Source organism: Ahaetulla prasina, chromosome 1 (genome assembly GCF_028640845.1).
Source record: "Ahaetulla prasina isolate Xishuangbanna chromosome 1, ASM2864084v1, whole genome shotgun sequence".
NCBI lineage: Eukaryota > Metazoa > Chordata > Lepidosauria > Squamata > Colubridae > Ahaetulla > Ahaetulla prasina.
This window is the reverse complement of record NC_080539.1, coordinates 359731542-359803393: the sequence shown is the minus strand read 5'-3', so window position 1 is coordinate 359803393 and position 71852 is coordinate 359731542. Positions and strand designations below refer to the sequence as shown.

The window sequence follows — 71852 nt, the reverse complement described above, 5'->3', positions numbered from 1 at the left end:
TTAAACTTATGGGGCTCCCCTTGAAGAGCACCGGGAGACTTCAACTGGTACAGAATGCGGCTGCGCGGGGGATAGAGGGAGCGTCTCGGAGCTTCCATATAACACCTCTCCTACGCAAGCTGCACTGGTTGCCGGTGGTCTTCCGCGTGCAATTCAAGGTGTTGGTGATCACCTTTAAAGCGCTCCATGGCATAGGACCAGGTTACTTACGGGACCGCCTACTGCCGCCAATAGCCTCCCATCGATCTGTGCGCTCCCACAGGGAGGGTCTCCTCGGGGTGCCGTCAGCTAAACAATGTCGGCTGGCGGCCCCCAGGGGAAGAGCCTTCTCTGTTGGGGCACCTACCCTATGGAACGAACTGCCTCTGGGGCTACGCCTTCTTCCCGACCTCCGGGCCTTTAAGCGCAAGCTCAAGACTTTTTTGTTTCAACGAGCAGGGTTGGCCTAAGAGTAATTTTTAATTGAGTGGTTTTATTTCTTGTTATTTTAATATTTGGCCTTATGGTTTCAGATTTTTAAATTTCAAATATTGTGTTTTAATTTTTGTATATGTCTTTTTAACTTGGCTGTAAACCGCCCTGAGTCTTCGGAGAAGGGCGGTATAGAAATGTAAATAATAAATAAATAAATAAATAAACTGCTCCAAGATGTGAGAGTAAGAGGTGGTTTTGGATTGCCTAATTGGGAATTATATTATCAAGCAGCTAGTTTAATGTGGATCAAGGAATGGGTAATTTTAAGAAATAATAGAATATTGACTTTGGGAGGACATGATTTGCTGTTGGGATGGCATGCTTTTTTATGGTATGGGGAAGCTAAAATTCAGGACTATTTTAGAAGACATTCTATAAGAGAGGCATTATTGGCAAACTGGGAAAAGATTAAAAAAAGCCAATATTTAAAAATTCCAGTTTGGGTATCAACTATCAAGGCTTTTTCATATTCAAAAATATTTAGGAAAGAACAACTTGTGAGATATTCTGAATTGTTGAATGAAAAGGGTGAACTAAAAACAATACAAGAATTAGAAACACAAGGTATAAAAAGGAATTGGTTTTCCTATTTGCAAATACGCTCCAGACATGATAAAGATTCAAAAACAGAGGGATTTTATAATAATATGACTAACTTAGATAAAATATTGACAGGTACTGATGGCAACTTAATTAGGAAATTATATCGATATCTATTAGAATTTAAATTAGAAGAAGAGCAAGTTAAAGAAACGATGATTGCCTGGGGGAAAAGTTTTGGACGTGGGATTGATTTGGAGGTATGGCAAAAACTTTGGACTCAAAACTACAAAATGACAATGTCTACCACATCCAAAGAGAATTTGTATAAGATGTTTTATGTTGCATTTACCCCCGACAAGAATAGCTAAAATGTTTAAGAACAAATCTGGAAAATGTTGGAAGTGTCACCAGATTCCTGGTTCATACTACCATATGTGGTGGACATGTATAGAGGCTAAAAGATATTGGTCTAAAATCCACACATGGTTGGAAAAGATGATAAAGAAACATATTGACCTTAAACCAGAGGTTTTTTTATTGGGAACCATAGCCGAAATATATAGTAGAAATAAATTAAATTAAAATAAAATCAATAAATAAAATCAATAAAATCAATGCGTGAAAAAGATTGATGCCTATCAGAAAAAAAAGTAAAATCTCTCTCATCTGGATTCCGTAACCTCCATATATCTCTAAACTCAAAGTCTTCCATCATTTCAAAAAAGGATTTTGGTAATTTTGCATGTATAGGTATCTTCTTGGAGGAGGTTCTCTTATCCCTTCTTGTATCAATTACTCCATTCCAGTCTCCTAATAAAATAAACGAACTATAATCCCAGAGGGTCAACCTCTCATGTAACATTTTGTAAAACTTTTCTTGTTGCTGATTAGGTGCATAAATACCTATCAACAAAGTCTTTTTTGCATCTATCACCAGTTCAATAGCAATAAATCTTCCTTGAATATCTGCCTCAATTAGCTTAGCTGGTAAATCCTTCCTGATATATACAACAATTCCATGCTTCTTTTCCAAAGCTGATGCAACAAAATGGTTACCCAATTTTGAATTAATTAAATATTTTTGGTCTGATAATTTTATATGTGTCTCTTGCAAACAAATCACATCATTTTTAAATTGTTTCAAGTAGTGAAATATTTTCCTTCTTTTCTGAGCTGAATTCAAGCCATTAACATTCCATGACAAGATTCTATTTGCCATTACTGGCCTCCTGAAGCTTTGAAGCAGACAACGGAAGCTCCTCCTCCGGTATCTTCCGTCTAGCTCCTCCCACAGCTTCCATAATGGGATCCTGACTTTTACTTTGAGACTGTTGCTCTTCTTTACGCTTAAGGGCTCCTCTTGTCACCCTTTGCTCTTGTGGTTCCTCTAATACTGGCAGCAAAGGCTCTTGGGTCACCACGCCTTCTTGAGTCTCTTGAAGTTTTTCTATCACTTCTATTTCGACTTTCAAAACTGTAGAAAGAAAATCCTTTGCCTTTAAAACAGTGTCAATTCTATATCTCCTTCCTTGATAGAATAGTGTCAGTCCAACTGGCACCTCCCATCTGAATTGAATCTGATGTTTTTTAAGTTCTTGTGTAAAAAAAGCAAATTCCTTCCTGTCTCTTAACATCTTTGAAGGAATCTCTTTCAACACCTTCAACTCCTGTTCTCCAATTTTTAAAGTTGTCTGATATGAAACTTGCAGAATTTGATTTCTCATAGTCCTTTTCACAAAATAAACCACAATGTCCCGAGGAAGCTTTCTCTGTCTTGCAATCCAAGAATTAACTCTATATATTTTATCATAAACTATATAATTGTTATTAGGGAATGGATTTGAAGATGTGTAATATTAATTTGGAAAGTTGATTTTAAGGGAGAAATTGAACGTGATAATTAATTAGAATTATTTGGTTATAGTTGAGATACATATCATATTGATAAAATGTAAGTTTAGATAAATTAATTGGAATGTATATAAGGGCCTCTGGTGGCTCTGGCTGATAACCAAACGACGGAAACGAAGGAAACGAGGTAAAAGATCTGGGATCTTAATCAAGCTAAGAACTCGCACTAAAACTCCTCTGCCTTCAATTTTCCTAACAAATATACGCTCACTTGCAAATAAGATGGATGAAATACTCCTCTTAAACAAATACTATTCTGATTTTCGCAATTCAGCAGTCCTATGCTTCTCTGAAACCTGGTTAAATGAATCCATTGAAAATAGCAGCCTGAACATTCCAGGATTTCAAATTGAACGATCAGACAGGGTTCCAGAAACATCTGGTAAAAAGAAAGGAGGAGGCTTATGCCTATATATTAATTCAACCTGGTGTCAAGATTTTAACATAATTTACAAATTCTGTGACAACAATTTAGAGACTCTAATTATCAATTTATTTATTTATTTATTTATTCAAATTTATATACCGCCCTATCTCCCGAAGGACTCAAACCTTACTATTCGCCTCGTGAATTTTCCTCATTTCTTCTAATTGCTGTTTATGTCCCACCACAAGCCTGTGTAAACGAGGCATTACGAACTCTAGCTGACCAAATCATGGAGGCTGAAGCCAAACACCCTGATTCACTGGCCATTGTTTTGGGAGATCTAAACAAGGCAAACTTAAGGAAAGAACTACCAAAATACTTTCAGCATGTCAATTGTCCCACCAGAGGCAAGAATACTCTAGACCAGTGATTCCCAAACTGTGAGCCGCGGCTCCCCAGGGAGCCGCGCTATCGTCATGGGGGCGCCGCGGAATATCTGCGCCCGCTGGGTCCGGCGCTGATGCGCCATTTCTGGGGCGTCTGGTGCGCATGCGCAGTTGCAGGTCGGATTTCCGGGGAGCCGCGGGCGCGTCTGGTGCGCATGCGCAGTTGCAGGTCGGATTTCCGGGGGAGCCGCGGGCGAAAAAGATTGGGAACCTCTGCTCTAGACCACTGCTACACAACACTAAAAGATGCCTATCGGTCTTTACCACGTGCAGCTGTAGGACACTCTGATCATTGCATGATTCACCTTGTACCTGCTTACAGGCAAAGACTTAAAGCCATAAAACCAATAATTAAATCAGTGAAAACCTGGACGGAGGAATCAGAATTAAAGCTACAGGCATGTTTTGACTGCACTGATTGGAATATTTTTAAAGATACCTCTGCAGACCTGGATGAACTCACAGATACTGTAACATCATATGTCAGCTTCTGTGAAGACCTATGTGTACCTACAAGGAACTTGCGAATACACAGTAATAACAAACCTTGGTTTACACCTAAACTTAAGCAGCTACGACATTCCAAAGAGGAAGCCTACAGAAAAGGTGATAAAATGCTGTACAATCAGGCCAGAAATGCACTAACAAGGGAGATAAGAGCAGCAAAAAGAAGCTACTCTGAAAAGCTAAAGAATCAATTTTCAGCAAATGAACCAGCAAACATGTGGAAAACTCTTAAAATATCACCGGCTATGGCAAACCTCCTTCCCAGGCTGAAGGTAATCAACAACTGGCAGATGACCTGAATGAGTTTTACTGCAGGTTTGAAAGGAAACTACAGCCACCTATCTCCACAACCCCCATCTCAGACACAGCAACAACAGCCAAGCCTCCTACAACTGACCCCATTTCATTGGGTTCACAACCCCTAGTGATCACAGAAAAGGAAGTGCAGGACCTATTTCACAGACAAAAGCCAGGAAAAGCGCCAGGCCCAGACAAGATAACTCCTTCTTGCTTAAAAGTCTGTGCTGACCAATTGGCCCCCATCTTCACCCATATTTTCAATAAATCACTAGAGATGTGCTATGTTCCTTCTTGCTTCAAACGCTCTACCATCATCCCAGTGCCGAAGAAGCCCACCATCAAGGAACTGAATGACTACAGACCAGTTGCTCTAACATCTGTAGTCATGAAAACCTTTGAAAGGCTAGTGCTTTCCTACCTGAAAACCATCACGAATCCGCTTTTAGACCCCTTGCAATTTGCATACCGAGCAAATAGATCAACAGATGATGCTGTTAATATGGCTCTGCACTACATCCTACAACATCTTGAGTCTCCAAAGACCTATGCAAGGGTCCTTTTTGTAGACTTTAGTTCAGCATTCAATACCATCACTCCAGACATTCTTCTAACTAAGCTAAACCAGCTACAGGTACCGGAACAGACTTGTAAGTGGATCACAAGCTTCCTAACAAACAGGAAGCAGCAGGTGAAGCTAAGCAAGATCACATCAAATACCTGTACAATTAGCACAGGGGCCCCCCAAGGCTGTGTGCTCTCCCCACTTCTCTTCTCTCTGTATACCAATGACTGCATCTCCAATGATCCATTTGTTAAGCTACTGAAGTTCGCAGATGACACAACAGTGATTGGTCTCATTCGAGACAATGACGAATCCGCATATAGACGAGAGGTCGAACGACTAGCCTTGTGGTGCAACCAAAACAATCTGGAACTGAACACACTCAAAACCGTAGAAATGGTGGTAGATTTTAGGAAAAGCCCTTCCATACTTCCACCTCTCACAATACTTGACAACACAGTATCAACAGTAGAAACCTTCAAATTTCTGGGTTCTATCATATCGCAAGATCTCAAATGGACAGCTAACATCAAAAACATCATTAAAAAAGGACAACAAAGAATGTTCTTTCTGCGCCAACTCAGTAAGCTCAAACTGCCCAAGGAGCTGCTGATCCAGTTCTACAGAGGAATTATTGAGTCTGTCATTTGCACCTCTATAACTGTCTGGTTCGGTTCTGCAACCCAACAAGAAAAACACAGACTTCAGAGGATAATTAGAACTGCAGAAAAAATAATTGCTACCAACTTGCCTTCCATTGAGGACCTGTATACTGCACGAATCAAGAAGAGAGCCGTGAAAATATTTGCAGATCCCTCGCATCCTGGACATAAACTGTTTCAACTCCTACCCTCAAACGACGCTATAGAGCACTGCACACCAGAACAACTAGACACAAGAACAGGCCATCACTCTGCTAAACAAATAATTCCCTCAACACTGTCAGACTATTTACTGAATCTGCACTACTATTAATCGTTTCATAGTTCCCATCACCAATCTCTTTCCACTTATGACTGTATGACTATAACTTGTTGCTGGCAATCCTTATGATTTATATTGATATATTGATCATCAATTGTGTTGTAAATGTTGTACCTTGATGAACGTATCTTTTCTTTTATGTACACTGAGAGCATATGCACCAAGACAAATTCCTTGTGTGTCCAATCACACTTGGCCAATAAAATTCTATTCTATTCTATTCTATAAGACAATCTGTTATTAAACACAGCTGCTTGCAATTACTGCAGGTTCTAGTCCCACCAGGCCCAAGGTTGACTCAGCCTTCCATCCTTTATAAGGTAGGTAAAATAAGGACCCAGATTATTGGGGGCAATAAGTTGACTTTGTATATAATATGCAAATGGATGAAGACTATTGCTAACATAGTGTAAGCCGCCCTGAGTCTTCGGAGAAGGGCGGGATATAAATGCAAATAAAAAAATAAAAAAAATATGGGCACATAGGATTGGGAATCAACCCATCGACACAATGTATTTGAATTGATGATGATTTTATATTTCTTTGTTTGTTAAAAATAAAAAACTTTTGTAAAAAAAAAAGAGAGAGAGAAATGCTGTGATGAGATTTGTATAAGACATATCTTCCTCTGTTGGGTTCTTCCTGTTCTCTGAGCTTGGTTGTCTTTTTACACAGATGTTGAACATCTGCCCAGGATGTTTTGCTTGATCGCAGGGAAAATGTCACTTTTCCATGGTTACACCTAAAGCATGGGATGCTGGCTGGCTGGTGATGAGATGGAGGCTGTTTTGTGACGGCATGTCTTTCAGGAACAGGCAATGGGGAAGTTGCATGATGGGGCAAGGTAGATGTTTGGATGAGTCCTTCACTCACTGGTGGGGAAAACCCAGATTTTAAGACCGGGCAGATGTGAAGGAATTATTCCAAGTTTCTGGTGAAGTAAGATTTTCTTCTCCCAATCGTACACATTTAGGCAAGAGATAGAAGCCTGCATTAATGACAGAAGATGGTTCCTGGGCTTGCTATTTAGGCATTCACATCACAGCACATCTCGTGGGCCTTGTCGGATCCCCCTTCACCAAAGCCGGTGATGCCCATCTGTCATTTGTTACCCTGTTTTCCCCAAAATAAGACATCCCCTGATAATAAGTCCAGTCGGGCTTTTGAGCACATGGCAATAAGGCCGATCGCTTTTTTTCAGGGTTCAAAAAAATATAAGACAGGGTCTTATTTTCGGGAAAACACAGTATCTTCTCGTGGATGGTTCCCATGCACATTTGCAGAGGGCTGAACTAGATCGTTGTGGTTCCTTCCAGCTCTCTAGTTTAACCATGGTTCATCTCAAATACACCAGACTTCTGGCTCCCTGCATAAGAAACAGCCCCCCCCCCTCTGCACATAAGAAACAGGCAAAAGAAATTGTATCTTCAGTAGGACCAAACCAAGACCTGTGGTTGCAGGTCAGCTCACTTCACAGGAGGGGCTGCAATTCTGAATTTCTGCACTTCTGACAGTCTTGCAGATTCATACCAATTATGAGAGGCAGTGGGGCAGGGCTGCCTTCTTTTCTCATCTGTGAATGGTTGGCATTAGAAAGCCACATTATCCATGCCTTCTTCCAGTGCTGGAGGAAGGTTTAGGATAATCCTCACCTCCATCCCATTTCTCCTAACACTGTTCTTCCACTGCTAAGCAAACAGGAGCAATGGAGCATTTGGGCAACAGGCTGAGCAACGAAGCCATTCTTTTCCAGGTTCAGTATCAGCTGAAGGGGTGCAACTGGCGGACCAAGCGAACTTGGTAAAAGGCCCTCCTGGAGACGGCCGCCAGATGTTCATCAAAGGACAGCCGTCCATCCAAGAGGACGCCCAAGTTGCGAACCACCTCCTTTGGGGCCACTAACTCGCCCCCAACAGTCAGCTGCGGGTGCAGCTGACTGTACCGGGGTGCCGGCATCCACAGCCACTCCGTCTTGGAGGGATTGAGCTTGAGTCTGTTTCTCCCCATCCAGACCCGTACGGCTTCCAGGCACCGGGACAGCACTTCGATAGCTTCATTGGGGTGGTCCGGGGTGGAAAAGTACAGCTGAGTATCGTCAGCGTACAGGTGATAACTCACCCCGAAACCACTGATGACCTCGCCCAGCGGCTTCATATAGATGTTGAACAGGGTAGGCGAGAGAATCGACCCCTGAGGCACCCCACAAGTGAGGCGCCTCGCGGATGACCTCTGCCCCCCTGTCAACACCGTCTGCGACCGGTCAGAGAGATAGGAGGAGAACCACTGATAAACGGTGCCTCCCACTCCCAATCCCTCCAACCGGCGCAGCAGGATACCATGGTCGATGGTATCAAAAGCCGCTGAGAGATCTAATAGGACCAAGGCAGAGGAGCAACCCCTATCCCTGGCCCTCCAGAGGTCATCCACCAATGCGACCAAAGCCGTCTCCGTGCTATAACCGGGTCAGAAGCCGGACTGGAACGGGTCTAGATAGACAGCTTCATCCAGGTGCCGAGGGAGCTGCCATGCAACCACACTCTCTACAACCTTCGCCACAAAGCGAAGGTTGGAGACTAACGATAATTCCCCAAAATAGCTGGGTCCAGGGAAGGCTTCTTAAGGAGGGGTCTCACCACCGCCTCTTTCAAGGCGGCGGGGAAAACCCCTTCCAACAAAGAAGCATTTATAATCCCCTGGAGCCAGCCTCGTGTCACTTCCTGAGCAGCCAGCACTAACCAGAAAGGGCACGGATCCAGTAAACATGTAGTTGCATGTAACCTCCCCAGCAACCTGTCCACGTCCTCGGGAGCCACAGAATCAAACTCATCCCAAATAACCTCAACAAGACGCGTCTCCGTCATTTCGGTTGGATCATCACAATCTTGGTTCAAACTATCCCGAAGCTGAACAATTTTATCGTATAGATAACCGTTAAACTCCTCAGCACGTCCATGCAAAGGGTCATCCCGAACCTCCTGATGAAGGAGGGAACGGGTCACCCGAAACAAGGCGGCCGGGCGGTTATCTGCCGATGCAATGAGGGTGGAAACGTAAGAACGTTTCACCTCCCTCATTGCCACTAGGTAGGTCTTAGTAAAAGACCTCACTAGTGTCCGATCAGCCTCGGAACGGCTAGACCTCCAAGTGCTCTCTAGGCGTCTTCTCCGGCGTTTCATCTCTCTCAGCTCCTCGGAAAACCAGGGAACCAATTGAGATCTACGCCGGGTCAGAGGCCGCAAAGGCACGACACGGTCCAAAGCCCCAGCCGCGGCCCGTTCCCAGGCCGCAACTAGTTTTTCAGTCGTGCCGTGGGCCAGATCCTCAGGAAACGGCCCAAGCTCCGTCCGGAACCTCTCCAGGTCCATCAGGCGCCTGGGACGGAACCAACGCATTGGCTCCGTCTCCCTGCGGTGGTGGGCGGCGGTCCGAAAGTCTAGGCTTCCTGTGGTCTTTCGGGTGCGCTTTAAGATTTTGGTCACCACCTTCAAAGCGCTCCATGGCTTAGGGCCCGGGTACTTACGGGACCGCCTGCTGTTACCTTATGCCTCCCACCAACCCGTACGCTCTCACAGAGAGGGTCTTCTCAGGGTGCCGTCCGCCAAACAATGTCGGCTGGTGGCCCCCAGGGGCAGGGCCTTCTCTGTTGGAGCAGCGACGCTCTGGAATGAACTTCCCCCTGGCCTACGCCAAGTGCCTGATCTTTGGACCTTTTGCCGTGAGCTGAAAACGCACTTATTTATTCAAGCGGGACTGGCATAATATATTTAATATTTTTTAATATTCTAAATTTTAACTGGGGTTTTATTATTTTATGGTTTATAATTTTAAATTTTAAATGTTGGCCATTTTTTCTAATATGCTCGGTTTTAAATTGTCATATTTTTGTGTTTTTTATCTTTTGGCTGTACACCACCCTGAGTCCTTTGGGAGAAGGGCGGTATAAAAATTTAATAAATAAATAAATAAAATAAATAAATAGGCGAAGGAGAAAATGATCTGACCATGACCCCAGTTCCGTCACTATATCTCCTAATTCCAGATCATTAACCCACTGACCTGAGATAAAAATCAAGTCTAGTGTGCCTCCCCCAATGTGTGTAGGGCCATCAGTTACTTGAATCAGGTCCAAGGCCATCATGGAGGCCTGGAACTCCTGAACCACCGTTGATGACAAGCCGGCCGAAGGCAAGTTGAAATCCCCCAAGACCAAAAGTCTGGGAGTCTCAACCGCCACCCCAGCAAGCACCTCTAGTAGCTCAGATAGGACTGTAGTCACGCAGCAAGGAGCCAGGTACGTGATCAACAGACCCATCTGATTCCGATGGCCCCACTTCACAAGGAGGGATTCACAACCAGCTATCTGAGGTACAGTGGACTCCCTCGGCTCCAGACTCTCTTTAATCACAACCGCCACCCCCCCACCCCTACCTTGGGCCCTTGGCTGATGGAATGCGCGGAAACCCGGAGGGCACAGTTCAACCAGGGGTACACCCCCCTCTGTGCCCAACCAGGTCTCCGTAATGCCCATAAAGTCCGCGGACTCCCTCTGAATAAGATCACAAATCAGGGGAGCCTTATTAACCACGGACCGGGCATTGCAAAGCATCAGCCTCAGACCCAAGCTCTGAGGATCCTGACCATCCGGGGAACGAGTAAGGACTGAGGGGCCGGAGCACGTGATCGCCTTTAAACATCGAACACGTGCTCCCGAAGAACGATACGGCCCCTTGCCTCCGCCATATCTGCCTCTCCCACTTACCGTACAGATGGAATGACACTCTCTGCTCTGAACACTCCCCTCCTTCCCTGTCTTCGGACCAACTAAAGTAATGCCGTGAGCGCGCGCTGGGACTGGACATACCCTCCCCGACGGGTTTCCCCCAACACCCGCCCTTACCCTCCCTACCCTTAAAAATTCCCTATTTAAAAATCCCCAAAGGCTCTTTTTAGCCGCATGCCACCTCTCGGGATTCCAAAATCCGTCGTCAAGGTAGGCCTTCGATAACGTAGAGGGCCATGTCCGCGAGAGGGGGGAATCTCGCAGACTGAGAAGAACTAGGTAACAACTAGAGCAACAAAGATGATTAGGGTACCGGAGGCTAAAAGATATGAAGAACCGTTGCAGGATTTGGGTATGTCTAGTTTAATAAAGAAGACAAGGGTTGACATGAAAGCAGTCTTCCAATATCTCAGGGGCTGCCACAAAGAAGAGGGGGTCAACCTATTCTCCAAAGCAGGGGTCTCCAATTTTAGTCCCTTTAAGACTAGTGGACTTCAACTCCCAGAGTTCCTCAGCCAGCTTTGCTGGTGGAGGGACTCTGGGAGTTGAAATCCACAAGTCTTAAAGGGACCAAGGTTGGAGACCCCTGCTCCAAAGCACCTGAAGGTAGGACAAGAAGCAATGGGTGGAAACCAATCAAGGAGAGAATTTCCTGGCAGTGAGAATTAATCATCAATGGAACAACTTGCTTCAAGAAGTTGTGGCTGCTCCAACTCTGGAGGTTTTTAAAGAAGAGTTTGGACAACCATTTGTCTGAAATGGTATAGGGTTCCCTGCTTGAAAAGGGGGTTGGACTAGAAGACCTCCAAGGTCTCTTCCAACTCTGTTATTATGTTAGGTAGCAGCACTTGGCTGACCTTGGCTATCTCCAAAACTAAGCAGAATCAGATATGATCAGACAGGGCAGAAACACACACACAGGAAATCCCACAGCTGTGGGCTAGCCAAAGCAGTTGGAAAAACATTCTGAAAGTGATGAACTGTTTCTGCACTTATGTCAATAAAACTACATGGATATTTCCATTGTCACTGCAAATTCTAGGTTGACTGAGCAGTGGGCAGCAACGAAATGGATTTTTTTTTTTTAAAAGGAACCTTTTTAATAGCCCTTTTCAGCCTGCTCCCCAAAACAAATTTAACATTTGTTAGGATATTAAGTTTAGCAGCTGGAATAATGAAATTTGCAGTGGGTCAAAGCACAGTTGTAGTTGGTTGGTTAGAGCAGGGGTCTCCAACCTTGGCAACTTTAAGCCTAGTGGACTTCAACTCCCAGAATTCCCTAGCCAGGTTTGCTGGCTGGGGAATTCTGGGAGTTGAAGTCCTCCTGGCTTAAAGTTGCCAAGGTTGGAGACCCCTAGGTTAGAGTACTGTGCATGAAGCAATCTGCACTCTGATTGGTTGCTCGAAGTATAAAGGGGGAGTTTCCCTTTTCCCCCCTCCCCTCCCTCCCCCGTGTGTTCTGTATGTTGTTTGATTTACCTCACAATGTTCTTGTGTTCCAAACTGTCTTGTCTGCTGTAAATATGTTAAATTTATTTATATAAAACTACAAATTTGTGTCAGTGCCTCTGGCTTCACTTGGACAGTCGCTGCACAATTCCTTGACAACATTCTTCAGTTAGGTGGCCTCTTTCTGCTCTTATGAATGACCAGAAGAAAACATCCGTAACTGGGGGAGCAGGAGAAAGAAGTGAAGCAGAAAAACAGAAAGGACACTTCATTTTTAATTGATTAAATAAAAGGAGTTTAATGCAACCGTTAAAAAATACGCAGGTGCTTAGTACTGAAGACAGTAGTTCTGTGGAAAGAAAACAACCGTCCCCTAAAATTAACTGGTTTGCAAAAAAATGAAAAAAAAAAAAAAAAGGGAAATTATAGAATAAATTACATTTTCTAGTTAGGGGGAAGATGAAACGAAAGGTCCAGAGTTTTATTGAAAAGAGATTCCTGAGGAGATGAAAACAGAATGAAAACAAAAGTCAGAGAACTCAAATGGAAAAAACAAAACCATTTCGGGTGATTTCAGAGGTCAGGATTCCAGACCTTGACAAAATTCGGCAGCTTTAGCAGATGGTCAGTCTCCAAGGAGCTGCAGACCCGAAGGGCAGGCACATGAGCCAAGTGGCGTTTTGAGAGGTAATCTGAGGCATTGCCAGAGGTTGAGGGGAACTCTGCTTCAATCCTCTGGAAATGGAGTCGAGCATCTAAACACAGGCATCCAGGGGTGTCTGCAGCATATAGCAATAGCACTTAGACTTATATAGCACTTTACAATGCTTTTACAGCCCTCTCTAAGCGGTATACAGAGTCAGCATATTTCCCCCAACAATCTGGATCTTTATTTTACCAACCTCGGAAGGACAGAAGGCTGAGTCAACCTTGAGCCTGGTGAGATTCAATCTGCCAAATTGCAGGCAAGCCGGCAGGCAGCAGAAATAGCCTGCAGTACTGCACTCTAACCACTGCGCCACCTTGGCTCTATATGGTCCAAAGCCCAAGGTGGTGGCTGCAACTCTCCAGCCCCAAAAGGAAGGGTGTCCAAGCATGGCTGTCTGAGGAAGTCTGGGTACTGAAGTCCATAGGGCTTAAAAGCTGCCAAAGATGGACACCCCTGCCCTAAATGCAAAGGGTACTTTTGGGTCTGTCCAACATTTGATCCACACTGGAGTCCCAGGTATAAAGGTAGTCCTTGGCTTTGTTTAGTGACCATTCGAAGTTACAACGCCACTGAAAACAAGAGACCTGCAACCAGTTCTCCTGCTTATGACTACTGCAGCATCCCCAGTCATGCGATCAAAACTCAGGTGTTAGGCATCCAGCATCCATTTACAATGGTCACAGAATCCCAGGTGTCATGTGACTGCCATTTGTGACCTCCCCAGCCGCCTTCTGGCAAGCGAAGTTAATGGGGGAAACTGGATTTGCTTAAAAATGTGATTCCCTTAACAATGGCAGTGATTTGCTTAACCATGGCTAAAAAAAGTCATAAAATCAGGCACGACTCAGTTAACCATCTTGCGAGGCAATGGAAATTCTTTTCCCAACTGTGGTAGTAGATTGAGGACTAGCTGTAGTGGCTGGGTAATTCTGTTGCTCTGAGTAAATAGGTTTCTTTTAAGTAAGTATAACTAAGGAATGAACAGTGTTCTGTATTTGATAGTTAGCCGAATGTGATTTATAAACCCATTCTAAAAGTTAGGTCTTTACTTTTGGGAAGAAACCACAAGTAAAACTCATTTTTAAGTGCTGGTTTACAAAATCTGGTTTCTTTTAACAAGGGCTGGTAACTCAGGAATTCTGGGAGTTGAAGTCCACAGGTCGTAAAGTTGTCATAGGTGCCATTCCCTGAATTAGAGGACTCTGGATGACTTCTGGGGTTTCAAGTGGAGCTTATTTTTTCAGGAAAGTCACAAAAAGATTAGGAATTATCAAACAAGTACTAATTACATTGCTAAGGCTGCTAGACTGAGTCTGCCTGTTCGGCAAGGCAAATTCTGATTTAGCAGTGTGGAAGTTTGCAACCGATGGGACAGTTCACCAGAGGACACTGTGCTGATGATCAAATTGCTGTTCATCAGTCCCCACCCACTCCCACCCACCCTTTACGCCAACCCCTATTGTGGAAGTTAGTCAGGCAACATTTTCATTAGAAAAACAACAGAGACACGGAGGTCCAATCAGAGCTGGTGAAGTGGGGCAACAGCCCCAATTTGTAGCATAGAGAGATCTTCCTTCTGCACACCCAGGAGTGAGGGGTGCAGCTGAACCAGGAAGAAGAAAAAAATAACATGCTGCAGCAGACATAATCCAGGGTTCTGATCCCGAACTCAGCCATAGGGTCGGAGGCTGGAAAGTAGAGTTATCCATTCTTAAAACTTCTCTCTACAAGCTGGGACAACATGTGAAAATCAGAGAGATCCCAAAAAACGACAGCTTTTGCATTCTGTGGGGCTTTGGCTGGCCTGATACCACAATAAGGCTTAAAATGATTTATACAGAAGCACCCTATATTCTGCATTAAGAGAAGCAACTGTCCTCTGGGCTCCTGTTTTCAAAGCCATGCCACACGTCCCACCAGAAAATGTCACTACAAAGCCTGATTTTCCCTTTCCCCTCCCCAAATTCTGGGCAAAAGGTCTCTTGAGAAGTTTTAGGTTACATGCACACCTCTTTCCTGTGCCAAATTCAACATTCTCAACTGTTGTAAACACTTTAAAGATACACTACTGAATAGTCTGTTCACACTTTTACCAATCTTCCAGTAAAAATAAGCTTCCAAGCAAAGCTCTGTATTTGTTTGCACACAATACTAACAAATTACCTGTGCTGCACTAAACACAAATAATTTTGCTTTAAAAACAGCTGGTTAAAAAAAAATGTTTCAGATTGCCGTCATAATAATTTACATCCCAGTAACTGAAGTTGTCAATTAGAGGGACGCAAAATGAATAAGTAATAATTTTTAATCTATTTCTACTAAGTACTAGTAGTCCTTTACTTACAACTATTCATTTAGTGACTTCAAAAATTACAACAGCACTGAAAAAGGGGCTTTGATCAGTTCTCGCATCCCAGCATTCCCAGGGTCATGTCAACAAATTTTGGGCCCCTGGCATATATTTAGAGCAGCTGCAGTGTCCTTGGATATTATAAACACCATAAGCAACCTTTCTAGCCAGCTTCCAACAAGCAAAGAATGGGGGAAACTGGATTTGCTTAATGATGGCATGATTCACTTAACAAATTGCAGTGATTTGCTAAACAACCACGGCCAAAAAGGTCATAAAGTAGGCATGACTGTCTTAACAACTGCCTTGTTTAGAAATGGAAATTCTGGTCCCAACTGCAGTCGTAAGTCAAGAACTATCTGTATGTACATGATACACATTCTAAGTCAGAATGCATGTTTAGAGCATCCAGAAAAGGTATGGTGGATTCAGAAGTTTGTGAACACAACCCATGGTGTGATTATTAGGGAACTAAAAGTTCCATGGAAGGAAAAACACACATGGTGTTGTGACTCGTCCTCCCTCCTCTCCTCAGCCGGGCCCCTCCCGTCTCCAACCGGGCCTTTTATCAGACTCCCGAGTCTGATAATGAAGATGAACGGCCTGTCATGACTCCAGCCCCCGGCCCTGGCCCCATGCCTGGAGAGGATTCAAGGAGTGACAGGAGAAGTCCGATAAACCTCACTCATACAGCATCTGTTCCTTTGGCTCAGCCTTCAGAGCAGGAAGCCAGCCAGGTGGTAGAATTACTCGGGCCTACTCCCTCTGACTCCTCCCTTTCCCAGACGCTGACAGCAGATCCAGCTGAAGACAATTTAGAGTGGGTGGACCCTCGCTTCCGGAGATCTCAGAGGCGACGCCAGCAGAAGGAGGGGTGGGGCAGGCCTGGATAAATGCTGAGTCATGGAGCCACACCCCACAGCCTATATAAAGGACCTGCTTTTGGCATTCCAACCTTGAATCAAGCAAAGTCTTATCTAGTTTGCTGATATCGGACCCTATCGCTGAAGTCACAACTTGGACTCCTGCCTGCCCTGATAAACCTCAAAGAAACTTGGCAAGCTGCAGAGGCTTTGTTGCCAAGTTTGTTACGGACTTCCTTGACTCGTTCGTCGGAGGGGGAGGGGGACATGACACAAGGGATGGTGGAGGACTAGCACAAGAATCCTTGTGTCAGTATGGACAGACCAGGATGCTTGACGCTCTTGCTTGAACGCATATTATCAGAAATGGAGTTACTGTAGGGCACCATCTCCCAACCTTGACAATGTTAAGACATCTGAACTTCAACTCCCAGAATTCCCCAGCAAGCATACCATGGTAGCGCAGTGGTTAGAAAGCAGTATTGCAGGCTAATTCTGCCCACAACCTGGAGTTCAATCCTGACTGGCTCAAGGTTGACTCAGCCTTCCATCCTTCCAAGGTCAGTAAAATGAGGACCCAGATTGTTTGGGGCAATAGGCTGACTCTGTAAACCGCTTAGAGAGGGCTGTAAAGCACTACGAAGCGGTGTAAAAGTCTAAGTGCTATCTTAAAATTAGCCAGGTTGGGAAACTCTGCTATAAAGTGACTGTCTGAAAACTGAAGTATTGTCAAATCCACAGGATGAGACGGTGGTACCAGGCAAATCTTCTCACCGTTCCAAGAAGCTTTCTCTGAAATCAAGTCACTCCAACCTTGCAAAGGATTTTGCAGTGAAGCCTGAAAAATCCCATTCCCTTAGCAAACAGACGATAAAAAGAAAATGTAATTTTAAGAAAGGAAGAATGAGGGAGAGAAATTTCCAGTAAGGGTAACCATCTCTAAAAAAAAACCCCAGGTCTGGTCCCCTAAAAGGAGGTTTTTAATTGTAACAATCTACCTTTCCTTCCATTTAAATGTTAAACCATTTCATATCTTAAAGAAAACAAAATATCCAGGTCACCTATTCTTATCATTTCAAAGAGAGATAGCCTTTATACAATGTGCATATCTGCACCCATCTAATAGAATATATAAATTTCACAGCTACACTTTATTAGAACTAAAACAGCAGCCTTCCGTTCCTCAAACTGCATTGTTGCTGTTTTGTTTTGCTTTTTTAAAGAAAAGGGGGCAAAGGGCCCCTTGCACAGTTTGCCATCTTACAAAGTGTTCCAAGGAAGAAGACTGCTTGCAAACCTAAAAAAACAAATGTAGACCCTATGCCATGACCCCACCTTTGCTAGAATGGGGACCGGAGAGGGGGGAGGGGAAGGGAAGCACAGAAGCCATCACATTTGGACAAAAAAAATATTAAATAAAATAAATTATTAAATGAAACAGAAGAAGTTGGCTGACTTACCACACCAAAGGGTGCTTAGAATCTGAATGCAAGTGTAAGAGGCTGGTGTGCAAACAATTTTAAGAGCAACTTTAGCAACCCGAAAAGGGGCACAGATGAGGTTCACATAAGACTGTCTCAAAATACGGCCACGCATTCAAACCCCAGCAGCCCTTTGTCTTGCAACCAGATTACCACTGGGTTTAGCAAGCCGACAAGCACAAGGCAGCTCTCACTGAGAGTTACTATAAAAGCAGGATCAATTAGTTTAAAGAGAGAGAGAGAGAAAAAGAGAGAGATTCAAACAAGAATGATTTTACAGCAAAGAAGAACCAGTTTCATTTTAAACCACACCATTTTTAGCCAGAGTTGCTCATATTTTTTTTTTTTTGGTGGCCAGTTCAGTTTTATCGGGCAATTCCATTGTCCAAGATTATAGAGTGGCCAAGTCTCCGTTCTGCCATACAAGTTGCTTCCTGCTGCTTCATCCCCAAAGTCTCCCTGTTTAGAGTGAAGTTGAACACTGCTCGTTTTAAAAGGGAAAAAAAAATAACCCCACAGTCTTTAATCTTTTGAATGTATATTATACCCTAATCCCATCTAGGTAAAAAGTGCAGCATCGTTTTCTACAGAGCCGGTAAGGGCCACGATCAGCATTACGAAGGGTAGAGCCCAGGGGAAATTCCTGGAGAACTACTCTGCTGAAGAAATCGTGGGCACTTCTGCCCAGAAGCAGGAGTTGAAGCAAAAGAGGCCTTCACCAGGCAGGAGATGGTGCCAGCAAGTCTTCACCCCCTTCTCCAAGCAAGCAGAAACGCCAAAATCCTAATCTTGATCCAGAGTCTCATCCCTCCCCAGCAGAGCAGAAAGGTTTAGAAAAGGATATGTACCGTGTTATTTTTCTAAGGTACAAAAAGGATATTTGAGCAACATCTCACTTTGAGGCACTGGGAAAGATAGCTACGGTAGGGCTATTTGGGGTGGGGTGGGGAAGAGACCAGTTCCTACGGCACATTAAGCCAGCAGGCCAGAAGAAAAGAGAAGCTCTACATTTCAGACCGATGGGTGGCTACGGAAGTCAGGAAAGGCAAAATCCAAAGAGATCTGGTCTTTTTTTTTTAAATTAAAAAAAAAAACCCCCCATCAACAGATTTGGCATGAGGTGTCAATTAAAGGAAATGTTCCCGCCTCTCTTTCCATCCCCAAGCGTTCCTCATGAAGAGCAGAACTCTACCCTATAAATTGGAGGAATCTGTTTTAAGCAGCGAAGAAAAAAAATCTTCCAAGCTTCCGGGTAAATGTACAATACATCTTCCTGCAAAGGGAACATCACTTCCTGCGAGGGTCCTACATTTTGAACCGAAAGCACTGCTACAAGTTGAGTGGAACCATCGAATTGTCCTTCTGAAAACACAAAGACCTTGCAAAATTGAACTGGAGCACATCAGACAACTGGAGCAACTGCCTAACTGGCAAATCCTCTCAATCCGCTTAACGATCTTTGCAGGACCTGAACACCGATGGGGACCCCGAGAAGCTAGCGAGAGCTAGTTTGGCTGGAATCGAAAGAGAAGCAAAGGAGGATCTCCCAAAATGTATCTCCTCAGGAGTGCCAGGAATCCATTTCTGTTCTCAATCCTCTACGTGGACGCCGCCAGCTGGGATTCTGTAAGAACAGGAGAAAAGTTTTTGGAAGTGCAACCATGAGGAAAGTAAAGAGGCGGGGACTTTGGCCCGAGTTCAATGTTCGTTATGACAGTTGATGTTGCTCTCAGATTGTTCTAAGACATTAAGCATTTCCTCTATGATGGCCTGGAGTGCACGGCCCAGCTGTTCTGCGCTGTATGGCTTTCCCAAGGGAGGCACGTGGACAAATGCAGATCGCCCGTGGCTCTGGTACAGGGAAGTGTAGTACGTGAAGTCACACAGATACCTACAAGAAGAACAATGAGATTCTTCAGCCAGGGAAGGGGGAGCAAACTTTATAAGCCCTTGCATTTGAAAGCCTACAAAGATACAGTCAAATGAATTGTGGCATTTCATTCCTCTACTCTTCAACAGAAGCGAATATCTGTAATTCAGGAATTGAATGGTGGAGTTCTTAGTGCTGTTTAAGCTTGTCTGTTTGCTTGAAATTGTTTCATTATCCAACTAGGCAATGTGAGCAGTGGTGGGATTAAAATAATTTAACAACCGGTTCTCTGCCCTAATGATTTCTTCCAACAACCAGTTCATCAAACTGCTCAGAAAGTTAACAACCGGTTCTCCCGAAGTGGTGAGAACTGGCTGAATCCCACCACTGAATGTGAGCCATCCAAGTGCATCAATGAATGCCAACTAGCAGGCAGAATTCATGATCAAAACTCCTTTATTAAATTTTTATGCCGGCCAGCTCCTCTATAAGGTGACTCCATAATCTCAAAACTCATGGACAGACTTAACCGCAGTTTCAACTGGGAAATTATTGGCATCTTAGACCTAGCCAACTCCAAAAATGCTAGGGAATTCCTGGAAGCTTGGCATTCAGACAAATCAGCCATCAATAGGTATATAGAACTAAACCACATTTACACATCATTGGAAAAAAAAAATCTAGGAAAGATACAAAAAGACTACAGGGTAGTCCTTGACTTACAACCACGATTGAGCCTAAAATTTATGCTGCTAAGCAATGCGGCTGTTAAGTGAGTTGTGCCTCATTTTACAACCTTTTTACCACAGTTGTTAAGCGAATCACGGCAGTTAAGTGAATCATGTGGTCATTAAGTAAATCTGGCTTCCCCTATTAAATTTGTTGCCAGAAGGTCACAAAAGGCGATCACGTTATGCCGGGATACTGCAACCATCATAAATACACCTGAATTCTGATCATGTGACCATGGGGATGCCGCAACAGTCGTTAAGTGTGAAAAATGGTCATAAGTCACTTTTTTCAGTGCCGTTGTGACTTCAAACGGTCACTAAGTGAATGGTTGTAAGTCGAGGACTGCCTGTACCTCACTCTTCTCCATCCCCTTGCCCTCTCTCCTCCGCTTCATACCGCCCAGCATCCTCTGATATCGTGACTGTGACATCCAGTCCCAATGCAGAGACTCTCTTGCACACGGCATCCATATCGATGATCGAATCAATGCATTCTGGGCCCCCTTCAATGCAGCATTCGGAACCTGGGCAGAAGTGGCAGTTGTCCAAACCCCGGTATCCCACGTTGTGGCCGCATTTTTCCAACGTCACCGTTGTGGCCATGCCAGACAGTCCCACGTGAACTACAAGCTGTTTTGAAAACAAGTCAAAAGCTTTGTGTTGCAGAAGTGGAAAAGCAGGTTCATGAAACTGGCACAGTTGAGAGCCAAACTAACGACCTGAGGTCAACATGCCCTTAAATCTTTTCCAAATAATCCCTGGAGTGTACATTCCTCCCATCTGGAAGAAGGAAAGGCATATAATCATAGTGCGTGTCCTTAAAGAGACAGACCTTGGTTAAAACAAGAAACAAAACTCAACCTCCCTCTACCACCAAGAAAATACAATCACTCTATATAAGTGTGCCATGATCCTACCCTTTTTGCAGTATTTCTGTTGGCTTTCTTTTTCTTTCTTTCTTTCTTTCTTTCTTTCTTTCTTTCTTTCTTTCTTTCTTTCTTTTTCTTTCTTTCTTTTCTTCCTTCCTTCCTTCCTTTTCTCTTTTCTTTCTTTTTCTTTCTTTTTTAAAAAGTGGGATAACCATGGGCCTAAGCCATTAAAACAAATTACACACACACACATATTTCTCTGGGAAATGCAATCATAATATATCCCAAAGGTGCTTTTTCAAGAGTCAACTGGACTTTCTTGTTTTTTCTGTGAAGAGGTTTTGTTTCTCATCCAAGAAGCTTCTTCAGCTCTGACAGAATTGTGAGGAATGGAAGGATCCTGTCAGAACTGAAGAAGCTTCTTGGATGAGAAGCAAAACAACTTCAAAGGAATAAACAAGAAAGTCTAATTGCCTCCTGAAAAAGCACCTTTGGGACAACCATGACCTGCATGACTGAAAATCTCCACAGACAATCATAATATACTTGGTTTTTTTTCTCTTTCTGGGATTATATTTGAATCTAAAGTCCATTCAAAATGCTACTATTACCCCTTGAAGCCCTAACTAGCTTGTGCCCAGATGACTTTAAGGTCGCCTCCTTTCTTATATAGAGACCCAGAACCTAAAATTACGCTCAGACAATTTTGCTAGAAAATATTACCTTGGTTGCCAGATTACTCCCTTTGAATGCTAGCTACCTCATTTATCTGTTTATTTGATTTCTCTAAGGGTTCTAAATGTAAACATATTTATATATTGTTCTGTTCAACATTGTTACTATTGGGTTTTACAATATATTCAGGTTTAGGACGGTTCAATGTCTTGTTCTAGTTAAAGTTTACAAATTTTGCTGTTTTGTCAGGTGGTATGCAAGCATACAGCACAAACAAGCAAATAAAAGTCATATGTGGACTGCTGCTTGGATGCTGGAAATACTGCAAAAGAGACCTGCTGCATCAGATGTGGATCTATGTAGTTGAGCAACTGGTAGACCCACAGGCTAAATCAGAGCCAGAAGTTAAAAAGTAAGGCAGAACAGAATTTGCCTCCTATCATTCCTGGTCCCAGCTCTGAGACAAACTGCGACTGGTGGTTTATTTTAGATACAACGGCTAATAACATCCAACAAATCCACCTTCTATTGTTTTTGGCCCCATTCCTCTTAAAAATCATCAAATCCAAGTTTTTACTTGGAGTTGGGGACTTTCTGGAACGCTGACAGTCTGCTTTCTCAAACATACATAGCAAGGTAGAAAAATCCAGGGAACGGTAGTGGTGGCAGTCCAGCTCTGCCCACTGAAATGTTTAATTCAGGGGTGTCCAAACTTGGCAACTTTAAGACTTGTGGACTTCAACTCCCAGAATTCCCAGCAAAGCTGGCTGAGGAATTCTGGGAGCTGAAGTCCACAAGTCTTAAAGTCGCCAAGTTTGGACACCCCTGGCTTAATTCTTTCCCCTAAGTTAAAAAAAAATGCTGCTCTAAGTCACCAAAAGATAGTTCCTTTCTAGTTTTCACCCAACACATTGCCAGAATGGGAGGGAGAAAGCAGAACATCCCCACCCTGGAGGAATGAGCCGGACAAACAGGAAACTTGCCCCCATCTTCTGCCAAGTGGGTGAGAAGCCACAGCCGCCCCTCCAGTTAGGGTTCTTCCTTGCCCCCCTGCTCCCCCCCCCCGTGATTGTCCCTCGCCTCAAATATCGGGGTTTTGCAAACTGAGCCAGCTTCCTCAACCTCACCGCCATTCTCACTTCCTTTCACTCACTTGTGGGCTGTGTTTCTTCCATAAGGCGGGAATGAGCCTCTGTACAGCCTGATACTCAACAGGAATCTCGTAGACATGTAGATCCACATCCTCTCCGAGGCCCATTTTCTCCAACTCCTGGAAAAAATGGGGAAAAAAGTGGTTTCAAAATAGTTTGTCACCTAGAAGGATCTCAGAAATGTGTGTTTTGTCTGTAGCTGCCCTGGCCCTTTGGAACAGCCCCTCACTTGAGATTGGGGAGTGAGGGGAAGGGTGTGTGCAGGTTGTGAAAACCTGGATCATCCCCCAAGCATTGGGCTAGGTTGGGGTTGAATTAGGGGGTTAAAATGATGTATTTTTATGTTGTTGTTTTTATTGGTTGCTGTGAGCCACGTACGATCATTCTGCAAGAGTCTTGGCCATACAAATTCTTTAAGTAAACAAGGGATTTCCACTTAAGTCCAACCATAGTTATTTGGGTACATGGGCTAAAAGGAACTCATAATATTCAGTGGCAGTCTACTTCTAATTATCAAATGCTGAGCCAGGAGGGCTGTTTTATGCTGATTATGCCCTTGCTGGTCTCAGCAGGTGGCACTACCTAAATAGGGCTCAACCCAATTAGGATTTGGCAAGAGATGCCCAGGAAAGATCAGAGCTATAATTAGATCTGGGAAGTCAAAGAAGCAGGTCTCACCCAAAGGAAAACTTTCTTTTACAAAGACAGGCCATTCTATGAAGTTACTAGGATTTGCATTCAACTCAAGGGAGGCTGTATTTTTTTTTATTTATCCCATAAAGCACACAGTAGCAATATATATATATATATAGTTAACTGCAGCAAGAAGTAGCTGAAATAAGGATGATCCTCCATCCCTTTTCCGACGTTAAAGCAGGTTTTCTCAAACTTGGCAACTTTAAGCCGTGAGGACTTCAACTCCCAGAATTCTCCAGCAGGCAATGGTGGCTGGGGAATTCTGGGAGTTGAAGGCCATACAGCTTAAAGTTGCTAAGGTTCAGGAAACAGCGCATTAAAGAAATATTTCTTAATTAATCAGGCAGATGGTGACTAATTAACAAGGAAATCCAAAGAAGTTGCAGGCAAGCAAATAACTGTTTTGGAAAGGAAGGGCTACTTTGGGATGGTGTCTTCTGATATGGATAAGGTTTAAAATCAAGACATCTGGAGGATACCTGACAGTGAAAGTGAGGTTACTGTCCAGGAAGGGATATCTCTACTGCCTTTGATGTTGTAACCCCCATCATGGATTTTGAAAGCAAAATCAGAGATGAAGTGATAAGCGAAGGGAAATCATCAAAACCATAAAAAAGCAAAAGTTGGAATATTTTGGACATGTGATGTGCTACCCAGAAAAATACACCATACTTCACTTAATCCTTGCAAGGAAAGATTGAAGGCAAACGAGGTCCAGGCAGAAGAAGAACATCATGGCTTCAAAATCTGAGGGACTGGTTTGGGCAAAACTCAGCTGCACTTTTTTCTGCGGCTATTGATAAAAATAGGATCGCCAACATCTAATGACGGATACGGCACAAGATGAAGAAGGAGGTGCTCTAGAGATGGCCATATAGATCCTCTGGTATGTGATAAATAGATAGATGAGAGATGAGAGAGAGAGAGAGAGAGAGAGACCATGTTTTCCCCAAAATAAGACACCCCCTGATAATAAGCCCAATCAGGCTTTTGAGCGCATGCGCTAAAATAAGCCACCCCTGAAAATATTTAAATGCATGCACAGCCGGTCTCCGCCATTTCCTCTGGTTAGGATTAGGGAGACAGAGCTGGAAATCAGGTTAAGACAGCAAGAGGAGCCCAATATTGCTCCACGCGCCCTAAAATAATAAGACCTCCCCAAAAATAAGGCCAAGCGCTTATTTCGGGGTTCAAAAAAATATGACAGAACCTTATTTTCAGGGAAACACACACACACACACACACACACACACACACACACACACACACACAGACAGAGAGACAGAGAGACAGAGACAGACAGAAAGATAGATGTGGATCGGTAGGTGGATGGATGGACAGATGAATGGACAGAGATAGATGATATAGAAATACCTGTAAGGGACACCCTGGTGCCTTTACCTTGTAAGATGCAGGCTCCTGAATTAATAAGCGAAACCCTGGGCCACAGTTTATTTCCTGCATGACCCAGTCAAGCCTCAGAAGACTTGGCCTATGGTCTGATCCAGAATGGGAAGCTCTCCAGCCTCAATGCTGCAGCCCACAAATCAAACTGGATCATACTGTTCAGCAACTAAACTGCTCACTTGCTTCCCTTCCCCCCGCCCCCCCGCCCCCCGTCCCCAGTCTTACTAAGGTGAATAGCAAAATGCAATGATCCTTGGACAAGCCCTTCAGATTATCCTGTCACCAGCCGAGAACGCTGGGAAGCTAAAACGAACAAGTAAGTAAGTCAAAAGTACAGCCCTCCCCAGCCACAAAAACACTGCCAATCAAAGAGGCACAAATTATGAGTGTGACTCGTGATCTATCCTGATACAGGATGCAAGGACAATGCTTAGATCTTAAAATCGGAAGCCACGTTTATAGCTAGAGACTTTGGGCTGGGGGATTAAGAAAAGAGATTTTATAGTTTGGAGGGCAAGTGGGAGAATTAAATGAGAATGCAGTTTGGGGGCAGTGGAAAGGGTTAACGTTCCCCTTCTCTTGCAAAAAAGCCTAATCTAATGAGCTCTGAATCTTCTATTGATTTTGGAGGAAAAGAAAATCACTAATTCTGGAGGCATCTGGTTGACAAGAGCTGAAAGAGAATAAGTAGCCTGGGGGACCACTTTGGTATATTAGCAGCCGTTAACCATGAAAGCTAGAGGGAAGCTATATTTAGAGGCAGTCTACCTTAGCAAAGCAAGGAACGCTGCTGCGAATAGAATAGAATAGAATAGAATAGAATAGAATAGAATAGAATAGAATAGAATAGAATAGAATAGAATAGAATAGAATAGAATAGAATTTTTTATTAGCCAAGTGTGATTGGACACACAAGGAATTTGTCTTGGTGCTTACGCTCTCAGTGTACATAAAAGAAAAGATACCTTCATCAAGGTACAATACTTACAACACTTAGTGATGGTCATAGGGTACAAATTTAAGACTTAATGATAAGCACTTAATGATAATCCTAAGCAATCAGGAAACAATCAATATCAATATAAATCATAAGGATTATCAGCAACAAAGTTACAGACATACAGTCATAAGTGGAAGGAGATGGGTGATGGGAACGATGAGAAGATTAATAGTAGTGCAGATTTAGTAAATAGTTTGACAGTGTTGAGGGAATTATTCGTTTAGCAGAGTGATGGGAAAAAACTGTTCTTGTGTCTAGTTGTTCTGATCTGCAGTGCTCTATAGGTCGTTTTGAGGGTAGGAGTTGAAAAAATTTATGTCCAGGATGTGAGGGGTCTGTAGATATTTTCACGACCCTCTTCTTGATTCGTGCAGTATACAGGTCCTCAGTGGAAGGCAGATTGGTAGCAATTGTTTTTTCTGCAGTTCTAATTATCCTCTGAAGTCTGTGTCTTTCTTGTTGGGTTGCAGAACCAAACCAGACAGTTATGGGCTTCAGAGTTGGTGAAAAGCCTCACTTGCCTTCATTTTTAATTCTATGAACAAGGGAATACTGTTTATTTTTTGTCACAATAAGAACTGCAAGTTCAAGAAAATGAAGAGCTTTGCAGCATCTTTTATGGCTGTTGCATTAAAAGCCATTAGCTTTCGTCTTGGTTGCTACAGGTAGTCCTCTACTTATGATCAGTGAAAATGGGACTTACCACCCAGTTTCGAAATTCCAATGTCTGTCATCGTGTGTCCCCCATGGTCATATGACCATGTTTTGGGTGCTTAGCAACCAGCCCACATTTATGGCCGTTTGCAGCATGCAAACGAGGTGGTCGTGCAATCATGATTTAAGAGATTTGCCAGAAATTGGCCTTTACTTCCAAACCTTTGGCAAAAAAACCCAACAACCCTCCCCATAGCAAATAATGGGTTTGTGGAATGACTGCAAAGTTTGCTTTATGACTGCTGCATTCACTTAACAAACACCACCAAAAAAAGTTAGTAAAATTGGGCGCAGTCATGTGACCTGCTTTACAATTACAATCATAAGGACCGGGGTGAAATTCAGCAAGTTCTGACAGGTTCTGGAGAACCGGTAACGGAAATTTTGAGTAGTTCGGAGAACCGGCAAATACCACCTCTGGCTGGCCCCAGAACAGGATGGGAATGGAGATTTTGCAGTATCCTTCCCCTGCCACGCCCACCAAGCGTGGCAGGGGAAGCGTGGCACACTCACCAAGCCATGCCCACAGAACCAGTAGGAAAAAATTTTAAATTTCACCCCGATAAGGACTATTTGTACCAGAGACGAACATGGCTCTCCTGCTGCAATGTAACTTTCCAGAATGTATTGATTTTGATTATCTCACCACAATCAAATACAACTCTCAGGGGTTGGAACTAAGCAAGCTAAGAGTATAAATCTTAAAACTAGCTTGGAATTCTAGTCCAGCACATCGGAATGTCTTCAGGCTAGAAAAGGCAGCTCTGGCGCTATGGGTTAAGCCAACTTTCGTGTATGAAGGCAAACCCCTCCTTCCTTTGCGGTCAGATAATTTCAGCCCCCCAACCTTCATTTTATGAAAAGTTCTGCTTTTTTCCCCTTACACTTTATTTCAAAATGTTTAAGGTTTTATTTATATTTCGAATTTACATGGCATCTCACAAGAAGTGACTCTGAGCAGGGTACCACAAAGAAATAAAACATACATGTCAAAAAAAGTCAGCATTAAAAGAGTTTTAAAAGCGTGAGGCACACAACAGTTTAGATTAGCAAGGGAAGCCACCTCAAGATTTCATCAATTCCCTGGGACCCCCAGGCCTGGGAAACAGCCAGAGATACCAGAACATTAATAGAGATGGAATGACTTCACTTCCGGGAGGAGAATGTTCCTTAAGGCAGGTGCAACAGCAGGAAAGGCCCAGCCCGCTGGGCTTTAGAGTAATTCCGAGACATGGAACCCACAGCACGCCTCTTTGCTGTATGCTGGATCTGATGGGACAGGAAGATGTAACTGGAGAGAGGCAGCCCCTCAGATCAGGGGTCCCCAACCCCTGGGCTGCGGTCCACTACCAGGCCATGGTCTATTTGGAACCGGGCCCTGCAAGCGGCGAGCTGGCGTGCACATTGAGCTGTGTGCGCACCAGCCCGCTGCTTGCGTACTTTGAGCTGTGTGTGTGCATGCCAGCCCGCTGCTCACAGGGCCCAGTTCCCCTCTCCTCCCCGCACCGGGCCACCAAGCTGCAAAGTTTAGAGACTGCTGCCTCAGATAACTTACATTTTGTTATGTTTAAGGTAAAGGTGTCTCCTGCCCAGGGGGCGTGCTCATCTCCGTTTCTTATTGAGAGAGCAAGCATTGTCTGAAGATACTTCTGTGGTCACGTAGCCAGCATAATTATATATCAAGGGGCATAGAACGCTGTTATCCTCCCACTGCAGTGGTACCTATTTATCTACTCACATTTTCATGCTTTCGATCTACTAGATAGGCAGAAGCTGGGGCAAATAATAGGAGCTCAGCCCATCTTGCGGCACTCAGCTCTCCAGTGCAGACTGTCAGATTTCCAGCTGACAAGCTCAGCAACTTTAATCGTTGAGCCACTGCGCCTCTATCTAGTTATGTTTAATAGCACATAAATAACTCAAAATAACCTATGCCTGTGACGGCGAACAGTGGCACACAGAGGTGGCATGCAGAGCCCACTCTGCAGGCACTCCAGTAGTTGTCTCAGCCCAGCTCCACCGTAGATGCGCATGTGCCTCCCACCGGCCAGCTGGTCTTTTGGTCTCTGTCGTGCGGGCACGGGAGGACAAGTGAATTTGGAGGAAGTGCATGCGCATGCATGGGGGTGGGGTGCATGCACGGGGATCGCTCGCATTGCATTTTGGGGTTCACATGCGTGCACACTTTGGCACTCGGCACCAAAAAGGTTAACCATCACTGCCTTAGAGGCTTCAGGTTAGCCATTGTTAGGAATAAAAATCTTTATTAATGTCAGCTTTGGCCCGACTGAGCAGGATTGCTTTTATGGTTTGATATTTAAAATTAAATACTTAAAATGTTGGAAATGCCAAAGATTTTTCAAGACGTTATTTGCTCTAGCAGCTAGGTCCTATGCTGTCCCAGAGAAAGGTTTATTAAAGAACATGTAAGTCATCTTCCTCAAGAGGATGTGCCCTCTGAGACTACAACTCCCAGATTCCTCAGCTATGATGGGTTGGAGAACATGGGTGTCTCTCCCACTGGCCTTCTATTTCTCACTTCTACAGAGTCTTGGATTCCGTATACACACAAGTTTTTCAGATCCAGCACCTGTTGTTGCCTCTGTTTTCCAGAAGTGGATAAAGGAGAAGGAAGGTGGAAGACCAGCCAAAGTAAGACTCATCAACATCTTCGCAGATGACCAGTTCCTGACAAAGCCTCCAACTTTCTTTTTCTGGCAGCCGGAAGTATCCAGGATAACTAGCGCGGCTGCATCATGAGCAGCCTCACAGTATCTAATGCAAAACACTTGCAAAACAACTCAATGCGAAGCAACCTCAACCCAATTTTTCCTGTCTCCAGCCTACGAAAGCAATGCTCTGCCTAAACTTTCGACAAGATTTAAAATGCATCATGAAAGACTGTGCAGGCAGGGCAGGAAGCAAAGAAATTCCAAAACATTTTGAGCTATTTTCACACCCACTGAACCACTCTAAACCTTCCACCTCACTCTGAGCTCTCCACAGATTTCCCTGGGAATGGAAGTAACTATACCGCACATGATGCACTTATATTTTTAATAAGGGTGTCAAGTTAAAACCAGAAACCATTTCAAGGAAGGGAAACAACATGTAAATATAAAAATGGAGTGATTGAGAATGAGAGAGAAACTATCGATCCAGAATTGCCAGTCCTGATGAATTAAGGATTTTTTAAAAACCAACTCATTCTGCAATATCTGGTCAATGATGCAAGGCAACCTTCCTCTCACGCCTCTGGCAATCTGGAGTTGCTTGGACTACAACTCCCAGAATTCTGTTCGTTATCTTTGTTCCAAAGCAAGGGAGAGCAACTATGGCCCCTCCACAACCTCTAGACTTCAAGTCCCACAATTCCTGAAACAGGATGCTTCTGCTACTGGCTCAGGGATTCTTGGAGTTGAAGTCCAAGGTCGTAAAGGGGTCACAGTTGCCCACTTCTGTGGCAGAGTCTCAGACTTGCAGTCTCCAAAGTACATATGTGGATGGAAGATGATGAAAAACATCAGTGCTGAATCAGCGCTGAAGGCTAGATTGGGAAATGGAAAAATATTATGAATTCCCCAGTTCTGGACTGCTGCCAGGTGGACGTAAGGAAAAAATGGTTCAGACTTCAAACTCAACACAGTGGAGGTTTTAAAACCGCAACAGATCTGGAAGGCACAGGTAGAGAAAGGCTGATTGAAGGGTGAAATGGTTAGGAGCCTCAAGGGTCCAGCAAGGCCAGGGTTGAAATCCAACAGGTTCTGACAGGTTCTGGAGAACCGGTAGCGGAAATTTTGAATAGTTTGGAGGACTGGCAAATACCACCTCTGGCTGGCCCCAGAGTAGGGAGGGAATGGAGATTTTACAGTGGGGTGAGAATGGAGATTTTGCAGTATCCTTCCCCTGCTACGCCCACCAAGCCACACCCACAGAACTGGTAGTAAAAAAAAATTTGCATTTCACCACTGAGCAAGGCAGGACGATTCTCAGAGAGAGTGCTAACGACCAGATAACTGCAAGGAATATAAATCCTTCCATTCTCCACCATTCAGTCAGAACTGAAGAAGCTTCTTGGATGAGAAGTGAAACGTCTTCAAGGAAAAACAAGAATGTCCAGCTGCCTTTTGAAAAAGAACCTTTGGGACAATCATGACCTGGAAGACTGGGAATCTCCATGAGGGGCCCTTGGTGCTCTCTGAGCTTGCTTGTTTTCTTGTAGATATTTCATTACCCAAACTAGGTAACCTCTTCAGTGCTGATAAGGAGTGCAGTTTGCTGTGAAGTTCATATTCTGGTGGCTTGGCTGTCAGTGTTGGTCTTAGCGATTCTTTGGTTGGGCTGTTTATTGTTGGCTTCTTTGGCAGTTTAGGGTATTGTTTATTTGACTGTTGGTGTGAGGTTAACTTTGGAGTTAATCTATGCTGATCTGGGTGCAAATTGCTGGTAGAGCAGTACTTGGGTATTTTTGTTTCTTTTTGGGCTGGGTGATAGTCTCTTTTTCATAGATGTTAATATCTATGTGTCTATTGAAAGCTGATACGTCAGACCACACTATAAAAACGATGTTGAGACTCTAGAAAAAGTGCAGAGGAGAGCAACCAGGATGATTAGGGGACTGGAGACTAAAACATATGAAGAACGGTTGCAAGAACTGGGCATGGCTAGTCTATTGAAGAGAAGGACCAGGGGAGACATGATAGCAGTGTTCCAATATTTGAGGGGCTGCCACAGAGAGGAGGGGGGTCAAGCTATTTTCCAAAGCACCTGGGGCCGGACAAAGAATAATGGATGGAAACTAACCAAGGAGAGATTCAACCTAGAAATGAGGAGGAACTTTCTGACAGTGAGAACAATCAACCAATGGCATAGCTTCCCTTCAGAAGTAGTGGGAGCTTCATCACTTGAGACTTTCAAGAAAAGATTGGATTGCCATTTGTCAGAAATTGTGTAGAGTCTCCTGCTTGAGCAGGCGGTTGGACTAGATGACCTATAAGATCCCTTCCAAATCTGGGAAGAACATTAATCTGAATGTCATGCTTCTAGCAATTCCCTGACATTTTTGGACTTGGCTTGGTCTAGGATGGTCACATTTTCCCAATTGAAACTATGGTTAAATCTGTCTATATGAGAATCTCCACAGACTTTCAATTAAGGAGATACATTTGTACCATCTGGCATCTTTGTTAAATTCAAAAAGCAGTTTTAAATATTTTTCTTTTAAAGTATTTACATTTTTTTTCAGATAAAAGACAGCTTACACAAAAGAAACATCTTGTTTATTCGAAGTTTTTTGAGTGAAGCTTTTCTCCCCGTGAATCACGGATGCATCGTTAAAAATAAAAATGCCTTAGTTTTCTACACCCAGAATTATTAATATAGCCCAAATGAGAGATGCAAAATGCTAAGGATGTTCATTTTTGCCATCTATGATGTAGGGGAAAAAAAACTGAAAACAGAAAAGCAAAAACAAATAAATTATTAAAGAGCTTTATTCTCATTAGTGCACTATTAAGAACTAGCGATGTATAGTACCTGGATACTAAATTAACATTTAACACTGCAAACATTAAACCACATTATTCTCAGATGTGACTGTGTTTCGTGTAAAATACATTTGCTGCTTTTCAGTTTTCTTCCAGTGTTTTCCATTGGAAAAACTCAGCAAGTTCCCAGGAAGGAACAAAACAAAATTCTTGACTTTTTGCATTTCAGTTCATCCTTTTCTAATTTGAGACTTCCTCTGTTCTAAAGGAATTATTCTGCAAAACCAAGGATTATATGCTTGGGTGACAGTGGATAAGGACAGCTGGGATCCATGTATGAAGCAGTAAATTAGGAAGAAACTACAAATGAAACAAAAACTGCCTTACTAAAAATCAGACCATTTGAGGATTTAATCCAAAACTGCTTACTTTGATTATCCAAAAAGAGATAATTCTTCTCTATTTCCTGCTACCCAAACCTTCTCCATTGCAGGCTTAATGGCAGGTTGCTGGAACTAAAATCAGTATTTTCGGTATACCAACTATTCTTTTATTAGGTTTTACAACTCTTTAACCCTTCCCTAATGGTCCTCCCTGAATTGCCTAAGGACACTCAAACCCCATCTTTCTGCACATCTTTTCAGGGTCCAAAGATCATGCTTGACCATCGTATCTCAAGCTGGGTGGTTCCAATAAAGGAGAGTAGTTCAGGACTGAAATGGGGGAGAGGGGTCCTTGGTGCTCTCTGTGTTTGGTTGTTTTCTTGCAGACATTTCATTACCAAACTAGATAGTATTATCGGTGCATTACTTAGGTCAGGTAATGAAAGGTGTACAATAGGGGTGTCAAACTCAATTTCATTGAGGGCCGCATCAGGGTTGTGTTTGACCTTGTGGAGCTGGCATGAGCGTGGCCAAGATGTGCGTGGCCAGCTCAACGTGACTCGTGTTGGGGGCGACGGTAGTGGCCTGAGCGCTTTGCCAGCGAAAATGCGCTCCCAAGCTCCATTTTCGGCTGTGATGGCCTCCTGCAATCCTCTGCCAGTGAAAAACGGAGCTTAGGAGAGCTGCACGTGGTCCTCACAAGCTCCGTTTTCACTGGCAGAGGCAGAGGTCCTTCGCTGTTTCCAGGGCGGCCCCATGGGCCAGATCTAAGCACCCTGCAGGCTGGATCCGCCCCCCTCCCCGGCCCCTGAGTTTGACACCCTTGGTCTACAAGGAAACAAGGAGGATCAGAGGACCAAGGATCCCTCAAGTTGGATGGTTGTCCTTCTACAGGTAAGCAGGGCTGCAACTATTTTTGTTTTAATATGGGTTTTAAATTAAATTAGATACATTTATACGCAAGCAGGGTTGTTCTCCATATAACAAAACAATGTTTCTCAGCTTAAATAGCAGTTTTCAGATGCAGCTCAGGACATTTATACAATACTCCAGGACTGGAAATCCTGTACTTGATCCTAAATATTACCTATAGAAAAGCAAATTGGGTATGTGGAATACAAAGAACCAGAGCATGAAAAGCACAAGGCAACATATTTGTGGTGGAGGACAAGTTCAGCCCACTGTTCAACCAAGAGAAATTCAACAATTCAGGGCTTTGAAGCTCCTTCTGGACATCAGAAGCGGACTAGATGACCCTCTTTCGTCTGGCACAGCTGGCTGACTTTTAAGTTACCACTGTCTTAATTCTTTCCTTTCTTTTCGCTCTAGTCCTTATAATTTCCACCGTTCTCTTTTTTTCTTTTGACTGAAGAACACAATATGTCTGGAGGGGAAGCTGGGATTTGCACAAAAGGAGTTTTAAATTGGTTTCCTTGAAGAATATATATATATGTGTGTGTGAGTGTGTGTGTGTGTGTATGTGTGTCTGTCTGTCTGTCTTTGGTTATTCGGGTTTTCTCCCGCGTAAAATTGGAAGTATCTTGGCGACGTTTCGACGAAGTCTCATTCGTCATCTTCAGGCTTCAGCTTCGTGCTTCTGGGAGCAATGTGTGATTGCAGCTGTTTCTTCCTTTTTAACTGCTAGTGGGGGTTTGAACTGACTGGGTGGAGCTTGGCTGTGCTCTGATTGGATGGGGTTTTTTTTTGTGCTCTGATTGGCTGGGGGGGTGTCCTGTTTGGGTGGGGGCTTGGTTGTGCTCAGATTAGTCTGAGTTGCAGGGGGATTTGAGCTGGTGAGCTGCATTGCTGTTGTTTGGCTTCGTGTTTGTGGTCGTGCTATATCTTCATAGTGGGTGTCTGTCTGCTGCATGTATGGATTGGAGGGGTTTGAAATGGCTAATATTGCAGCTGCAGTCTGGCTTCTGGTCCTTGGTCGTGCTTCATGATTAGTGTGGATTTGGGTCTGCTTTCTGGGTGGATGTGTGGTGGTGACATCCTGTGTGGACCTCGTGAGTGTGGGTCTGGTGTCATTCCTCGTGTTAGGGACTCGTTTGTCAATAACGGCGGGTTTCCAAATGGCTGGTAGGCGGGAGGTATCATCTCGTTTGTTCATGCTGTGTGGGCGTTTTTCTCACCTTTCGCCAAGACACTTCCAATTTTACGCGGGAGAAAACCCAAATAACCAAAGACCTACATACAAACACCCGCGAAAACCTCAGAAAATATATATATATATACATATATACATATATACATATATATATATATGTAGGTCTTTGGTTATTCGGGTTTTCTGCAGCGTAAAATTGGAGGTGTCTTGGCAACGTTTCGACGAAGTCTCATTCGTCATCTTCAGGCTTCAGCTTCATGCTTCTGGGAGCTTCTGGGAGCTTCTTGCTCCCAGAAGCACGAAGCTGAAGCCTGAAGATGACGAATGAGACTTCGTCGAAACATCGCCAAGACACTTCCAATTTTACGCGGGAGAAAACCCGAATAACCAAAGACCTACATACAAACACCCACGAAAACCTCAGAAAATATATATATATATACATATATACATATATACATATATACATATATACATACATACATACATACATACATACATACATACATACATACATATATATATATATATATATATATATATATATATATATAAAATCAAAGTGTAAACATTTGATGTCTTCTTTTTTTTCTCCTTAAAGTAGAGACCCCTAGGAAAACAGGGTTACTATTGGAGAGAGGAGGGGCAGGGGGTGTCTCAGGCAGGCAAGTTCCAGAAGCAACAATAATAAATCACATGGCTGGGCCGATGCTCCAAAGGCAATTCTGGGTCTTAACAGTGCATCATTATTGATCCGCGTCTGAAATGCTTGGATTCATTAGCAAAGGCAGGGGCTGGAAGGCAGCGTTCAAACACACCGTGATGGAAGCAGGAGAGATGGAGGAAAATGATCCTGGTGAAGCACCAGGCAGAGCGGGGTCCTTTTAAAGTAAATGTTCCAAGATTCGATTCTTGATGTCTCAAATTGCAGCCCAGACATTTCATCTGAAAGCAGAAAGTACTAGACATAACACACTAGCAATCTGTATACAAGAGGTGGGGGGGAAGCCCTCCAGGCAGTCCTTACTTCTGATTTCTCTTTGAAGCTCATAGGGAGAGGGGGAGAGAAACCAAACCTAACTGAACTGTTTTCATCAGCTTCAAAATCTTAGTGTGCGAGTTATCTGCATTTCTTGCAGATAAACTGGATGCATCACTCCAGTTCTACTAACTGGGCATTCTCTCAACTCCAGCTTGATTCCCAGACTGAACCTAAGGTTATTATATTACTATATTTTCAAGAGATGCCACTGAAATTACCTACTATCCTGAAAATCTCGCCTATTGCAAAAGGCAGATGTGAAATGCACTCATTTCCAAGATCAGATACCTGCAGAGAAGCTGTTGACATAGCAAAGAAGCACGAGGATAAACTAAAGTTAGTGTAAATTCCCATGCATAGGTTCCTACTACCATCTTCCAAACCATCAAAGTCTGCTCATGATTTATATGAATAATTCACACTGGCTACCCATGTTATAGCCGGTAATTCTATTTTTGCTAATTACATACCATGTTGCCACAAAGTAAATAGACACATACAGGTTGTCTCTTGACAATTGAAAGTCAAGCTCTGACATATTTCTGCTTTCTCTAATTCTACCAAGCTTCACTTACATCTGTATTCAGTCTCATTTCTCAACCACAAGGATTAGAGTCTTCCCTTCCTTGTTAAATATGATAACTGAGGTCTAAAAAAACCATTGAAAAATCACTTATTTTTTCCCTATACCTCAGTGAAGCCACACTTGTAACTGATACAGAGGAAAAGTGTTAAAAATACGATTGACATACAATAGCAAAACAAAAACAAAAAATCATGCGGCCTCCGCACTCCCCCCCACATGCCCCCGTGCATGTGTGTGTGCCCCTCCATGCCTCACCCTCCGTGCATCCACGTGCCCCCCCACATGCACCCCACCCCCACATTGCAGAAACCCGAAGACCACCTGGCCAGTGGGAGGCACACGCGCATGCGCAGCAGGGCTGAACTGGGGCGATGGCTCACGAGCGACCAGAGAGGGCACTGCGTGTCACCTCAGCCACGCATGCCATAAGTTCACTATCATGGGCCTATATCAAGCAGATGCAATTTTCGTAAGGGACAAATGCAACTTCTTGCAAAAATACTTTCCTGGAGTAAGTTGATAATTAAGAGCATAAGGCTTTGGAGCAGCGGTGAAATCCACTTACCTTCGCTACCAGTTTGGGAACGGGAGTGCGTGGGCGCTATGCGCTTGCCTCTTCTGCGCATGTGCAGAGTCTTCTGCGCATGTGCAGAGTGTAAAAAATGGGATGACATCCCGGCAGGTGGGTGGAGCCTCCCGCCACCAGTGCTACCGGTTCGCATAAGCCGGATAGAACTGGCCGGATTTCTCCACTGCTTTGGAGACAAAATAGCTCACAAAGGTAATTGACCACATAGCAAATGAGTGACAGACAAAGAGGGGTATTTCTTTCAAGATATATTTTTGTCTGATTCCATCCGGACAGTGCCACCAATCAACTGCAAATCAAGGTAATGGATTAGCTCAACAATGATTTTATTTCAGATGCCACTTTCTTACATTTCAAAACATTTATTGTGGTATGACAATGAAGCATAGCCTGAATAAGGAGCAACTAATCTTGCGCCTCTGAAAGATCTCCCCAGTTGGGGGTGGGTGGGTAGGGTGGTCAGGGGGGAATCTAAGAAGTCTGAAATTATATTTTTTAAATTAAACACATTCCTCTGAAGTAGCTATCCTTCCATCGTCAAAGCTTCAAAAAGTACTTTTTAAAAAAAAACTTTCCGATTTGAAAGCGGCTATACATTAAATATCAGCACACCAAAAAGTCTGAAGGCGTTTTAAAAAGAAAAGTTGACTTTTTCTCTCTGCGTGAAAAAAAGAAATTGCAATAAGATGTGCAATTTGTACATGTTCTACATTCCCTCCCTTCCCCTCTCTCAGTATAGGAATTATACTCAGTTATAAAGGGGAGGGGGGAACAAATCCCTCCTCCAGTCAGACAAACTTATTATCTGCTGCCTTGTGTACCTGACAAACAGTAAAACTGAACGTGTGTGACCGATTCCCTGGCCCTCCACAATGGGCTGCTTTGTGAGTTTCTAATATCCTTATCTGGCCTGTCTAGACACTCTGACAGCAATTGTCCATGCGGATGTCGGGACGCGCTCTGACCTCACTCCTCGCCGGCCTTGGGGGGGGGGCGAATAAAAGGCGACAGGAGCCAATTAACTTCACAGTCTAGAGGGCACACCTGGGCCCCTAAGCAACCTGCTGGAGACAGGCAGGAAATCAAAGTCTCCCCTCCCCTTTTTTTTTTTAAAAAGCAACTTGGAAAGCAAGTTCTCCAAAAGAGCAAATAGCACGTTTTAACTTCCAAGCCCCAAGAGGAGTTGGGAATACATGCATTTCATGTTCGGAGAAGTTGTCCCGTTTGGTATTTCATTCAGCATCTGCGTGTGTCTGTGCAGGCGTGCGGACAGGCGCACAAATGGGTTTTTGTTTCCAGCAGGAGACGTCGCGTTCGACTCAAACCTCTATATTTTAAGCCACAGGAAAATAACTTTGGCTAATATTTGTAGACGACCCGACAGCAGATTCAGAGGACTTTTCCAACCCATTCCTCTTTGGCTTTGTTGAAGATTAAGCCATGGTTTTTCCACCAACGCCACCCACCACCCTCCTTGTCCCCTTGAGCATTTCCAAGTCGAACAGTCCAGGATATGTATTCAACGGCAAAGAAATCCTTCAACAAGAGAAAGGAATTGGGGAAAGGGGGTTTCTTTCTTTCTTTTCCCCCTTCTTCTTCCTTTAAAGCTCTAGGATGCAGGATAATGCCCAAGACGCAATAAACCAAGAGTCCGCTTAGCTTCCCTCAAACCGGGGAGGATTTACAAAGATTGTTTAATTGATTTTTTTGTCTATTAAAATGCAGATCACACTGTCTGGAACTCAGAAACTCAGACACAGTTCTTTGTGTCCACTCAGCTCCATGAAGTCTTGTCTGCCACAGGCACAATACTTTAGTTGCATGCGTTCAAAGCCAGGCTGTTCCTTTTCTTTTGTCTGGGCCTCTTCAGGCTGGGGACAGAATTGTGTGCAGTTTGTTGCACACAAACATGCTCAGGGGAAACTGCAGGCTGGGAGGGGAGAAAAAGGTTGTGTGTGTGGTTTTTTTTTTTTTTTAAAGAAGAACGAATGAGCCGAAGTTTCTCTTTAAATTGAGCAGAAACTCAAGGAAACCCAACAACCCTTCACAAGTTTACTCAGTAGGTAGCCTTGACTTCCAGGATAAAGTGCACTGAATTGCAGCCACAAATCAGTTGAGGGAGGGGGAAGAAAATGGAAGAATTAAAGAAATGCTCTCAATTAATTAGACAGTCTGTTTTAAAATCCCAAGCCTTCCAAAATCATTGAAGAAATACAAATGTGAAGAAGAATTCAGCATTCCTCCGACCGTCAGGCCTGCAGGAATGAGGAAGACAGAGTGGAGGCCCAGCCAGCAATAGCAATAACATGATGCGCATATTGTGTTCCACAATTCTCGACAAAAACATAGGAAGTTCTCACCCAGAAGAAGGGAGATGCCTAATCCAGCACACTAATTCTCACCATGGTCAGCAAGATGCTTCTGGAAGGACCATGATTACCCTGTTTCCCCGAAAATAAGACATCCCCTGATAATAAGCCCTATCAGGCTTTTGAGCTCATGCACTAAAATAAGCCTCCTCTTGAAAATAAGCCCTCCCCAAAAATATTTAAATGCAGAGCTGGAAATCAAGTATGACGGCAAGAGGAGCCCCATCTTGCTCCATGCGCCCCAAAATAATAAGACTTCCCTGAAAATAAGGCCAAGCACTTATTTCGGGGTTGAAAAAAAATATAAGATAGGGTCTTATTTTCAGGGAAACACAGTAATTACTCAATTAACTTTGCATATTGCCTATGCTCTTTGTACAACACACTTATCCACATCGGAATCTCAGCTGTCAGTGATCCATATCAGAACCTCAGCTGTCACTTTAAAAAAGAAGCTAAAAAATTCTGGCACCCAAGTTCCAAGCCCTTAGGGATGTCTGAAACGTGGAAGAATGTGGCATTGTCCCCAGAATTTTGGCTCATGTCTTAAAGCAGGGGTATCCAACCTTGGCTGAGGAACTCTGGGAGTTGAAGTCCACAAGTCTTAAAGGGACCAAGGTTGGAGACCCCTGCCTTAAAGCAGGAAATGAGGTAAGCTTCTTTAAATATGGAGGCTCTACATATATACTTTTCATAGCTGATAGCTTCTGATAGTCAGGAATTAAGGTAAAGGTTCCCCTCGCACATACGTGCTAGTCGTTGCCAACTCTAGGGGGCGGTGCTCATCTCCGTGTCAAAGCCGAAGAGCCAGCACTATCCGAAGACGTCTCCATGGTCATGTGGCCGGCATGACTCAACGCCAAAGGCGCACGGAATACTGTTACCTTCCCTCCAAAGGTGGTCCCTATTTTTTCTACTTGCATTTTTACGTGCTTTTGAAACTGCTAGGTTGGCAGAAGCTGGGACAACTAACAGGAGCTCACCCCGTTACACGGCAGCACTAAGGATTCAAACCGCCGAACTGCCAACCTTTCAATCGACAAGCTCAACGTCCTAGCCCCTGAGCCACCGTGTCCTTCTAGTCAGGAATTACAGTACTCTAAATCAGGGGTCTCCAACCTTGGCAACTTTAAGCCTGGCGGACTTCAACTCCCAGAATTCCCCAGCCAGCTTTGCTGGCTGGGGGATTCTGGGAGTTGAAGTCCGCCAGGCTTAAAGTTGTCAAGATTGGAGACCCCTGCTCTAAATCCTACCTCCCACCAATCTCTTTATACCAATCATGGCTTTACCGCCCCATTTTTCATTTTTTTTTAACTGAAAAGCTTCACACACGCTAGCTCGTCCTTCAAAACATCGACTGCCTAATTTGATTGCTCTTTTTCTGCACCTTCCCTAACTCTACCACTGTGTGTCCTTCAAAATACAGCAACAACAAGAATGGTGTGACCTTCAGTTCATACAAAGGCTTAAGAGGCAGTTAGATCTGGGATTTGTCTGGAAGCCTCTGAAACAAGGAAGAATCCTCCAAAAACCAAGATTTATTTTATGCTGTACTTTAAAAAACAAAACTTTCAGAGCGATGCGCCCGTTACAAATGCATATGTGATTAAAAAAATCATTTTAAAAGGAAGCATTTGATCATACATCCCAGATTACTCAACAGGAGGTAGCTGTACTTTAAAAAAACAAAACTTTCAGAGCGATGCGCCATTACAAATGCACGTACAATTAAAAAAAATCATTTTAAAAGGAAGCATTTGCTCATACATCCCAGATTAGTCAACAGGAGAAGAAAAATCACTGAACTCTTCAACAAAAATGCCTGCTGGGGTAAAATTGTCATCTTAAGTAATTAAGTAAGAGTTCCAAAGAATAACATCTATGTCACCAGCACACTTATGCAAGTTTGGGCAAATTTTAAACCTATTCAAATCACTTTTAAAAATCCCCTACAATTAACTAAGGCAAACAATCTTACATATAACTTCCCTAGATAGCAAGCCGCACTGAATCCTGAAAAATTACTTTCCAAGGAAATATATGTAAGAACAGGGCTAGTGTGACTTACATGCAAACAACAACTGGATATGAAAAATAAAGATTGCGTTAATTTACAAAATTAAAAATCAATTCCAGCACCCATTTGCGCTGTACAGTAATAGAAAAGGCATTTAATTTGGGCTCCACAAATTGTGGGTCCAGTCAGTGACAATTCACAAAGTAACAGTATTAAAGGGACACTCTTCTCGTTCACAATGAATGCTGATAGCCAGGATTATCTTAACTGAGGCTCACCTCCACCCTGGAGACAGTGCGGGTCAGTATCAAACACAACTAGCTGCTTAAAAAAAAAAACACCAAGGAGGAGACACAAACATAGACAGCTGCAAGCCAGACATCTGGCTTGCCATTAGTTGGCAGCAATTGATTAGAGTTGGGGAGGTGGGGGTTAATTTAAAAGCATTTGAGGAGAGTATTCCCAGAGCTCCAAACTCAGAAGGGGAGGGAATTGGCAACCAGACAGGGGTAAGAAGGAGAGAAGATACTTCTTAGGTCACTGGATGAGTTAGGCTGAAATGTTATTTTCAGGGAGGATCACATTTAGCTCCACAGTTGCACAATATAACATATCATATCAAGCTAAAAAAGAAAGGAAAAAGCTCACCCTACACGAATTCCTAATTCTTAGGCGCACAGAATGCTAACCCTGGGAGATCTCCGCTGCATATAAAGCCCTACTTTTACCGCTCTATTTGCAAAAACTGGAGTGAATGATTTAAATGCCTCCTGAGAATTTCAGAAGCTCGAAGGATAGGCAGTAGAAACGGAAGGCAAGCGAGACAGGTTTGGTGTCCATCTTTTGGTTGAGGGTCAAACACACATTTTTTAATGGCAGGATCATGGGAATTTGAGGGATTATTATAATCATGTATGTTGGCAGAGAATTTCAGGAGGAAATGCATGGCATAAATGCCCCTCTTGAAGACCAAGTCTGGGAAAGAAGAAAACAGGATTTACATCTAGGATAGAAAACAAAAATTAAAAGCAAGGTGACAATTTGATGGAGGGGGTGGAGGGTGTTCAGGAAAAATACCTTAAACTTTAAAAAATAGAGCTTGGAATAGAGGCGACTTGGTGTAGTTGTAAATTTGAAAGACGCTCGGAATTCATCAAGAAAGAAATGTGTATTGGGAAAGAGGAACAACTGAGGACCTTTCCAAGAAGGAACTACGCAAAATTAATAATAGCGGAACAACAGAATTGGAAGGGATCTTGGAAGTCTTCTAGTCTAACCCCCAGCTCAGGCAGGAAACCCAATTTCAGACAAGTGGTTGTCCAATCTCTTCTTAAAAAACCCCAGTGTTGGAGGTCCAACACTGCACATCAAACCTAGTAATGAGATCCTAGCTAGAGAAAACTTCAGCTGTTTAACTTCAACGTAAGGCCAGCTTCAGGCTATGGTAACAATTCATGCACAGCTTAGACTGGCAGCATTGACAGTCCACATTATATATGATATATGAATTTCCAGGAAGTTCAATGCCAAGACAATTAAGACAGCACCTATCAATGGTACTTTCAAGGTACAGGTAGTCCTTGACTTACAACGGTTCATTTAGTGACCATCAGAAGTAACAAAAGCACTGAAAAAAGTGAATGATGACCATGTTTTACGCTTACGACTGTTGCAGCATCCCCATGGTCACATGATTTACATTTGGATGCTTGACAACTGACTCACATTTATGACGATTGCAGTGTCCCGGAGTTATGTGATCCCCCTTTGCGACCTTCCAACCGGCAAAGTCAATGGGGAAAAACCAGATTCGCTTAACAGCCATGTTACTAATTTAAGAACTGCAGTGATTCACTTAACAAATGGGACTAGAAAAGTCGTAAAACGGGACAAAACTCACTTAACAAATTTCTCACTTAACAACATAAATTTTGGGCTCAATTGTGGTCCTAAGTTGAGGGCCACCTGTAATTCACGGTTCCGATATTAGCATTCTAATTATGTTTACTGGGCTGTTCTTTAATTGAAAGGCATGGATGAGGTCACTGAACTCAAGCAGAATTTTCTATGACAGATCAGGGCAAAACTATGTTCCTCCACCTGCTCCAAATTTTTAAATTGCTCGTCAATCAAAGTCACGCTCCTGTACCCAGTCTTCCGGCAGAGCAACCCCTGGGGAAGCTGCTTTCTCAACAGAGCCTTGTAAACCTGACAAAACAACATCATTCGGTTTCACATCAATGGCACTTTCAACCTTATAGGAAAGTTCTTAACCAACTGTTAACAGCTGGCTGTGCCAGATGTTCAAATGTGGCCAGTTGAGTAGCCAAGTGTCCCCAGAGAAGAATTTTGAGCCTTACCGCCCCTGCTTCCCTGCAACAAACACACACAATCAGGAGCACAAGTCATCTTCACTACAACCAACAGGTGTCTTAGCAGAGGTGGATGTTACACAGTTGTGTAACAAAGACAAAGAAAACCACATATTCCTGCATCGAGTTGGTTGGTTTTCTCTACACTGATCTGTAAGAACGTTTATTCATCTTGGCCTTAGCCTCTGCAAACATTCCGCCATCGCTTTTTCCAAGCAAAAACTAAGGGAGGGGGCAACATCACAAAAACTGCTTTAGTGATGACAGCATGCTAAGGGAAGGATTTACAAGAGGTGGAAGATGAACGGATAAAAAACAGGTATTTTTTTTTAAGGCAGATGCTTCTTGGAAACCCAAAAGCAGGGGATGAAGTTCTTCCTTGCTACAGCCCCCAAAGCAGACAGAGATTCTCAGTCATCCAGGTCATGGTTGTCCTGGCAACTGGACTTTGTTTTTTTTCTTGAAGATGTTTCACTTCTCATCCAAGAAGCGTCTTCAGCTCAGAGCTGAGGAAGCTTCTTGGATGAGAAGCCAAAGTCTTAAAGAAAGAAACAAAGTCCAGTTGCCTTTTGAAAAAGCACTTTTGGATCCCCAAAGCAGGTAATTTGCCCCTGAATCTACCAGTACCTGGATTCCTCAGGCACTTGAAACAAAAACATACAGAAGTCCAATACATTTGCTATCAGTCCAGAGGGCAGGACCTAGAATCATGAATTTAAGACACAGGGAGGCTAATTCCATTTGAAATCCCTACAGTACAGGCAAGTGAATCAACTACCCTTGAGCTAAGCTAAGCTAAGTTTACTTTCCAGAGATTTAGTTATTGGTTTTTACACATTGCACAGAAGAAGAAAAATAGGTGGAACTTCAACTGCACCACTGTGGTTGCTACCTTGATTTATTTTTGACCACATCAGGTGGACACCCCTGAATTCAAGGACAGGCATTTCTGTAGTGAACAGCCATTCACAGATTAAAGTGTTAAGGCTCCCCACATTGGTGGGTTGTTAAATTGGTGGCCTGATCCTGTACCATTGGGTCTTACGTTTCTTCTGTGAAAAACATGGGAGGGAGAAAGTCAAAGACCTCTTGATCAGGGGTGTCAAACTGGCAGCCCGTCAGCCAGATGTGTCACACGCAGGCCATGCCCACCCCAGCTTCACAAATGTCACATGAACGGCATAGTGACGTGGCGAGTTTGACACCCGTGCTCTTGACCATTACTAGCTGTCTGCTAGTAATTTTCATGCTTTGCTTACTTTGAAAATGATTTGGAAGAAGAATTTCCCTTCCAAAGAAGGGAGTCAAAAGAGGGAGTCAACCTATTCTCCAAAGCACCTGAAGGTAGAACAAGAAGCAATGGATGGAAACTAATCAAGGAGAGAAGCAACTTAGAACTAAGGAGAAATTTCCTGACAGTGAGAACAATTAATAAGTGCAACGACTTGCCTGCAGAAGTTGTGAATGCTCCAATACTGGAAATTTTTAAGAAAATGTTGGATAACCATTTGTCTGAAACGGTGTAGGGTTTCCTGCAGGGGGTTGGACTAGAAGACCTCCAAGGTCCCTTCCAACTCTGTTGTTGTTGTTGTTGTTGTTATTATTATTATTATTTTGGGAGTTACTGAAAGGGTGGATCTCTTGCTGTTCTTTAATGCAGCCACACTGTTTTCATGCTCACATGGCATCAACCTGAAAAAAGTTGGGCCGCTTTCACAAACAGCCAAAAAATGACGCGCTCTTGCAAGGGCCAGAATACTTCCCGATTATTTTGCAAAAAGTGCACAATCCAAGTAATGATCATCATCTTGGACTTTATTCACTCTCATCTGACAAGGCAAAGTCATTTTCCTAGACCTTCTCAAATAGGAATGGAATTTACAAGGAAAATGTACAAAAATTGGATATACTGTAAAACAATTCCCAGCTGAATGGATGTCAATGATTTTTTTTTGCCCTTTGTAATGATTCTAGGGGTTTTAAGTAACACAGGACTAACACTAACTTAGCAGAGACATTGCCTCAAAATGCCTCATGCTCACACGATGGCGTGCCTTTTCAAAAATGCTATCAGCAAATATGATCTAAACAGGAAATGCTGATTTATCCCTTTGGAATCGCTGGCTCATTAAAGTGTTTTAGCTGATGAGTTTTAGTTAATAATTTGGTTGGGGTTATTTTAAGTAACTGAAAGAATCTTAACTTCTGATAAGAATCTTCATCTATGCAGATAATCATTACACAAACATTCCTCTTTTGCCTAGAAATCATTACAGTATTACTCTCCAGAGGAGTCAGCAAGTTCCCGAAAAACTCCAAACTGTGAATTCAAGAAGACAGGCCAAACAGAGGCAAGGACAAAACACTACCAGAACTCTGTCATTAAAACTGAATGGATGTAATCAAATTCAACTTTAAGGCTGTTAAAGTTTTATGTTAAAAAAGAAAAAAAATCAAGAAGGATCACTTCTTGGAATCCGGCTTAAATAGTTATTGGACTTTTTTTTTTTTTTTGAAGAAATGAGCGATTAAAAAGTAATGCTATTATGACTGAAGCATTTGAAAATATGTCTTTTACCTGAACTGCGATCCAGCTGGCATTGACAGAATACTCCCCAAATGGACCGAACCCTGAAATCATAGAAAAATATTTCTTTTTACCACGATGGCATTTTGTTTCTAGGCACTAACGAGCAGTCTAAATTGGCCGTTTTATAGATCACGTACATCAAAATACAGCAAGTAATTATCATAGGTCATTGTACATTCTTTCTCTCACCAGGATTGTTTCTCTCTTCCTACTTCCAAACTACACTTTAAAGGGGGTTAATAAAAAGAAAATGTACCTAATGAACTTTCTCTAAGAATAGAATTTTTATTGGCCAAGTGTGATTGGACACACAAGGAATTTGTCTTGGTGCATATGCTCTCAGTATACATAAAAGAAAAGATACCTTCATCAAGGTACAACATTTACAACACAATTGATGGTCAATATATCAATATAAATCATAAGAATTGCCAGCAACAAGTTATAGTCATACAGTCATAAGTGGAAAGAGATTGGTGATGGGAACTATGAGACGATTAATAGTAGTGCAGATTCAGTAAATAGTTTGACAGTGTTGATGGAATTATTTGTTTAGCAGAGTGATGGCCTTCGGGAAAAAACTGTTCTTGTGTCTAGTTGTTCTGGTGTGCAGTGCTCTATAGCATCATTTTGTGGGTAGGAGTTGAAACAGTTTATGTCCAGGATGCGAGGTGTCTGTAAATATTTTCACGGCCCTCTTCTTGATTGTGTCACCACCATGAAATTCTCACTGTTTTGAGTTCACGTACTATACTAGTGCAAGGGATTGTTAATTTGCTTTTGGCTTGCGTTGTATGAACTCGGTCACTAAATTCATAAACACAACTGAATTTTATTATAATTAAGCAAATCCCAGCTTACTATGATAGGTGAATAGGTGGGACATGCGCAGGGTTCCTTGACTCATGAGTTTCTCTAAAAACACCCATTTTAAAAGTCTGGGGGGAAAAATAGATCGTTTCTCCATTATTCTGGTCGAAATGTGATTGAAAGCAAGTTACCGTAGTTAGAACCAGCGACAGAGATTTGCCAAGAATGTGACGGAATTCAGATTATACAGGTGCACATGCAGAGTGGCTTATTTATTAGCCCAATTAATTTCACAGGCAGATGTCTTTTCCTGGTTAATCAATTTACCCAGAAGACCAGACTTACATGACCTGTGCTATCCTTAAACCTACTTACCCACACCCAACCCTGATCTTGCGCAAGTGGGCATGCTTGGAGTACTTAAAAAATAATGGATACTTTGTTCAATGAAACTTAAGGAAAGAGGCATAGGTCTAACTTTCTTGGGAATTTCTACAAATAAGGAAATATATAAGCATCCATGCCGGACACTTTCCAAGAAGGAAAGATCTTTACATAACTCAAGGGGAACAAAGTGATTTTTCTTTAATTGAATCATGGAGATCTGCTAACCAGACAGTATATAGAGATTTGGTCCAAACAGATCAATAATAGTTTGCAGGGCCTTTTGATGCTCTCTGAACTTGTTTTCTGGCAAACATTTCATTACCCAATCTAGGTAACTTCATCAGTTTTCCTTTCAACCCTGGATTAAAATATTCTCCTTTATTAGATTAATAGTTTGCTGTGATCTCACACAGTTCCTTATACATCAGGGTTCAGAGTTACCTGATATGGATTGAAAAATATTTTTGAATGTTTATTACATTTTCCCCCAAAGATCCAAATTAGTTTTTTTCTCCTTCCACAACTAAAAGAGTCCATTATCTTTTTTTAAAAAATGTTGTGGTTCTTTAAAGTCAAATATAGTTTTATATTGCACTTCTTTATATTGTACGTCTTCAGGAGGAAGAGCAATATAACATTAAAATGAATGTATTGTCCTCAGCATAAATTATGCATAACATAAGCATAAATATATCTTGATATCGTATTGGATCAGTTATCCATTCTGCACACTCTTATGAATGCTACTCAGAAGTAAATACACTAATGTCCATGGGATTTTATTCCAAAGTATTGCACATATATCATAAGTGAATTCTCTTCCTCACATTCGTTGCCTTCCCATCTTTCTTGCTTTGATCTCCCCATTGTCCTTCTGTCTTGGACAGCGAGATGGGTGGGATATAAATTTAATTAATATAAATAAAATTAGATCAAACACACTCCTAGCCCAAGAGAGTGGCAGCATTTACAAGAGGTCAGTCCATTTCCCCTTCAAAGCTTTTCAAACTATGTAAAACTGAGGTAAAGAGTGACAAGGTTTCCGTTGCACTAAGCCATAATTCAGTTTGTTATCATAGTTTGTAAGACAGCGCTTGTGTTTTACTTAATTCAGTAAAAAATGGCTAGTAAACACTGCATATAAACCCAGTTTATATCTCTAGGGTGCTCTTCTGTATTAACTATTTCTAACTTTCCAAAGAATTTGTTGCTCAGCAGTTTGTCAAAGAAAACAATATCTTTCCTTAAATCTATTTGGTGTGAAGTCTTCCATATCAAGTTTTACACACTAAGCACTTTCTCCGGGACAAGCAGATTTCCAAAAGAATATATACAGTATCTGAACTCAAAGCAAGAATGGCATGCTTTGGCTTTTTAATGAATAACTTTGTTAACTGGCAAGCCATAACTGGAATTTGTAGATGTTCTACCTCGAGTAAAGGTAAAAATGTTTGAGGCATGTGAGATGTCACTTTTTGTCAACGACGTGATCCTCGACTTACAACCATTCATTTAGTCACTGTTCAAACTTGTGACATCATTGAAAAAAAAGACTTTAGGACCACTTTTCAAACTTACGACTGCTGCAGTATCCCCATGGTCATGTGATCAAAATTCTGGTGCTTGGCAACTGGCATGTATTTATGACAGTTGCATTGACCCAAGGTCATGTGATCACCGTTTGACATCTTCCCAGACAGCTTCTGACAAGCAGAGTCTATTGAGGGGTGGGGAAGAGTCAGATTTACTTAACAACTGCAGTGATTCACTGATTAACTGTGGCAAAAGGTTGTAAAATGGGACACAACTCACTGAACAACTGTCTTGCTCAGCAACAGAAATGTTGGTAGCAATTGTGGTTATAAATTGAGGATTATGTGTATTATGCTTGAATGGCTGCCCCATTACTCCTAGAGCACCAGATGGAAGAACCAAGGAAAAAAAGAAGCTACTAGAAAATAATGCACAGGCATTCAAAAAAACCTACTGTAAATATTTTTAAAAAAAACTTTTCCTAACTTTACCACACAAGACTCTTGATTATCTACAGCAGCATTTTTATCCATCATAGCTAAACAGAGTTTCTAAGTCAGGTATTCAAGTAAGACACAAAGCCCTATTTCCAAATAGTTATTTGTATCATTACAAACTATTACAGGTAAACCCAAAAAAATCAGTAAGTTCTTCATGTCCCAATGATATATGGAAACTAGCATGTATAATTCCAGAAGCAATTGATCTGGGTTGTATCAATTTTAGAGCAAAAAGATACCGAATGATTAAAAACAAGATTTCTAACATTAGATTTTAAGACAAAAGCAAGACACGTTTAGAGAAAAGAGGGTTACACATACTATACTGCAATGTGGTTTGAATCATTTTGCTGTCGTTGTGTGAACTCAGCCGCTACGTTTTGTAAAGCACTATTTATGGCTCAACATGTGGTGTAAATTAAACCTATTGTGGTTCATTGATTATACCATGGTTAAACTAATTCCATTTAGTGCAACATGTGAACTCAATCAGACTTATCATTTGACCCAGTCACATCCGTCAATATATGCCAATCCCTCAAAGACATTCTCCAAAAGGCAGTATTTTGCCAGCATGCCCCACTATATATCGTTCTCTATATTCTTTGTTGTCAGGAAGAAAAATAAGATTTTTCACAAAGGTTTCTGCGCCTGATTGTACTCACCAGAGAAAACCAATTAATGACAAACTAGGTACATCTATTGTGATACCAAAGTTTTTAATTCTCTAAAAAGGTGTGTTCCAAGAATCTTTCCTCTTTTTGAAAATATAAAGTTGTAAAGGTTAGCTGTAATTCCCGGGAACTGGACATTCTACAGGTGCCGGCTACATAGCCAAGGCACCAAGAAATGAAGAGAAGCTCCGCCTTGCTCCCCTCACCCCCAGGCAGAAGGCTCCTTTGTGCTCCCTTCTTTCTTGCTTAACCAAGGCTGTTGCTATCAGATAAGAATTCAATAGAGTATTTTGGAATCCCTTTGGGCACCCTCTCACTAGAAGCCGCCAAGGCTAATTAGCAGGAAACCAGCTGCTCCCAGCTGCCAGATTTTTATGGGATTAGCTTGATCCTGAAAGGAGCTACACAGACACGCACATGTTATTCAGGGCACTTGGCATGAGCTGGTGCATCAGAGCATGCCAACGACATAGGTACCAGTCAGACTATTTGAAGATTTTTATCTTGACAAGGACGCAACGGGTCTGAAAGAAACTGCTTTGTATTCTATATTCCACAGGTGTGTAGCTACTTCACGCCACGGAGCATGAACCGCAGCTCACCAAAAAGCTCCCATTTCAGCCTCTGCAAGGGGACATCAATGCCTGGCACCCCTGCCAAGAGTTCACTGGACTCCTTCAGCTCCAATTAAGGCTGTATCAGTAAATCCCAAGGGCGCCTCCCTACTGCCACAACTCCAGCCACTGATGGGGCAAGGCAGGTGGAGCTGCGTCGTCAGTTCCCCCAGTTAAAAGACTGTTCTTATGTTAGCCTCACCATTAACAGCAACCCCCTTTTGTGCCCCGCAAGCCTTTCAGAGATGGGCCTCTCCTTCCCCGCAACTTCATGTCGCCCCTCCTCTCCAGCCCAACTTGCTGTTTCAAATAACCACTGCAGGGCTCTGTGCGAGCTTCATGCAGTTACTCTTCCTTTGAAAGCAATCCTACTGTTACCAGGGTGTGGTTTGGGGGCTACACTGATTTAGGAGCTCAGGACCCAGAGGGAATCACAGGGGGGGGGGGCGGAAGAAGGGGGGAAATGTGACTTCAAGACCTCTTGAATGACTTCAGATTTACCAGCTGCCATCAGACTTGTCTTTTGGGAACAGAAGGAAGGTATCCAACAACAGAGAAGGATATAAGGGGAAGGGGGGAAAAAGCTGTCACACAAATCCAATATGCAGATCCCACAGACCTATGTCCACACAGAGAAAACCATACTTCACATTTCATGGGATTTTTTTCCCCAGGAGAACAATAAGATATTTCCCCCCCTTAAAACAGGGAAAATTAAAAAAAAAACAATATCTACCATATTACCAACAAGTAGCACAACCTTGAACTGGTGGCAACAACACACTTTCTTTATCAGAATAACCCCTAACCTTCTTCTAAACAAGTCACCCCAGAGGTTGTGCAGTGAGAACTAGCACCAAAATATCCTCACGCATTTTATGTGTATCTTACACAGAGAGGGATCCCTTCTACTCCTCCTTCTCTCCTCTCCCTTCACCAACCACTGCTAAGGAGCCTCCTTGCTCATCCGCCCCCAAAACATTTCATTTCCAATAAACTCAAGTTTTTGCAGAAAACAGATGAGGAATTATGAATAAGGAAAGTATAAACAAACATGACAAAAAGCTTCCCACTAGTTGGCAACAGCCTCTGGGGGCATTATTATTACAAGAGGCGAGTTAGCAAGGCTAAGGAAAATAAAGAGAGAATAAAAGATTTACGGGAGAGACAGGCACTGAAAGAGGAACACGGGGAGCAAGTCATGGGTTGGATACATTCGCAGATAAATCAAACAGGACCGTTTTTAAGGAGGATCGCATTACTCGATCCAGTTAATCCAGAATATCAATACTCCGGAGAACGCAACATTCAGAAGGGAAGGGGGGAAAGACATACTTCAAGTGGAAAACACCAGACTCAAGAGTTTAATATAAAAAAAAAAGGACGATACACTCTGTCATATGCTTAAAAGAGAAAGTTTATTGAGGGATAATGAAGGAGGAACAAATTACTTGATGGGGCGTATTTTACATTATACATCTCCCCTAATCAGCAAAAGGAATGTCAGGTTTTAATGTTCATGCTGGGACCAAAAGAAAAGAGGAACTATTTTGGGGGGTTACTTAATGCGGGGGGGAAGACGAAGCTCAACCCTCAAGCCTTCCACTTCCCTCCCCCTTTGGAATGGTCCCACTCCTCACAGCCCCCCCCCCTTCCTGTTGTCCTCTCCCCCCGCCCTTACCAGTCACCACTACGGGCCGCCGGGTCTTCTCCATGGCTTTGCTTCCTTCGCTCCCTTCTGCCCGACCAACTTGAGGCGACTGACTGAAGGAGTGAGCAGCAAACCCGCCCCACTCAGGGCCTAGGCCCCGCCCATTGGAGGAGATCGCGTGACCACACCCAGGCCCCACCCACTCGCGGCAGAAAGAGGCGGAGGCACAGCGCAGGGAAGGAAAAACCATAGAGGAAGAATGTTTGCAAGGCTAGAGCGGCACACCATACTTATACCCTTGCTTTTTAATAGTGTGGTCACCAAGCCCGTTCTTTCCCGATCTCCTTCAGTACAGAAGGACAGAAGAGGTTCTGCTCCATCAGCACATCGTCCATGCTAAACTGCACTGGTTAATAGCCATGACTTCCATACCAAAGTCCCCTGGGAGTTGTAGTTCTCTCCCATTAATCCTTTAGTCTAATACCGTTTTTATTTCTATAAGGGTATTGTTGCTGTTATTATATGCTGCACATAAAGCAATACATACAAAATAATTGTATGGGAATGCCTTACCCAGGGACTATCGGATCTAGGTTTCAAAAATCCAGACGAATAGCATATTGTTCTTGGTTGTCTTTTTACAGGCTAGGCTGTATATATATTCTTACCAGTCCAATTATTCATTATTGTTGCCCTTAGAGTGGCAGCACTTCTCTAAAGCTTTGGATAAATATTTTCTAAGCCCCACCAAGCTTTATAAGGTAGACCTTTTGCACACAATGTATGTGCTGTATTACTCAGCTAACCTAGGAAAAATCAAACTTGTCACAGTTGTCTGTACTTTAATCTTAGTTACAGTGCTTGTAATAAGCAGCTGAGTCATCTAAAATATGTAATGAAACCCAGCCAATATCATAGCAAGAACAAAGGTTGCATTCCTGTTACTATTGGTGTATGGTCTGAAAAAGATTTTGAAGCAATTACCAGATACCATTGAACTGCTTGACTACTTTTTCCAGGAAAAACTGCCGGATGTTTAATATGTATACAGTATGTGCCCTTTTCCTCTGACAAAGATCTTCTCAGTGTTTGCGCTAAGTGTAAAATGTGTTTATTTCCAAACTTTAATTTAGGAGCTAAAGACAGTAAGGTATATTTAACAGCCCCTCTTATTTTTCTCCAGAACATCAAACCTGCCTAATAGATTATGCAGAGATAAATCAATGGGGCCCTTTCACCCAGGGAAAGTGCACTAGAATCCAGCTCTTACACTGCAAGATATGGAATATTTATCATACTGTATTCCTTGTTCTTCTCATGAAACATTAACTTGCTGTACTAGAGATAGTACAACTTTTTGCAAATATGTCTTAAATCAGGGTTGTAAAGATCGACAATTTTCTAAACAGAGCTACAGAAATTGTTTTCTTTGTTAAAGTACCTGTTAATGTTTTCACCCACCCATTATGAAATAATTTCCCACTAAACAATGAGATTCACCTCACGCAAAACAATAAGCCATATTTATGGTTGGCTTTTAGTTTTTTGAAAAGTTGACTGAGATGGAATATAATTGGACACTGGTCTTACATAGAAAAAAGTGCTTTTAAATTTACACTAAAACACTTTTCAGCTGAACGGGTGATGTTTATGTGTGTATCTTTGAGTCAGTCTTGACTCCTGTTGATTTCTGGGACTAGCCTTGGCAATATATTTGGACATGGTTTACCATTGGTTTCTTTCCTGAGAGTGACTGGTCCCAAGCCCACAAATAGCTTTCTGTTAAAGTGAATCTGCAGCAGTGTTGTTATACTTTGGCAACTTTAAGATGTGTGGACTTCAATTCCCATGCTGACTGAGAAATTCTGGAAGTTGAAGTCCACACATCTTAAAGCTACCAAGGTTGAAAACAACATTGTCTGGTGTTCCTTTGTGCTTGTGCTTTACCATTTTACACCAAAGTGGCTCTTGGTTGAATGGTATTATTGGGAAAAAATATCCTAACAGATAATGCAGTTGAGAGGAGAATCAGTTACCAAGACAAAGAGTGTTTCACTGAAGTATCTTCACTGAATTTTTTTCAAGCAGCAGCTGGACAGCCATCTGTCAAGGATTCCTTCTTTGGATTCCTGCAGTGAACTAAAAGCTAGCTTCAGTGACCCTTTTCATTTCTATGAATAATCCAAAGTTGACTGACTTTTGCAACTGTCTAAATATATATAAATCTAGGAAATACATTTCTCTTACCTTTTTTGCAGTCTGACATTCTTCTTTTTATGGCATTGGACTGAATAGATAATCCAACTGTCTTTAAACAGGGGATTTGATGCATTCGTAGAGAATAATATCATAAAGAGCATTGATATTATATGCACCATATTAAGAGATAAAGTACAATTCTCAAGGTTATAGAATTCTTTATTAGCCAAGTGTGATTGGACACACAAGGAATTTGTCTTTGGTGTATATGCTCTCAGTGTACATAAAATTTATGTACATACATTTAGGCCAAAAAAACAAAATGCCTTGCCCAATAGTAGTAACTGTGAGAGGGATCTTGGAGTCCTAGTGGACAACCATTTAGATATGAGCCAGTAGTGTGCAGCAGCTGCCAAAAAAGCCAACACAGTTCTGGGCTGCATAAACAGAGGGATAGAATCAAGATCACGTGAAGTGTTAATACCACTTTATAATGCCTTGGTAAGGCCACACTTGGAATATTGCATTCAGTTTTGGTCGCCACGATGTAAAAAAGATGTTGAGACTCTAGAAAGAGTGCAGAGAAGAGCAACAAAGATGATTAAGGGACTGGAGGCTAAAACATATGAAGAACGGTTGCAAGAACTCGGTCTGCCTAGTTTAATGAAAAGAAGGACTAGTGGAGACATGATAGCAGTGTTCCAATATCTCAGGGGTTGCCACAAAGAAGAGGGAGTCAAACTATTCTCCAAAGCACCTGAGGGTAGAACTAGAAGCAATGGGTGGAAACTAATCAAGGAGAGATGCAACTTAGAACTAAGGAGAAATTTCCTGACAGTTAGAACAATTAATCAGTGGAACGACTTGCCTGCAGAAGTTGTAAATGCTCCAACACTGGAAATTTTTAAGAAAATGTTGGATAACCATTTGTCTGAAATAGTGTAGGGTTTCCTGCCTGGGCAGGGGGTTGGACTAGAAGACCTCCAAGGTCCCTTCCAACTCTGTTATTATTATTATTAGAATAAAATACATTCATAGAAAATAAAAAGATACAACACTTAGTGATAGTCAAGGTTACTAATAAGCTATCAAATTGTACTAGGAAACAAGTAAAAACACTATAAATTGAAAGATACAAGCAACATGGTTATAGTAATAAGTGGGAAGAGAGAGATACTAGTAAGGAAGAAAAGAATAATATTAATACAGCCTTAGTAAATTATTTGACAGTGTTGTGGGAATTGGTTGTTAAGCAGAGTGATGGCATTCGGAAAAAACTGTCCTTGTGTCTAGTTGTTCTGGTGTGCAGAGCAACTATATCGTCGTTTTGAGGGTAGGAGTTGAAACAGTTTACATCCAGGATGTGAAGGGTCTGTAAATATTTTCACAGCCCCTTTTTTGACTCGTGCAGTATACAGATCCTCAATGGAAGGCAGGTTGGTAGACATTGTTTTTTCTGCAGTTCTAATTATCCGTTGAAATCTGTTTGTTTTGTTTGGTTGCAGAGCCAAACCAGACAGTTATGGAGGTGCAGATGACAGACTTAATAATTCCTCTGTAGAATTGAATCAGCGGCTCTTTGGGCAGTTTGAGCTTTCTGAGTTAGCACAGAAAGAACATTCTTTGTTATGCTTTTTTGATGACGTTTTTGATGTTAGGTGTCCATTTTGAGATATATTATATATATATCAGTGGTGAAATCCAATTTTTTTGCTACCAGTTCTGTGAGCGTGGGTTGGTGGGCGTGGTGTGGCTTGGTGGGTATGGCAGGGGAAGGATACTGCAAAATCTCCATTCCCACTCCACTCTGGGGCCAGCCAGAGGTGGTATTTGCTGGTTGTCCGAAGTGCTCAAAATGTCCACTACCGGTTCTCTGAACTGCTCAAAATTTCTGCTACCAGTTCTCCAGAACCCGTCAGAACCTGTTGCTAAATTATTGCTATATTTATTATGCTAGACTACGTTGAATGACATCATAGCAAATCTTCAACTATTTGTCATGGAAAAGGGGTTGCAAAATTCAGCAGCATTCCCCTGTACGATTCTTACAAAGTAATGTTATAAATCCTATAATGTATAGACTTACATCAAAATATTTTGCATGCACATTATTATTTAAATACTACTGCAGAAAGTATAGTTTTATTTAAAGTTAAACAAACTTTCTCCTTGAATACAGGCAAAAGAAAACAGAGACACTCTCTCTCTCTCTCTCTCTCTCTCTCTCTCTCTCTCTCTCTCTCTATCTATATATATATATATATCTATATCTATATATATATCTATATCTCTATATATATCTATATCTATATCTATATCTATATCTATATCTATATCTATATATATATATATATATTTATATATATATATATATATATATACACACACACACACACATATGTATGTATGTATATATATACATACACTCACACACACAGATTGCAACGTGTCTAGGATAAGCCCTGGCGCGCAAGCGCAGATCGTTCCTCCGTCAGAGGAAAGCAGACGATCCTAGTTACGGCTTGCGTTGCATTGTGGGTATTATCCTCCCTCCTTCCCTCGAGGCATTGCGCTACAGTAGTGATAAAATACTGTAAATCTCCTTCAGGATTGAATTTCAAGAGCCTGGACGGAAGCTTCTCATTGGACGTCCGGCACTATATGCTGATTGGCTATAGAACTAAGTCTTGGCTTAAGGCGGGCGGAAGTCCGGCAGGCGGAAGTGGAAGTTGACGTTCCTGGGGCATCGCGGATAGAAGGATGGTGAGACTTGCGAATGGGGAAAAAAGGGAGCTACGGGAGGAAAAAAAAAATATTTCTGTTTCAGAATAAGGCTTAAGAATACGAATTAACCTAAACGAGCCTCGCTGTTACCTAAGGATAATTGGGACTTACTTATCCCAGCACCATTTACTTGTAAGGATAATTTTGTCCTGCCCTTAAGGAGGCTTGCTCTCCAGGCGTGAATTTTTAGGATCGCCCCTTTGTAGAATGTGGCTATGCTGTTTCTTACTTCGTGAGTAAGACTCACTGTGTAGTAATATGGGTTGTGTAATTGGAGCCTGTGTTAGGATTGTAGGACTAAAGCAGGGTAAGGAATTGGTGGAGGGGGGGCAGCTTGTTTCGTGAGAGAGTAGTTTTTGCATGAACCAGGAAAATGAAATGTTATTAAGCTGTAGATATTTCTCTCAAGTTTTAATTTGGCCTAGAGCTGTTTGTTTTTATAGTGCTGCTTTTTATAGGTATAAACAGCCTTCACTGGAAAAAATATATATTAGAGATATGTTTAAATAGAATAGAATAGAATAGAATAGAATAGAATAGAATAGAATGTTTATTGGCTAAGTGTGGTTGGACAGACAAGGAATTTGTCTTGGCGCGTATGCTTTTAGTGTACATAAAAGAAAAGATACCTTCATCAAGATACAACACTTAATGATAGTCATAGGGTACAAATTTAACACTTAATGATACAACATTTAATGATAGTCATAGGCTACAAATAAGCAATCAGGAAACAATCAATTACAGTATAAATCGTAAGGATACAAGCAACAAAGTTACAGTCATAAGTGGAAGGGGATGGGTGATGGGAACGATGAGAAGATTAATAGTAGTGCAGATTTAATAAATAGTTTGACAATGTTGAGGGACTTATTTGTTTAGCAGCGTTCGGGAAAAAGCATCTCAAATTAGTATTACCATACGTTTTGTTTTAGTTTATTGTCATTGCACCTCGTACAATGAAATTAAATGCCATCTTCAGTGTACATTATAACTATAAAAATAAAATGCAAACACACATCCTTCAGCTTATTAGACTTTAGAGAACCTGCTAATATTATTCTTGATTATTTTACATTACAATAAGAGGATGGTTTTTGATCCAGATGAATTTTTATGTTAGGAACTTGAAATCAGGAGAGGATGAAACATGCCGTTTCTTCTTGTGTTAAGAACAGGAGGAGTTCTTGTGTGAGGCAATCTCCTGACAAGAGGGACAGAAAATATTGTTTAAAAACTACAAGATGACATTGCTCTGGGAACTTATTTATACACTGGGTATGTTTATTTATACACTGGGTATGAGTCGGCAACGACTAGCACGTATATGCGAGGGGAACCTTTATCTTTACCTTTATGTTTCTCAAGCTGTTGAACTTTCTCTATTGCAGCTTCCACTATCCTTGCTGAAAACGGCACAGAACCACCCAATGGTAAGTTAGACTTGGTTATTAGGATCAAAGTGTCTTTTATTTGTAAAGAAAACTTTTTGGAAGTTCCAAAGTACAAGTGTCCTTCAACTTATGACCACAACTGAGTCCAAAATTTGTGTTGCTGAGACATTTGATAAGTGAGTTTTACCCCATTTTACAACCTCTCTTGCCACTTGTTAAGTGAATCACTGCAGTCATTAAGTTAGTAACACGATTGTTGAATAAATCTGGCATCCCCATTGACTTTGCTTGTCAGAAAGTCGTAAAACAGAATCACATGACCCCGGGACACTGCCACCGTCATAAATATGAGTCAGTTGCCAAGTGTCTGAATTTTAATCACATAACCATGGGGATGTTGCAATGGTCATAAATGTGAAAAACAGTCATAAGTCACATTTTTCAGTTCCATTGTAACTTTGAATGGTCACTAAATGAACTTTTGTAAGTTGAGGAATACCTGTATTTGCTGTAGCTCCTGATACTTTTTATGACTTCTATCTTTTATATATCTTACGCTAGGATTAGAGAACAACCTGCAAATATCTAATGCTTAGCAAAGCTATTGTTTCAATTAGTGTCTAAATGGAAATTTGCTAACAGTGCTTTGATTTTTTCAAAGGAATAAATTAGTAGAATTTTAGAAAATAGTATTTCTTTGGCCAATTTATTGTACATTATGCTTCCATATCTATTGGCCTGTAAAGATTTTCAATAATATAAATATGTAAAGCAATGCATTTATATAAAATACTTTTTAAATGTAAGCACTCTGCATTCTTTTTAAATCATTCTTTATATGCTATATTACAAATATTTTCCTAGGTAATCTAAATTATAAAGATATGTAACATGTAGAAGACCAATAATACAATCTCATCTTTTTAAAGATGAGAACAAAGGTTCCAAAATTATAAAAAACAGAGAAGCAATCTGAAAATGTTAAAATGAAAATACTCTTAACGATATAATATACATTGTAGTGTTAATTTCTTGAATATCAAACTTGCTCATTTAGTGGCCCATAGGTGGAAATTTTTGATGTCATAAAAAGTGCTTAACAGCATGATTGATAGCATGTAGTATGCTAATTTAAGTGTGGTATGTTTATTATAACATACACTTTTCCATTCCCAGAAATTTTGAATGGCTTGCAATGTTAATGCCACTGGTGATGCTGGTTTTGAACTATAAAATTTTTCATGGGTCGGCATTTGTGTACTTAGAGATTTTCCTGTTCCAGTCTGAACTAATCTGATCTATTAGATCCATTCGGAGAAAAACATACATAAAGCAGGAGATATTGCTCCTCAGTGGCAGTACCAGTTTTCTGAAAAAGTCTCCCTGCAGAGATCAGGTTGCTGCCATCCTGGAGTGCATATAGGAAGTTATCGAAAAGAGATCCATTTTCAAGAACATTTTAACCTGTCAGCCCCATTTTTTTCTTTTTGTTTTGTTGCTTCATTATTTCAATTGACAGGAAGTTTGTTTTCATAACTATGGATACTTTAAATTTGCTTTCTTTTGTGTAAGTTCCTGTGTGTTGGACTGGTAGCAGAATATAATTATAACGTTTTGTTTTTAATCTTAATTATAATGAAGTCTGTCTGATGCACAGATGTTCAAGTGGAGCACGATCTTGCTCATCTCCTAATGCCTTTTTTGAAGACTCAGATGGTTTAATGATGTCAGAAAATAGAGGAAAGACGAGATGGTCTGGATATCTGAGAGGTTGTCCCAAAGGAGGAAAGCCATCATTGAGCAAGCTCAAGCCCAGATCCCCTCAAGATGGCATTCCTTCAGTGCTGAATTCCCCCCATTGAGTCCCCTATCCAATGGCTAGATTGGAGGTATGCAAGTCTTTAAAGGTGACCACTTGCACCTTGAATTGCAACTGAATCTTGCAGCCAGTGCAGTTCCTGCCAGGGACAGCCAAATAAAACCCCTATATTGGTCCTCACTGCTACTTTTATTTACAGATAGAAAGGGCTGTTAGCTATTAAACATACATAATTGCTGATGTGGTACAAAAGCATGCACACACATCAGCTAAATTTAGCAGTGTAGTCCCAAATGCACATAGTTATATTTTTTGCATGTGTTATGGAAGCATCTCTCAAATTCACCAAACCCAGCTGACATTATCGTAATTGTGCATTAATTTACTGTGATGCTTAAAAGTTTGTGAACCTTTTTGAATTTCTGATATGTAGCTTTGGATTATTTTCCTCAATAAATAAATGGACAAGTGTCATGTTTTGGACTCATTTAATTGGGTTCTCTTTAGTTTTAGGAAATATGGAGAACATGTTATGTTTTGGGTATATTTATGCAAATATTAAGGGACACGGTGGCTCAGAGGCTAGGACGTTGAGCTTGTCGATCGAAAGGTCGGCAGCTCAGCGGTTCGAATCCCTAGTGCTGCCGTGTAATGGGGTGAGCTCCCATTACTTGTCCCAGCTTCTGCCAATCTAGCAGTTTCGAAAGCACCTAAAAATGCAAGTAGAAAAAATAGGGACCACCTTGGTGGGAAGGTAACAGCGTTCTGTGCGCATTCGGCGTTTAGTCATGCCGGCCACATGACCAGGGAGACATCTTCGGACAGCGCTGGCTCTTCGGCTTTGAAACGGAGATGAGCACCGCCCCCTAGAGTTGGCAACGACTAGCACATATGTGCGAGGGGAACCTTTACCTTTACCTTTATGCAAATATTGGAAATTCCAAAGAATTCACAAACTTTTAACAATTACTAAATGAGATGCATAGTCCTATGTATACATGTCCCAGTTTTTCCAGCTGCAGAATCTAGTCCCTCATATTCACTGGGCCCTATGCTATTTTGTGCCAGTACTCCAAGTTCCAGATGTTCTCATCCTCTCTGAAGCAATGACAAGAACTAGGCTGAAAAAAATGCTATTTAAAAATCCAGTTGCAGTATGTGAATCAGTCAGAACACTTAAAATTATAGTATACAAGGCCTAAATGTCTCCTGAAAAAGTTTCTTGGATGAGAAGTGAAACATCTTCAAGGAAAAACAAAATCCAGTTGCCTTTTTGGAAAAAATGCACCCTTGGTACACATGGCCTATTTTGTTTTCAGGACTGAAACATTCAGAAAAGTTCTTCTGAAGTCACCTCTAATTAAATGCTCCTATGAAACTGAATTCACTGGGTGGAAAAAATGCATTTGTCAAGAGAAAAAATAATTGGAATCCTCCCCAGTTATGGGTGGGGAAGTTGGCAGACGTTTTCAAATACAGTCTGAAATAGTGCACCAAAGGTTTTTTGTTAACAGTATTTGTTAAACTTATTATGTAAGTTGTGTGTGTGTTAAATATTGATGATGATGATGATATTCAGTCAGTCCTGTCCGTCTTTTGGCGATTCTATGGGCCAAGTCTCTCTACATCTTCCAGTCTTGGCTACTTCTTTGAGTTGTTCTGTGCTCTGGCTGGTGTCAGCTTTGATGGTGTCCAGCCACGGTGTTCTTTGGCAGCCTGGTTTCCTTTTGCCGCCAACTCTTCCAAGCTGAATTGTTTTCTCCTGCATGGCATGACCAAAATAAGTGAGATTTTGCAGTTTTATGATTTTGCCTTCTAGTGATAATGTCTGATGCTATGCGCTCCAGTACTTGCTTGTTAAATATTACTATCTAATAACTGTGGTGCCTTCCTCTGAAAGGCAACAGCTTATTAGATATGTTTGTATGTATAGTGGAAATAGCAATGGGTGAGGAAGGACACAGCTTTTTGTTTTAGGAGAATGAACTATTTCTTAATGGAATTACATTACTGTACTCTCTGTGATCTTGTTATATTGCCCGTTTTGCCTTTTCAGCTGGTGGAACTCAAAAATGGTGAAACGTACAACGGTCACTTGGTTAGCTGTGATAACTGGATGAACATCAATCTTCGAGAAGTTATCTGTACATCAAGGGTAAGGACAACTTCTATGCTTTTCTGTTATGGATGACGACTGCTAATTTTTAGAAAGGAGGAGGACAGAAATGAAATCAGAAGAATGACCGTGTAGAAAACAATTATATAGGCTTTAGGACTTTGCTTGAACTTTGACCTTTGCTGCAGTTAAGAGAATCACCAGGGTCATTAAATGAATCACGTGGTTGTAAGCAACCCTGACTTTCTCCCATCAATTTTGCTTGTTCAGAAAGTCACAAATGCAATCATGTCACCAGGGCAGTAGTAAGTGCGAGGACCAGTTTGTATGTCCAATTTTTTTCAGTGCCATGTTAACTTTGGACATTAAGCAAATAAGGCATTAGTCGAGTACTACCTATAACTCAGTCTTAGTTATCCTAGCTATGTTTCTGGATATTTTATATTTGTACCAATAAAGGATAATATTTGTAGCTCAGGGTTAAAATGAGGGGTCCTTGGTGCTCTCTGAGCTTGCTTGTTTTCTTGCAGACGTTTCATTACCCGAACTAGGTAACATCATCAGTGCTAGTAGCTGTTTGCTGCAAGTTTATATTTTTTATTTATTTTATTTATTTATTTTATTTGAATTTATATCCCGCCCTTCTCCGAAGACTCAGGGCGGCTTACACAGTGTTAAGCAATAGTCTTCATCCATTTGTATATTATATACAAAGTCAACTTTTATTGCCCCCAACAATCTGGGTCCTCATTTTACCTACCTTATAAAGGGTGGAAGGCTGAGTCAACCTTGGGCCTGGTGGGACTCGAGCCTGCAGTAATTGCAAGCAGCTGTGTTAATAACAGTCTGCTGAGCCACCAGAGGCCCCTATATTCTGTGTGGGTGGTCTTAGAGATTCTTTGGTTAGGCTGTAAACAGCCACACAGACAGGATATAAACTCACAGCAAATGACACTCCTTACTAGCACTGATGATGTTACCTGGTTTGGGTAATGAACGTCTGCAAGAAAACAAGCAAGCTCAGAGAGCATCAAGGACCCCTTATTTTATATTTGCTAGTTGCCCACTAGGTGGTGCTGTCAGCCTGACTTCTTCCAGATACCAAATTCACTGGGCCTTGATAGCCTTTTGGGAAATAAAAACATTTTGCTTTTTGACAGAAAGAAATTTGTGATAGAAAAAACAATATTTGGTTCAGAAAGACAAAACAAAATATTAATGGGTCACAAACAACGGGAAGGCAGTGAGAATTCTCCCTGTCAAACTCATTTTTAATATGACAAAAACAACTTTTGACTTACATCTGACATAAGGAACATTATTATTTTTGGAAGATTCAAAAAAAATATTTGGTGTATCTTTCCATGATACTGATTCTTAATCAGACCATTGTTTTGTAAAATGCTAAGGAATAAATAAATATAATTCAACATTCAAAATCCAGGCTACTGAGAGTAACAATAGTCTGATGCTGCATCCATCTTTCTTATGTATTTTCCTGGAAAGGATGGAGACAAATTCTGGAGGATGCCTGAATGTTACATCCGTGGCAGCACCATCAAATACCTGCGTATTCCTGATGAGATCATTGATATGGTGAAAGAAGAGGTGGTCTCCAAAGGCAGGGGCCGTGGTGGGATGCAGCAACAGAAGCAGCAGAAAGGTCGTGGCATTGGTGGCCCTGGGCGAGGTAAGTCCTCTTTTTAATCTTTGAAAGAAGTTTGGAAGCTGATTTCCGTGGTCATTAAAATCTCAGCACTTGGAGGAGTGGGGTGGAAAACTTCCTGACTGATCCCATTCAAACTTTGCATTAAGCCATAATCTGTTGCTTTTTTTGTTTGAAGCCATAGCATGGTTTATTTAGGAAATCCTGGCTAAATTAATCCTAACTAAGCAAAGCTATGAGTCTTACCCATTCACCTCTGTTTCAGGAGCTTAGCTCTATAGCAGGAATGGTAAAGCAGGAATGGTAAAGCAAATTCTGTAGCTATTCAGGCTCTGGCCAATGTAAGGGATTGGATTACTATCCCCTTGCTTCAGTTCTTGTAGCAAAGTGTAGGATACAGCCTTCCAGTAAACATAGCTGATGTCACATCTGGAATATATTACATTTCAGCTCTTTAGTATTTAGGGCAGTTGTCAGTAGAGATGGAGGGTTCTGTTACTCCTCCTCAGAAGATCTCCATAAATACTAAAGTCATCTAACAGTGAACTCCATAAATTAAGATGCTGTGTGAAGTTCCTTTTCATCTGCCATACTTGCCAGAAGTTTATCAGATCCTCATAATTTGAAGAGGAAAACCTCTCTACTCCTTCTCCTGAATCATCTGTATCTATTTGTGTCTCAGCTTGGCCATATTTCCTCTGAAGGAGGAGACTGAGAGGGCAAAGCAATTGTTCTTCCAGTTGTCATTTTTTTCCTCTATACACTGCAAGTTTCAAGACAGAGTATATCCCTGCCTTTTTGTTAGCTACATATAATTGGCATAAGAATTGTTTAAAACAGGGGTCACCTACTTTTCGGACCTCTGGGACCACTAAATTCATAATTTTAAATCCCACGGACCACTAATATGATCTTTATTTATTTATTTATTTTTATTTTATTAAATTTCTATACCGCCCTTCTCCCGAAGGACTCAGGGCGGTGTACAGCCAAAATAAAACACAGAATATATACAATTAAATATATACAATATATACAATTAAAAGAATTTAAAAAGAACTATTACTGTGCGGCCGATTATTAAAACATTTAAAAATTTAAAATATTATTAAAACCCCAATTTAAAACAACTATTTATGCCAGTCCTGCTTGAATGAATAAATATGTTTTCTTTCTTCCTAATGACTGGCTCTGTGGGCGTGGCTAGGTGGTCATGTGACTAGATAGGGGTGGCCAACTCGATGTCTCTCACTTCGAGGGGCACCTCGCCAGCTTCTACTCACCCCTTGCCTCCCAGCCACTTCTTGCCTGCCTACCCAGGCTCCTTAGGACCCCAACAGGAAGCAGTTGGTCGACCTAAGCAACCACCAAGAGAAAGAGTTGGCAAAACAATTCAGTTCAAATTGGATCTGACCAAGAAGGAGACTCAGCAGAAGCACCTCACTGAGGACTACGAGGATAGGTTTTCCAAGCAGAGGGAAGACCTGCGGGAGTGCAAGGCCAGGTACCAGCAGCACTTCCCTCCAGCCTTAGCCCAAAGCCCTGCACAAGGAAACTGAAGCAGACCCCAAGTCGGAATTTCTGCCCCCCCTCCGACCCACACAAAAAGACCCCAAAGGGGGAGACTCTCTGCAGCAACACAAACGTTCATTGCATGTATCCGTCCCAGGTGCTGTGGTTTGAGGACTCCTGATTTAGTGCAATATAAAAAATGCAAATAATTTTTCTATGGACCACCAACATTCTCTCGCAAGCCACCAGTGGTCCACGGACCACCAGTTGGTGACCGCTGGTTTAAAAGATAAATCATTAGTATCCTTGCAGTTTAACTCAAAAAGTCTTCTCTGGAGGCATTTGGAAGATCACACGTTGCTTTCCTAGGACATTACAAGAGCAGTAACTCTCAATGGCACTGAGAATTTGGCTCAAGATCTCAAAACTCTCATCAATCAGTTAATCAGTGGAATAGCTTACTTCCAGAACCTGTGGAGACTGGGCAGCCATTTTTCCAGAACGGTATAGGGCAGGGGCGTCAAACTCAATTTCATTGAGGGCCGCATCGGGGAGCCAGGTGGGCTGTGGCCAGGGTGGGCGTGTTGGGAGCACCTGTGGCAGCCTGAGCGCTCTGCCAGCGAAAACTGGCTCCTGAGCTCCGTTCTCAGCTGCAGTGGCCTCCTGCAACCCTCTGCCAATAAAAACGGAGCTCGTGAGGGCCACTTGTGGCCATCCCGAGCTCCATTTTTGCTGACAGGGGCACCACGGGCTGGTCCTTTGCTGTTTCCAGGGTGGTCCCGCGGACCAGATTTAAGTACCCCGTAGGCCGGATCTGGCCCCTGGGCCTTGAGTTTGACACCCCTGGTATAGGGTGTCCTGCTTGAGCATTTTTTCTCTTAATACCAAAAGTTGGAGGGCAAGTAGAAGGTGGCAGTGAGTTTCTTTAGCCTGGATGCATGTTTCTGGCACCTGTTGGCAACAAGTTTACTGGATGATTTGGTTCAGCAAGATTCCTCCTACATTATGGAGCATGCTAAGTGGTGGCCTAGAAACCATGAGGTGGTGGGTTCTAGTTCTGCCTCGGGCATGAGAGCTGGCTGGATGACTTTGGGCCAGTCACTCTCTTTCAACCCATCCCACCTTACAGGGTTGTTGTGGGGAAACTAGGAGAAGGGAGGCATATTTATGTCCGCTGCCTTGAGTTACTCATAAAGTAAATTAAAGTCGAGATAAAAATGTAATAAATTTAAGTGGCTTATTCAGCAACCAATTGTTAAACACAGCACCTGAACCCTGACACAGTGTTGATTAATACTCATAAAGTCATAAAAACCTGGCAGAGATTAATCTCGGAGGGCTCTGGTTGATATGTAGTTGCTCAGCATGGTGTGTGGTGTGGGTGGCATTGTCTCCAAGTCAGATCAGATTAATAGAGTTGGAACGGACCTACTAGGTCATCTAGTCCAACCCCCTGCTCAAGCAGGAGACCCTGTACCATTTCTGACAAATGGCAGTCCAGTCTTTTCTTGAAAGTCTCAAGTGATGAAGCTCCCACAACTTCCGAAGACAAGCTGTTCCATTGGTTGATTGTTCTCACTGTCAGAAAATTTCTCCTTTATTTCTAGGTTGAATCTTTCCTTGATCAGTTTCCATCCATTATTCCTTGTCTGGCCTTTGGGTGCCTTCAAAAATAGCTTGACCCCCTTCTCTCTGTGGCAGGCCCTCAAGGCTGGCTTAAATTTTATTGGTTTTAAATTTCTATTATTAATTTTAAGGGGTTTTTTAATTTTATATATTTTAAAGTTTTTAGGCCAAATTTTATAATAAGTTTTTTAATTTGTATTTTAATTGTATATTGTACTGTTTTTGTTTTTACCTTGGCTGTACACCGCCCTGAGTCCTTCGGAAGAAGGGCGGTATAAAAATTGAATAAATAATAATAATAATAATAATTGAAACACTGCTATCATGTCTCCCCTGATCCTTCTCTTCACTAGACTAGCTATGCCCAGTTCCTGTAACCGATCTTCCTGTGTTTTATTCTCCAGTCCCCTAACCATCCTGGTTGCTCTCCCTCCCTCCCTCCCTGAGATAATGCTTCCCTTTCTGTTTACAGGAGTGTTTGGAGGTCGTGGTCGAGGAGGAATCCCAGGGAGTGGTCGGGGACAGCAAGAAAAGAAGCCAGGGAGACAGGCAGCAAAGCAGTGAGAAGCTGAACTGTGGCCAGGGAGTGCTTTGCGCCCAGATGCTATGTCATTGGGACATACTGGTTACCTGTCTCCCCTTAACAAAACAAAGTTGTACTTTTTTAAAAATGTGAATAACTGTGATATTAGGCATCTTATGAGGGTTTACAGGTGTTTTACCACGCAAACATGTGTTTCAGCTTCTGTTTGGGTGGGCACCCATGGAGAGCAGTGCTCAGTTGACTCCCCTCCTCTTGGAATTTACTATGGTAAAACGACTAGCTTAGCCAAGTTCACGTTTTTGAAATTGGAGAGAGAATGTGCAGTTTTTGTGTGAGCAGTTTCATTCTAATTGATAAACCATGAAATGCATTTAAGCAAGCAAAATAATTGATTGTGTTGTGCAGAAAATTTGCAATCGTGGGTTCTTGGTAGCCAAAGTTCCCAGCATTTAGCAGCTGGGAAGTGAATGTTGGTTTTTCCTCCTAGCTGGGGAGAAGAATTAAAGCAATGAAACAGCTTACCTCGCGATCTTTTTATTGCGCAGCGAGATTGTTTTTTAAACGATTGGACTACTTTGAAGAGGGAATTATGTCTCTTAACAACTTCACCTTTCAAAAGTTTACTTTTTCACCCAGTTTGAGAAATAATACCTTCAGTGACTTATAGAGATTATTTTCAGTGCTAAATTTCTGTTTTAAACAACTGAAATGTGGCCTCCCTCGCCCACATGGAGCAGGTTTTCTGTAGCCCAAAAAAGAGAACGTCCGTAACCCATGACGAGCCTTAAAGTAAGGCAAGATTTAGAAAAAGCTGTCCTTCAAAGGCCTGGCTCCATCCGTTCTGACTAACTGCTAGTGATCCACACACAGGAAGTGAAATTTCACAAGTTCCACACACACACAATATGCTTCGAAGTGTCCTAAATGGAATTAGGTGCCTCAGCTGAAGAGGGGGGGTAAAAATGGGATTTCAGATGAGAGTTTCAAAAATACCATTTTAGAAGCAGCACTTAAGACAACCCATTAGTCAATACTGATAATTTTTTTTTTTTAAAAAAGCAGCTACGATATTTTGGGTAAAAACATTTTTACACGTTTTTGGCCTGTCTGTTACAGGTGGAATAAAGTTTTATCTGTTACTCTGTGTGTATGTTTTAGAAAAGGGGGTGGGAATGTTAATGAAGGGCCCTGTAAAAATGTTCTCCAGGTAATCATACTCAAGAATAGGCAACCTCCCTTTTGTCTGGCCTGTGCTGGATTTCTTCTCTTGCATGCAGCATCTTTTTTCTCTTGAACGGATCTTGTTTTGCTTTCTACCTTTGAAAACTCCCAGTAGGAAAATGGAGGTGCACCTTTTCTTGCAGATGGAAAAGACAGCATTCATGTCATTTGGGAGTCTTACTTGCTATGAAAGTTATTACAGGTAATCCTCAAGTTCTGGCCGGTCACTTAGCGATCATTTGAAGTTACGACAGACCTTACCCCTACCCCAAAGGTTTTTATGACCCAGATTTGAAGTTCCAATGGCTGCTTCCCACCCCCACCCGACGAGTCACTTGACTGCATTTTGGGCACTCGGCAACTAGCCTGCATTTATGGCCGTTTGCAGCATCTTCAAGCTCATATGACCACGATTGATTTTTATTTATTTTTTTGCCAGAAACCAATATTTACCTCTGGTTTCTGGCCAAAAAAACCCAACGCCCATTGCAGAAAATGGGTTTGCTTAATGACTGCTGCAAAAAACATTAAAACATGGGTTGGTCAGGTGAGTGTCTCTACTTACAACCGTCATGACTTACAAGGAACATTCCATTCCATTACGGTTATAAGTTGGAGACTTAACTTACCTATATATGATTTTTAGGGTGGGGTGTGTATGTGGCAGGACAAATGCAAATACTGATTCCAGAAAACTTCATTCTTTCCTAGCCGGAATCTGGTGTTACCACCTCTCCTTGTGCCATATCCATCATCAGATGTTGGCGAACCTATTTTTATCAACAGCCGCACAGAAAAGTGCTGCTGAGTTTTGCCCAAACCAGTCCCTTAGATTTTGAAGCCATGATGTTCTTCTGCCTGGACCTCGTTTGCCTTCAATCTTTCCTTGGAGGATTAAATGAAGTATGGTGTATTTTTTCTGGGCATCGCATCACTTGTCCAAAATATTCTAACTTTCGGTTTTTTATGGTTTTGATGATTTCCCTTGGCTTTCCCAGGCGGCTTATCACCTCGTCTTTCTGATACATAACTTATACGTAACAGCCGCCTGTAAATCCACATTTCAAATTCACATTACCACCTCTTGCTGCTCTCTTAATCTGGAATGCATTGTTTCTGTGCGCGAGGCAATGGGGTTGCAGGCACAATACGGTCTCTCTCCTGTAAGAAAACAGCACCGCTTGGTATGACCCTCCAGGAAAACCAGCTTCTCTGTTGCTCTTTCTGGTGAACAGACAGTTGCCCTTTGTTTCGGGGGGGCAGGGCGGGAGGGCAGGTGCCTCCCCCCAAGAGCACTTTCTTCAGACTGGCTTTTGCAGGCCTGGTGCTGGCTCAGCTGCGTGGTGACTCACTCACTCCTCCCCAGGTCTGCGTCTAGAATAGCTGCACAAGAGGAAGAGCTGTACAAATACTTTGAAGCCTGCGTTAAGTAACTAAAAATAATCATGTCTCAATCCTTCCCTCCCTCCTCTTATTTTTTATTAATGTTGTTCTTCCTTTCCTGATGCATTGTGGTTAGCCGCCACGGCCTAAAAAGCCTTCAGGCTGTGCTCTAAGGAAACAGCAGTTTGAAAACACACGTAGGACGCTCACCCTGCACCCTGGAGTACAGCAGGAGAGAGAGTTCTTCCCTCGTTCTTGGCACCTGCTCAGCCTCAGCCGCTTTGCCCATCTTGATGAGATGCCCACAAAAGCAGCAGGTGGATGCTGCCGTGCACCAAGACGCCACCCGCTTAAATCGAGCAGATGTTTTCCAGGCCGCCTCCACCTGGGAAGAAGCCTTGCTTGGCCACTTCAAGCATCTTTACTTTTAGCATTGGTCGGGCCAGATGTATCAAGTTCGTAAAAAGTATTTTCCTTTGTTGAAACTCCAGCAACTGAGAAGCAAAACGTCGTCAAAGGAAAAACCAGAAAGTCCAGTTGAGTGCCTCTTGAAAAAAGCACTTTTGGGTTAGCTATGGAGACTTTTAAGAGGCTGTTGAGTAGAGCTGGATTATTTTCCTATGTTCCCAAATCTTGTTAACAGCAGTGGGTACAGGTAGCCCTCAATTTACAACAGTTTGTTTAGTGACTGTTCAAAGTTACAACAGCACTTAAATCGTTTTTCACACGACCATTGCAGCATCCCCATGGTCACATGATCAAAATTCAGATGCTTGGCAACCGAGTCTCATTTATGGCCGTTGCAGTGTCCTGGGGTCATGTGATTACCTTTTGCAACCTTCGCCCAAGCAAAGTCAATGGGGAAGCCAGATTCACTTAACAACCGTGTCACTAACTTAAGAACTGGAGGGATTTGCTTAACAACTGTGGCAAGGAAGGTCGTGAAATGGGGCAAAACTCACTTAACAAAAGTTTCACTTGGCAACAGATATTTTGGGCTCAATTGTCATAATTCAAGGACGACCTATTTCCTTTC

The 71852-nt window shown here is 42.2% G+C and overlaps 2 protein-coding genes across 6 annotated transcripts; one reads left to right on the top strand and one right to left on the bottom strand.

The window, feature by feature from the left end:
* Window positions 1–12601: 12601 nt before the first annotated feature.
* Window positions 12602–52695, bottom strand: PGPEP1 (pyroglutamyl-peptidase I). 2 transcript variants are annotated; one of them, XM_058163270.1, is made up of 6 exons: window positions 52583–52695; window positions 46372–46424; window positions 23025–23141; window positions 21245–21386; window positions 20725–20957; window positions 12602–19617 (listed from the first exon to the last, which is right to left on the bottom strand). In XM_058163270.1, the coding sequence occupies exons 2-6, from the start codon at window positions 46392–46394 to the stop codon at window positions 19425–19427; spliced, it is 708 nt and encodes a 235-aa protein (XP_058019253.1). In that variant the 5' UTR covers window positions 46395–46424; window positions 52583–52695; the 3' UTR covers window positions 12602–19424. The 2 variants fall into 2 exon arrangements, with proteins under 2 accessions (XP_058019253.1, XP_058019254.1); XM_058163271.1 differs by lacking the exon at window positions 21245–21386 and having other exon boundaries at window positions 52583–52692.
* A 4607-nt stretch (window positions 52696–57302) lies between these two features.
* Window positions 57303–69351, top strand: LSM4 (LSM4 homolog, U6 small nuclear RNA and mRNA degradation associated). Of its 4 annotated transcripts, XM_058163269.1 has the most exons (6): window positions 57542–57667; window positions 58709–58813; window positions 58927–58968; window positions 62805–62903; window positions 64371–64554; window positions 68141–69351. In XM_058163269.1, the coding sequence occupies exons 3-6, from the start codon at window positions 58966–58968 to the stop codon at window positions 68230–68232; spliced, it is 378 nt and encodes a 125-aa protein (XP_058019252.1). In that variant the 5' UTR covers window positions 57542–57667; window positions 58709–58813; window positions 58927–58965; the 3' UTR covers window positions 68233–69351. The 4 variants fall into 4 exon arrangements, with proteins under 4 accessions (XP_058019249.1, XP_058019251.1, XP_058019252.1 ...); XM_058163266.1 differs by lacking the exons at window positions 57542–57667; window positions 58709–58813 and adding an exon at window positions 57303–57514; XM_058163268.1 differs by lacking the exon at window positions 58709–58813 and having other exon boundaries at window positions 57536–57667.
* Window positions 69352–71852: the final 2501 nt, after the last annotated feature.

Bases quoted from the DNA above. Each gene is read 5' to 3' on its own strand.
- PGPEP1 (XM_058163270.1), bottom strand. From the start codon at position 46,394: ATGCCAGCTGGATCGCAGTTCAG. The intron at 23,142-46,371 runs GTAAAAGACATA...CATTTTTTCCAG, and splicing joins CCAGCTGGATCGCAGTTCAG to GAGTTGGAGAAAATGGGCCT. The intron at 19,618-20,724 runs GTATGAAGCGGA...TTCTTCTTGTAG, and splicing joins ATATCAGAGGATGCTGGGCG to GTATCTGTGTGACTTCACGT.
- LSM4 (XM_058163266.1), top strand. The intron at 58,969-62,804 runs GTAAGTTAGACT...TTGCCTTTTCAG, and splicing joins CGGCACAGAACCACCCAATG to CTGGTGGAACTCAAAAATGG. The intron at 64,555-68,140 runs GTAAGTCCTCTT...TTCTGTTTACAG, and splicing joins CATTGGTGGCCCTGGGCGAG to GAGTGTTTGGAGGTCGTGGT.